Source organism: Musa acuminata, chromosome BXJ2-2 (assembly GCF_036884655.1).
Source record: "Musa acuminata AAA Group cultivar baxijiao chromosome BXJ2-2, Cavendish_Baxijiao_AAA, whole genome shotgun sequence".
Lineage (NCBI taxonomy): Eukaryota > Viridiplantae > Streptophyta > Magnoliopsida > Zingiberales > Musaceae > Musa > Musa acuminata.
The window spans coordinates 17,746,303-17,817,500 of record NC_088339.1 but is presented as its reverse complement, the minus strand read 5'-3'; the positions used below and the strand labels follow the sequence as shown (position 1 = coordinate 17,817,500).

At 36.6% G+C, this 71,198-nt stretch overlaps 4 protein-coding genes across 9 annotated transcripts; 3 read left to right on the top strand and 1 right to left on the bottom strand.

Moving 5' to 3' along the window:
* Positions 1-10,517: 10,517 nt before the first annotated feature.
* LOC135581887 (probable galacturonosyltransferase 7) lies at positions 10,518-19,747 on the top strand. 4 transcript variants are annotated; one of them, XR_010484386.1, is made up of 11 exons: positions 10,520-10,985; positions 11,252-11,280; positions 11,364-11,423; positions 11,563-11,619; positions 16,079-16,241; positions 16,340-16,395; positions 16,682-16,977; positions 17,636-17,993; positions 18,081-18,626; positions 18,825-19,240; positions 19,316-19,747. XR_010484386.1 is itself a non-coding variant. In XM_065094961.1 (10 exons), exons 1-10 carry the CDS (start codon positions 10,823-10,825, stop codon positions 19,104-19,106), a joined length of 1,980 nt encoding a protein of 659 aa, XP_064951033.1. In that variant the 5' UTR covers positions 10,519-10,822; the 3' UTR covers positions 19,107-19,747. The 4 variants fall into 4 exon arrangements, 3 of the variants coding, with proteins under 3 accessions (XP_064951034.1, XP_064951033.1, XP_064951032.1); XM_065094961.1 differs by having other exon boundaries at positions 10,519-10,985; positions 16,079-16,211; positions 18,825-19,747; XM_065094960.1 differs by having other exon boundaries at positions 18,825-19,747.
* Positions 19,748-22,741: 2,994 nt separating this feature from the next.
* On the bottom strand, positions 22,742-24,795 carry LOC135604910 (L-ascorbate oxidase homolog). The gene is made up of 3 exons (XM_065094558.1): positions 24,331-24,795; positions 23,139-24,251; positions 22,742-23,054 (listed from the first exon to the last, which is right to left on the bottom strand). The coding sequence occupies exons 1-3, from the start codon at positions 24,570-24,572 to the stop codon at positions 22,757-22,759; spliced, it is 1,653 nt and encodes a 550-aa protein (XP_064950630.1). The 5' UTR covers positions 24,573-24,795; the 3' UTR covers positions 22,742-22,756.
* A 2,083-nt stretch (positions 24,796-26,878) lies between these two features.
* Positions 26,879-53,591, top strand: LOC135585514 (protein MOR1-like). Of its 3 annotated transcripts, none has more exons than XM_009389102.3 (54): positions 26,879-27,275; positions 27,489-27,594; positions 27,683-27,806; positions 30,104-30,183; positions 30,284-30,461; positions 30,539-30,603; positions 33,547-33,629; positions 33,759-33,844; positions 33,984-34,097; positions 34,397-34,516; positions 34,683-34,785; positions 36,936-37,072; positions 37,178-37,243; positions 37,336-37,453; positions 37,545-37,585; positions 39,528-39,599; positions 39,684-39,785; positions 39,908-40,013; positions 41,081-41,193; positions 41,270-41,357; positions 41,746-41,846; positions 41,950-42,057; positions 42,138-42,243; positions 42,318-42,397; positions 42,480-42,629; positions 42,719-42,794; positions 42,881-43,005; positions 43,098-43,208; positions 43,290-43,439; positions 43,529-43,603; positions 43,706-43,787; positions 43,876-44,003; positions 44,079-44,180; positions 44,260-44,334; positions 46,295-46,390; positions 46,491-46,592; positions 46,691-46,792; positions 47,008-47,190; positions 47,264-47,375; positions 47,551-47,627; positions 47,813-47,892; positions 49,536-49,601; positions 49,742-49,865; positions 50,809-50,931; positions 51,011-51,088; positions 51,169-51,327; positions 51,406-51,564; positions 51,640-51,737; positions 51,842-51,998; positions 52,092-52,208; positions 52,362-52,457; positions 52,559-52,630; positions 52,720-52,993; positions 53,100-53,591. In XM_009389102.3, exons 1-54 carry the CDS (start codon positions 27,113-27,115, stop codon positions 53,342-53,344), a joined length of 6,054 nt encoding a protein of 2,017 aa, XP_009387377.2. In that variant the 5' UTR covers positions 26,879-27,112; the 3' UTR covers positions 53,345-53,591. The 3 variants fall into 3 exon arrangements, with proteins under 3 accessions (XP_009387377.2, XP_064951029.1, XP_064951030.1); XM_065094957.1 differs by having other exon boundaries at positions 26,880-27,275; positions 53,091-53,591; XM_065094958.1 differs by having other exon boundaries at positions 26,881-27,275; positions 39,528-39,593; positions 53,091-53,591.
* Positions 53,592-62,534: 8,943 nt separating this feature from the next.
* On the top strand, positions 62,535-63,896 carry LOC135605177 (NAC transcription factor 29-like). The gene is made up of 3 exons (XM_065094956.1): positions 62,535-62,734; positions 62,821-63,125; positions 63,208-63,896. The coding sequence occupies exons 1-3, from the start codon at positions 62,575-62,577 to the stop codon at positions 63,724-63,726; spliced, it is 984 nt and encodes a 327-aa protein (XP_064951028.1). The 5' UTR covers positions 62,535-62,574; the 3' UTR covers positions 63,727-63,896.
* Positions 63,897-71,198: the final 7,302 nt, after the last annotated feature.

The following is a 71,198-nucleotide window of genomic DNA, read 5'->3' as shown; positions in this document are numbered from 1 at the left end:
GGTGCTAATTGGAGAATGAGTTAACTAATTGATATGCTCACAGAATGCTAGATGGTTAATAATACCTTATTGTTAGACAACGATTCTGTTGTCCCAGTGGTGTATTTGGTCCTTAGACTTGAGACACCAAGGATATCCTATATGAGTGCTCTACTCTTTGATATCATACTTATAGGTTTGAATGTTCCATATTTAGCACAACCAGTCATCGGGAGTAGCAATAAACCTTACGAGGCTATTGAGTGTCGATAAAGGATCATCCGCTCTCGGTGTCATGAGAGAAATATCTCACGTGTTCTTGCTTAGATAAATCCTTGGCCATGGTTATTCGGATTGAGAGAGAAAGAGCTCTTTGGGAGAATCCAATTAGAGCGAGACTTGAGTAAAAATCGTATTGGTCTGACAACACCATGTCCAGTATACGATCTTTGAGATATTAGATGGATGAGAGATTATAGGTACACGGTAACTGAGGAGTTCTGACTCATTGACTATAGGTACCTAGTACATCCGTAGTCAATGAGTCATAATAATTCACTGAGCCAAAAGGAGTTCTAACAGGTATGACTCACAGCCAACTCAATATTAGGCCTAGAGGGTCACATATATATGGTAGGTATTGTGATGAGTAGAGGTTCGGATATGAGATATCCACTTGAGCTCCTATCTTATTGGATATCCAATAAGCCTCTGAATTATTGGATCCTATGAATGAGATCCAATAAGGGCCAATAAGAGATTATTGGATAGAGATTCACTAATCTAAATGGCTTGGATAGTTGGATGGAGATCCAATACCCAATAGGGTAGGATCCATTATGGTTAAGTTGATAAAGGACCTCTATAAATAGGAGGGAACCAAAGGTTCATAGTCTAGAGCCTCTCTGGGTTGTCATCTCCTATTCTCCTCCCCTTCTTTACCTCATATAGTGGGCCTAGAGATTTAAGGAGCATCATCGCAGCCTTGTTGTGTGGATCACCGTTAGAGAAGAGAACACTTGACTCTTCACCCTCTCCTACAGATCTGTAGGGATTCAGGAATATATGATCTCCATAGGTAACACAATATATCTCACACGGGCTTTTCAGTTTTACGAATTTTACGCTCCAATCTTCGCACGACGATGAACACATCTTTGGGAAATTTGGAGATTTTGTTTTATGTTCTTTCGCTGCGTCTGTGATGTTACCCCCTAGATTTTCCTACAGTGGTATCATAGCCAGGTTGTTCATACGAAAGATTGGTTTTGAATTACATGTGTTATGTTTTAGTAATACTTTAGATGTCAAAATTATTGATGTAAAAGCAAGAAAGGACAACAATACAATCACAAGATAAGATTTGATTTGTATTTGTTTTAGTAATACTTTAGATGTCAAAATTGTTGATGTAAAAGCAAGAAAGGGCAACAATACAATCACAAGATAAGATTCGATTTGTATTTGTTTTCGAGCAATACAATCACAAGATAAGATAGAGAGGATAGAGATAAAGAAAAAGAGAGGCCAAAGATGATACGGTAAATAAAGAGAAAGAAAGAAAGCTTTTAAGTGTTTTGTTACCTTTTTATAGTTATTGGGCAATTTGATGAGTTCTCAAATACCATTTTAGTTATTGATTTTAACTTTTCTTTTATTACATCATATTACTTTTTAGAATGATTATTTTTAATAACTTATGAAAATAATAAGGAATTCTTTTGATTTCTATATCATAATCTGATTCTCGTAAATATACCACATAATAATCAGAAATTATGTCTCCTTTCCTCTTGAGATTTCTCAAATCTGTCAATTGTAGTTGTTTAACAAGATCATTAGCAATGATATCAATATTATATGGGAGTTCACTATTATTATTTTATTATTCACCTTTATCAAATCATTTAATGATTTAAGTAACAATAATCTCTCTAATGATGTTAGAGGAGTATCAACCTATATCTCCTCAATGTCAAGATTAAATTTTGATATTTTCATTCGCTATATTTTAGAATCTTACATTACAAGATTTAACTATCCTTGTACCATAATTAGAATAATAAAATATGCACTCCTTTGGATTTATTTGGATAAATAATGAAATATCCAGAAATAGTCCTTGAATCTAATTTCCTTTTATGTGAATTGAAGACCCTAATTTGTATAGGATAATCCTAAATATGTAAATATCTTAAGTTGGGTTTCTTATCGATCCATAAGTCAAAAGAACTTAATAAAATTGGCTTACTAAGAATCTTATTTAAGATATACATAATCGTTCTTAGAGCTTCTCCTCATATTGATTCAGGTACAAAAGAATAATTTATCATTCTTCTAGAATTATAAGAACATAGCATATATCCTCAAAATTTATCAAATAAAGTATCTCTAGGCGTTAGTGATAAATATCAACTACTATCGCTTTTGCTTTGAGATGATTCCTTATAATGATAAATATTTCATTCTCTTTTGGTTTCCATATTAAAATAAATTTTTATTATTGGTAACATACATTGAAGCGTTAGAATCAATCCACCAAGTATTAGAAAAAGATTTATATAATATTTTATTTAAAATATATAAAGGTCGGACTTATACCTATTGAATCCTGAATATTGATAATGAAATCAATTGATGAGTTTATAGACTAATAAGCGTTTGAGATAAGTGACATAGGAGAAATTTCGATCATTGAAAAATAAATCGTTGAAGCAGAAGAAACAAACGTTGGGTCGGAGAGTATCATATCAGAGATTAGACATCGGGCTAGAGGATTAGTCGACGTGCCAAAAGATAAACTTTGTGTCATAAGTTTGATCATCAGGTCGGAAGGCGGGTATTGCGCCAAGAAGACTAGATGCAACAGGAGGTTAACATACCGATGGATCGGGCAATATGCTGAAGGAAAGGATGATGCGTTAAAGGTTTGGATGAAGTGTCAAATGAACTAATGGCATGTCGGACAATGTACTGAAAGCTTCATGATTGTAATTATAGTTGTTGAGTCTTGATCAAACTCGTTTAGAGTCTAATTGAATTGGGTTTGGGGTATAACCATATCAACTTGAATAGGAGCCCATTGGACCAGAACCAGAGCTGAATTGGGCCTATTAAAAGGCCAATTCAGTAACCTGAAGTTAGGCTAGGCAGTAGTACCACCTAGCAAGCGGTGGTACCACTAGAGTTTAGGTTCCCAAGCTATCAAGCGATGGTACTACCTGGGCAGGTGGTGGTACCATCAAAGCCCTAGTTCCCAAGCTCTATCAAGCGGTAGTATCCCCCAACGCAGGCAGTAGTATCACCAGTATCCCAAAAACCCAGATATTTAAGTAACAACAATCTTTCGAATGATATAGGAGTATCAACCTATATTTTCTCAATGTCAAGATTAAATTTTAAGATTTTCATTCGTTATTTTCTAGAATCTTATATTACAAGATTTAACTATCCTCATACCATAATTAGGATAATAAATTATGCACTCCTTTGGATTTATTTAAATAAATAATAAAATATCCATAAATAGTCCTTGAATCTAATTTCTTTTCATGTGAATTGAAGACCTTAATCTATGTAACACAATCCTAAATTTGTAAATGTCTTAAGTTGGTTTCCTATTAGTCTATGACTCAAAAAAACTTAATGAAATTAACTTACTAAGAATCCTATTTAAGATATACATAATCATTCTTAGAGCTTCTCCTCATATTGATTATGGTACAAAAGAATAATCCATCACGCTTCTAGAATTATAAGAACATAGCATATATCCTCAAGATTTATCAAATTAAATTATCTCTAGACGTTGGTGATAAATACCAACTACTATCGCTTTTGCTTTCAGATGATTCCTTATAATGATAAATATTTCATTCTCTTTTAGTTTTCATATTAAAATATTTTTTTATTATTGGTAACATACATTGAAGCTTCAAAATCAATCCACTAAGTATTAGAAAAGAATTTTTATAATGTTTGATTTGAAATATATAAAGGTCAGACTTATATCTATTGAATCTTGAATTTTGACGATGAAATAAATTGATGAGTTTATAAACTAATAAGCATTTGAGATAAAGTGACGTAGGAGAAATTTTGATCATAAAAAGATAAATCATTGAAGTAGGAGAATCAGACGTTGGGTCAGAGAGCAACATGTTAGAGATTCAACGTAAGGCGAGAGGATTAGTTGACGTGCCGAAGGATAGACTTCGTGCCATAAATTCGGGCATCAGGTCAGAATGATCAGGTATTACGCCAAGAAGATTGGATATAGTGGGAGGTCAACATACCGATGGATCGGGTAATATACCGAAGGAAAGGATGATGCGTCGAAGGTTTGAATGAAGTGATAGATGAACAGATGACATGTCGGACAACGTACTGAAAGCTTCATGATTGTAATTAGAGTTATTGAGTCTTGATCGAAGTCGTTTAGAGTCTGATTAAATTAGTTTTGGGGTATAACCATGTCAACTTGATTATGAACCCATTAGACCTAAATCAGGGCTGAATTATGCCTATTGAAAGGCCAATTCAGTAACCTGGAGTTGGGTTGGGCGATAGATTTCAAGGAATTTATGAAAATATATTTTATCCCAATATTTGATTACAAGATCATTATAAACTAAGGATTCATATTAATTATATATAAACTATTATACATAGTTAAAAGGATAACTTTTTTTAAATCATACTGAGTTTATAATTATCAAGAGAGAAATAATATCCTAACAATTATAAGTAAATAACCCAAATTTCTAGAATGGTAAGAAAGTATGTATTCTTAAGATCCAATTATCTCTACGCATAGGTAACAAATACCAACTACTATCGTTTTCACTTTAAGATGATTTCTTATAACAATGAATAGTCCATACTCTTTTAATTTTGATATTAAAATAAATTTTTATTATTGGTAATATATATTAAAACATCAAAATCAATCCCCAAAGTATCAAAAAAGGATTTATGTAATATTTAATTTAAAATATACAAAAGGTCAGACTTATACATTTCCCTTATAATTCTTTTTCACATTATTTTCTTGTCATAGAAGCAGTATTTTATCGTGAAGATTTTTTTATAAGTTTATATAATATTTATAAATTATTTTAATTTTCTTTTAATTTTACCTACTCCTCAAGTAATATCCAAAATATTATATATATTTTTTTTATTTTAAACTTATTTTTTTCTAAACATATATACTAATTAGCTCATTAAAATTTTATTTATCTTTAATTTTATTATAGTAAATTTTAAATAAATCAAATTAGGAAGAAATATTATTAAAAAAATTATTAAAAAAAAATAAATGACTCATCATGCCTGAAGATGCCCTCGAAATTCGATCGACCGTTAGCCAACAAACGAAGGATCTATGAGAGGTTGAGGCTGCAAAGAGTGGCAAGCAAGGAAGGCCTCGACATCGCAATGAGACGCCGTGGCACCCTCCATCGTTGGGTAAGGAAGGAGAGTTTATTCTCCGTTGCTCGGGCTTCTCTCACCTTTCATTACCACTATGCAAAAGATATCTTATTCTATGTGTCACTTTTTCTTTTATGAATTCTAGACTGTGATTCTTAACCTTATCTAGTAAGCACAAATTCATCATATCATAAATATGAGCATCACCAATTCTTAGCTCTTCGGTGGGTGACAAATCATAACATATCACGATATCTAAGTGGGGTTCAAAAGGACTCACCATCGATGAGTAGAAAAAAAATCTTGATGGTAAGGATGTGGGCATCATTCATAAACAAGAGCTTTTGTGTTTAGTGTTGAACTTGATCGAGCAGCCCAATTTAAATGTGTCAATCATAGAATCTGATTCTACATATAAAAATTGTGTTCGTTGGAAGATATAGCCTTCTCTTTTTGACCTCTCAATACATAAATGTATTTGTTTCTATTACTACATATATATAATGTGATTGCATCGGATGTCGTCGGTGTTTGGTGTTGATTCCCAAATCGGCATGCTTGGGGCCCTCTCACGAGATCACCGGAATCCAGCGCTTGAAAGAGACCGGTTTTGCCGACACGATTCAATTATACTGACACTGATACGGGCACATGACATTAACTACTTGCTTTTTATTCATTCCATTTGTCTATAATATTATTATTTTTTACAAAATTAAAATAAAATATTTGATTTGAAAATTTTATAACTAGATTGCATGAGATTTTGAGTCTTACATCATCATCATCATCATCAAACAAATATATTATAGTACATTATTTTTATTTTTATTTTTATTTTACAAGGTGAACTCCTAATATATATATATATATATATATATATATATAAAGTGGATGTGGTATATACTAATGAATTATTATTATATGAGGACTTAGTCTAATATACAACCAAATTAATATTTTATTTGTTATTTTGCTGTAAAACATTTTTCTTGATTATTAAGATAGCAAGAAGGCTTGATTCATCCACTTCCCAGTGATTAGGTTGTGGATAAAAACTAAAACAACTAAGGAATGGTGTGATTTATATTCTTGTACAAATTCAGACATTTACATGGTCTTCTTATCTTTGGAATATAATTCAAAAGATGCAAACATGATTCAAACCCCGTATAGTATCAGAAATTCAAGAAATTCTGATTATTTAAATAATTATATTACTATTTAAATCTTAATAAAAACAAATATCAAATGAATGTATTTATTCAAATAGTAATTCCATTAATTTGTCAGCATAGAATCCTAAAGCATATTTTCATTTAGGATTCCTTATTGATTTAATAATTAATATACAGTCCTCCTCAAAAGATAACAAAACTGTTGATGCTCCCTTTGATTTGATGTTTTGTCTTGTTTATATCCAATTAGATATGGTCTTATGGCACAATGAACTTGAGGTTGATGTTGTTTTAGTTGCGACTTTTAAATCAATCAAGTCCGGCCAAACAAAGTTGTCCTTCAGTTGTTGGAGCTAATTTCTTGCTTAATGCCAAATGTTTACTAATAAGACACCCTAACATAAGATTTTTCCACTTGTTTAATACATGTCTTTGAACATATAAACTTCCAATTGATTTTGGGCACTGGACCTGTGGATATCAATTTTTTATCCATGAGAAGTACAACTTACGTATTGCAAACTTGTTATTTTCTTGAATTGGGGAAAACGTAGTCAAAGTAATCAATTGCAGGGCCACAATTGCAGCTAAATGGGGTACGAGTCACTGTCACGTAGCTTTGCATGCAAGATAAAGCGTCCTAAAGTCCACAACAATAGAAAGGAGAGTTAATGTGGAACAATAATGTTTAAAAGAAGGTTGCATGTTATTATCGATTTATCATGTTTTGTTAGATAGATCTTATTATTGGAAGACTAAATTAAACCTTATGTTGTTGATTGAGCTGGAGTGGTGAGAGGTAGAGGAATTATTAATAAATATTTAAATACTCATAATTTAATTAAAAATAATTTTTTATATAGATCAATAGTAAAGGATTTATGGAACTGATCCTAAATAATTAATTTATTATATTACATAATTTTTTTTATTAAAATATGTTAGAATATTATATTTATATAGGTGGATTATATCTTGGTAGAAGGAGAAATTGAAGTAAGGGATTTAACAATGTTAGTGTGTATATGATAAGATGATTTTCCTAAAAAATATTTTTTGGGTATTTCTCATACAATTAACCTCATTTTAGATTTTTTAAATCATACCCTTTACTTTGAAAAAAATCAAAATTAACCCTTCTTCACTTTCCCTTCTCCGCCCTTTTTTTACCGTTGCTACTCCACCATAGTTGGCTATCCTATCGGACCCATCATTGACTCATCCTTCTTGCGTCGTCACCCTACGTTGCCTTCGTCATCACCTATATGTCTTGCACTACCTTTCCTATCCATTGCTACATTAAAGTCGTCGCTCGTAACCCTTTCGATTCACATAATACGCTTAGGTTCGATAAGGATATAGGAATGGAGGTGAAGACGATAATGAAAGAGGATCAGAAGGAGGAGAGATAATTTAGAACGTCTTTCAATTATGAGTATGGTTTAAAAAAAACCAAAATATGAGTAATTATTTGAAAAATACCTAAAATAAAGATATTTTATTGGGAAATCACCCTATACTATATTATGTGTTCTCTATGAATAATTAAAATTTAATTTCTTTTGACCAACTTTGTAATATTAATAATTAATAATAATTTATTGTAAAATAATAATAAATCTAATAAACTCGTACTTGTAGAAAAAATAATCATGAACCGTCTATTAAAAAAAAGGATTTGATAGAGTAAGTTTAGCCAAACCTGCACACCGATTACATTTTAAAAAAATTTAAGAAAATAATCTAATTCCAATAATTAGAAACTTTAAACTATCTATTAATGGAGGTGATGGATTTTAACTTTGATATATGAAATACTTGGATCCCTAGACATTCCCTATGATTTAACAATCCAAAACCTAGATCTTTCTCATCTAATAAATAAATGCATTATCCTATTGCAACTCTTATTTAATTTAATTAAATGAATAATATATACATTGGTAAATTTTTTATAAAAGTTTGAGACTTATTGTACCGTGCCCCAATGTTAAAAATTTTATAAAATAAATCTTTTCATAAATAATTATTTTACGCCTAGCTTGCATCGAATTTGTTGTCACCTCTGCCCTCATTGTGCTTGCCCATGACTCTCGCATGAGGAAGGAGATGACACAAGGGCTATTGCGACCTTCACAAATCCTGCTAACCCTTATCGGATCCAACCCTACTCGTGTGTAGGCAGCGACGAATCGAATGAGGTTAGCAAGGTCTGTAAAGGTAGTAGCGATCCTAGCACCTTCCCCCCCCCTTCTTTCCTCACATGAGGGTTCACAAAATGGGACAACTAAGCATCAGGTAGAGGAGGCAGCCCTATGCACGGTAGAAGGTGGTGGCTAGGCTCGAGTTTAGGGTTGCGAACAATGATGATGACGACAAGGATTTAGTACGACGACGATGACTCTGGCACCCCTCCTCCCTCGTGTGAGTTGTAGACAATACATGTAGGGGTAGAGCCAACAAGGGTATCCAATGTAGTGGTGTTGAATCCTGAATTTTGATGATGAAAGTAATTGATGAGTTAATAGACTAATAAGCATTTGAAATAAGTGATACAGGATAAACTTCGATCATGGACTTAAACCATCGAAAGACAAATCATTGAAGCAAGAGAATCAAACGATGGGCTGGAGAGCATCATGTCATAGATTGGACATCGGGCCAAAGGATTGGTCGACATGCCGAAGGATGAACTTTGTACCATGAGTTCGGGCATCGGGTTGGAAGGATCGGGTATTGCACCAAGAAAATCAGATGTTATGAGAGGTTAACATGCCGATGGATCAAGCAATATGCTCAAGGAAATGATGATACGTTAGAGGTTCAAACAAATTGTCAAATAAACATATGACATGCCCTGAAGGCTTTATGATTGTAATTAGAGTTGTTAAGTCTTGATCAAAGTCGTTTAGAGTCTAATTGAGTTGGTTTTAGGACGTAAATATACCAACTTGATTAGGAGCCTATTGGGTCTGAATCAAGGTCAAAATGGGCCTATTGGATTGTCAATTCACTGACGTAGGGTTGGGCTGGGCGGTGGCACCACTAGGCGCAAGTGGTTGTACCGCTTAAAAGTTAGATAGCATGAATTGTGTTTTTTTAGGAATCCCGATGGTAGTACCATCCAAGCAGGCGATGGTACCGCTAGAGCCCAGATTCTCAAGCTCTATTCGATGGTAATACCACCCAAGCAGGCAATGGTACTACCAAAGTCCAAATTTCGAAGCTCTATACGGTAGTAGTACCACCCAACGCAGGTGGTAGTACCGCTAACATCTCAAAAACTCGAAGATTTTATTTTTTAACTCTATTTGAGGCCTATAAATATTACACTTATGCTTGTAGGATGCAAATATGAAAACTTATGATTTGAAGTGTGTAAACTCTCTTAAAAAATGTTAAGTATCTTCTTCCTTAAGTTTAGATGTCATACTAAGGAAGTGTGTGGTTTTCTTGTAAAAGAAAAGTGTGAAAGTTCTCTCCTAAACTTATAAAAATAAGAAATAGTTATAACAAGGGTAATTGATCTTCATCCATTAAAAAGAAGATCGGTAATAAAAATCGATAGTCTCAAGGAAAAATGAATCGAGAGTGGATGTGAGTCGGGATGACCGACCACTATAAATGTAATTTATATTTTTTTTATATTTTTTCATATTATTACTAACTAATTTAGTTGCTCATTATCCTTATTCACATTCTAAGTTAAACGATATTTTTCGATTAAAAATTTTCAAATCAAAACTCCCCCTATTGCATGACCAAGACAACAACCATGTTGGATGCACGTGAAATTATTGATGTGTTTTTTCTCATAATTATATATATATATATATATATATATATATATAATATTTAAACAGTAAGTGTCTTGCGAATTTTACAAGTGCATATATAAAAGGCAACAAAACACTTCCTATCTTCTGCCTCTCTTCTGCCTTTCTTTTTTTTTTCTCTTTATTTACCGAATCTTCTTATCTTCTGCCTCTCTCTATCTCTCTCTTGTGATTGTATTGCTCGAAAACAAACATAAATCTGATCTTAACTGAAAAGATCAACACAGAAATAGAGATCGAGAGAGAGATTTCTCTACATTCGGATTTAGTCGCAGCGATAGTGATCGGAGAACAGCAGTCGGAGAGCTGTGGAAAGAAACGACGACGACGTGAGTGGATGATTTCATCCTCTCAATTACTGAGAAAGAGAGACAGAGAGGAAGAGCAGTGGTTAAGATGAAAGGGTACGGCGCCGCCGCCGGCGTGGTCTCGACGGCAGCGCAGGCGGCGTCGAAGCGGCGGTCGAAGGGGCAAGCTGCGGCCGTCTTCGTCTTGGTCTTCTTCTCGATGCTTGTTCCCCTCGTCTTCCTCCTCGGCCTCCACAACCGCTTCCCGTCCGGTGCGTGATCTCAGATCTGCCTCTCCTCCTCCTCGTTAAAACCCTAATGTCGCCCTCAGATCTCGCCGCCGAGGTGTAGCCCCGGCGCCGTCTCGGTCCTACTGCATTGCGCGGTGGAGCTCGGGTTCTTGGTGCTCCTGATCCGTGGTCTGATTGGGAATCATGGACTTTGGGTGGTTCCTTTTGATTGCATTGTCTGTTTCTTGATCTCAAAATCTTCTCTGAGATTGTGAGGTTTCTTAATCAGCATCTGTCATTTTCTGCAGGATACCTGGCTGACGATCGCTCCCAACAGGTGAGCAAATCAGCTAGGATGATGCTAGGAAATTGTTTTGATAGGTTTATTTCACCTAATTTCTGGTTTTGTTTTATCTCTAGGAAAGCAGCTTCGAAATCTACCATCACGTGGATCGTGGTGAAGAGAAGAATCCCTCCGAGGTTCTCTTCTCCCTCTTTTGTCTTTCTGTTAGTTGACGCGATTGTTGATGAGGTTTTACACTGCTTTTGTAACTGGGCTTTTGTGTTGGCCATCCCATTTCACAGATGATTATAACATATTGGTTCTGGCATTTGACAGGATGATCGGCCGTTGATTCATAACGTCTTAAACAATTTTGTACCAACCTTCCAAGAGGTTCATCCTACACATAATTATTAGGCTTTTAACTTTGAATATCTTGACACTTCGTCATTTTTTTCTAGTGCATAGAAAGATCGTGTCTTGTAATCTTTTCTTTTACTTATGCTGCCTGCATCTGCTTGTTTCAAACTTGTTGAAATCAGAATGCAGTGAAGGGGAAAATGACCAGGAATATATTCTTGTTATGGATGTATTAATCTTTCGTCCTATCTGCAAAATTATGTAATTGAAACCAATCTTGTATATTTCCATGATGCTTGATGCAATGATTTGTTTCTTTTTTTTAAATTATTGGGCCATACACTGTTTGAGTTATACTTTTCACCAAAGATGGAATTGTTTTGATGTTGCTTGTTGTCAGTCACTTACAGGAATGTCTCTAAGTTATAATCTCCATGATCAGATAAGCATGGGGATAATTTAGTTTAGTTTATTATTTATCACATGTCGAGTTCTTATACGTTTGTTGTTATACGACCCTATCATGTAAACATGATGTGGTTCTGCTGGTTACTGATGAATACATAGTACTTTTTCAGCTTTCAAATAAAGATCGGATTAGGGTACCTTTTTCAGCTTTCTTTCTGTTTGGCATTGATACTGCAAAGCATTTTTTTTCAGCCTTTAAATTGAGTTAATAGTTGTTATATCTCATCTAATCTTCAATTAGGTAGTTTGTAGCTTCTCTGGAAGGTTCTGCATGTATGTTCTTAGAGAAAATTAGTAAACTTGATATTGAGAAATGCCATCATGAAGTTGTCTTTTCTTGTGCATGATGACAAGGGTGAAATACCTATTGAGGAGACAAATTTGAGATTGATAGCCTATCTAACCTTTATCTTCAATTTTTCATAATCTTTTTCTGTTATATCATTTCTTCTTTTTCATACTAGTGGTATCTTGCACCATACATCATTTTCAATCCATGATATAACTTCAAAATATACTGTTGCATAAATATATTGCTGTAATTGTTGCTTTTAGACTTACCGTCTGCAACAATTCCATTTTTAGAGTATCCATGCTTCAATATTCCTGTTAAAAGACCTGTGCTGTAATGACAATTGCTATTACTTCTCTGCTTCAGTAGTTTCTGAAAAATGCTTCATTATTATCTTTGATCTTAGAACTTTTTAAATTTCCATGACATATTCTAGGTCATCATTAAGTTTACATGGTTCTATTTTTTAAAAAAAATTAATATAATTCTTTGCCATTTTAGCACATAATATATAAATTTGTACACATGAGTGACAAATTCCTAGGCAACAGATTCATAAAACCTCATGATATTAGTTTCTATTAGATATTGGTTCTTTGTCATCCTAGTGGAGCACCATAGTTACTGTTTAGCTATTATGTCTGACCATTATAGTTGATTTGAAGAATGGGGACCTTATGGTCATGTGTTTTTATAGCAGATAAATTGATATGCTGGATTATGCTTCTTGACTTTATTTAAGATTCTTGATGAAGTTGAGACTGAAAGGAAAGACTAGTTTGAGGTTGAGAGGGGCAGAATGTTAGTGATCCTGGTGTTGAACTTCCATCTTTTGTTGGGAATAGATTAAAAAATATATTCTGAAGTGAGTTGCCTGCTTTATTGTTGTATGTATGGAGATAGGTTGAGCAGGACTTCAAGAAGAAGAAACATTTCATGGTCTACACATTAAGCAAAAGCAGAATTGATAATAAGACAAAACATGGATCATATTATCTAATGATTTCTTTCAAAGTCAAACCAAAGAGAACATTTTGGATCTTAAACAATTTATTGATATTTAAGACTTGGAAGATGGTCCTTCTAAGAGTCTTGTGTATGACCACAATTTTGATGATAATGAAAAATATTGAAAATAAATTAGTGGTTTTGACATATAACTGAAACAAAATACTGGACAAAATCAATGATTGTATAGGAGTTGTAAAATGTTCTAGAAGTTTTTGTATATAGTCAAGAAGTGGATTTATCATGAAGACAATATGGTCAGGAAGTGTGCTTTCTTGTTGATAATTATCTCTCCCCAAAAGATCAAGAAAGTTAAAGCCACAAGAAACTCTTCCGTAAATGAGAACAAACCATTTTAGGAAATTTTCTTTTTTATTTTAAAATGTATGGGGAAAAATCTTTCTTGCAGTTTGACGAGTTTTATACTTGCCACTCTTTATTTTAGGAAGCCTCTTCCTATCGCATCATTGTTGTCACCTCATCTGCATACCATGACGTTGCCACCACTTCCTCTTTGTCTGGCCTGTCATTTCCTCCTATTGTTAGGCTTCCTCTTCCTCCTTCATCTCCTTTTTTTCTGCCAGTTCTCTTTTTCCTCCTCTTCCCTCCTTTGCTCATTTTTCCCTCTTTCTTTCTAGTTTATATGGTAACAGCTATGCCTAGTTTTGATATGATCCACTGAGTTTCAATACCGAATTTTCACAAATTGATGTTGATATCAGTTACCATGTAGTTTTGATGAATAATTGCACTATATCTAGTAAGATTTAAAAACTCAGCTTCGGTGCTGATACCTGTTGATTGAAAAACCAGTATGGTTCTGATATGGCCAAAGTATGCTCGGTATCACTTGGACCAAGAGAAAAGGGGAGAGAAGAGGGCAGGAGGAAGTGAAAAAGGAATTGGAGGATAAGAGGAGGCTGTGATGCGTACTGAAGGAAGCAAAAGCGGCAATGAGGGGAGAAGATAATAGCTGCAAGCCTGCAACTGGAGGAGATGGATGCCAAGGTGGCAGCAACATAGGTGGAAGTGAAGATGAGGTAGTGATGTCTACTGAAGAAAGCGATAACAGTAATGAGAGGAGAAGATAATAGCTGCAACTGGATACCAAGGTGGCAACAACGTAGGTGGAAGTGAAGGTTGCAACTGTTGTGAAGGCGATAGTGGAGGTTGGGCCAACAGTGGAGGGGAAGGTGGTGACCGATGGCAGACAAAGCTGTAGATGGTAGTGGACAAAGCTGCAGACAACAACAGATGAAGCTGCAGTAGTGGACCAAGCTACAGACGGCGGTGGATGAAGTTGCAGCGGCAGACCAAGCTACATATGGCAACGAACCAAGCTGCAGACACGGGTGGATGAAGCGCTAGGGTTTTGCTGGGTGGGGTGCATGAGGAGGGGAGGGGTGTTAAGTTGTATTAGTTGGTTCGGTTGAACCAACTTAGTTGCCCAGACTGAACCACTTGTGAACTTGGCTTGGATGCACGCCTGAGGCGCCCAACGCTTCAGCTCAGGCATGCGCCTAAGGGGCGCCTTCTTCAATCGCCTCACCCGGACCAGCAATGCTCATTTCCTTGAGCCTTGATGTCATTAATCATAGTTTTTATTATGTTAGTCCCTTCTCATTGTGAGTTGGGAAAACCACTATGGTTGGCTCCTATATCAGTGTCACTATACCCAAACCTCCTTTGATATCCTCTGTTACTATTTGCTGCATCCCTATGCTACCTAGATTGCATGGACAAATAAATTATGTGTTACTGTTTGGGAGGAAATGGGAAAGGCGGTGAAAACAAGAGATGTACTAGAGACAGTGTATATGATGAGGGTTGGAGGGTGTGCATCGGTATCTCAAAGATGTATAATAAAATTGGAGGGAGCTAAGATGCTAGAATTTTCAAGGATCTTTCCTTGAGGGAAGAATGTATCCTCCAAGAAAAATAGAAAAGAGTCGAGATAGAGAAGAATACGAGAAGTGAAAGAAGAGGAAGAGGAAACGGAGGAACTACAGACTCACAAGACCTCTAGTTGTAGGCTCTTGTTTCTTCCCTATCCTTTTGCTAACCAAACTCGAACTTAACTCTTACCATCACATAAGTTAAGTGATAAAAATTTAATCCGGCATCTGATCCCCTATTATAGAACTTGATAATTCTTAGACTAGGACTTTAGAGACATTCTAAAGTTGTCCCTAAAGACAAGGAAAAAAAAATATAGGACTTAGAACTCCTAATCCAAGCAAGATTAGGACTTATATTTGAGACTCAGTTTGGTCTTGACTCGGGCATTAACCTGCATTTTGGATTGAGGAAGGGACCTTACCACCACCAGGATTAAAGATGTGGAATCTGCTTCTTTGCCAGTTGCCTTTCCTAGATCTTTAAATGATATGACCAATTAAGTTGAATTTTGAATAGATGAAGTAAAACTTCAGATTGACTTGACTTGGGTTAGGTTGGACATGCAATGGATTTTTTTCTTGCATTTTTATCAGCTATTTAATTTAATTTTATTCTTTTTTTGGATAATTATTCTTCTAGGATAATCAATGGTCAATTGTAGCACCTGTAAAATGGAGAATCAAACTTTTGCAATTTTGCGATGCATTTGTATCTGAAAAAGGTTGTCTTTAGAAATTATCTGAAATTTGTGCCAGTTTATTATATGGTTAACTAGTATTTATAAAAATTCTGAAAATGGAAATTCTTCTATTGCTTGTGTATTAGGATACTGAAAGTGTGTCTCCCGATAAAGAATTGTACAAGAGAATCAATGACACTGTTAGTTCTCCATCTACTTCAGAACCAAAGGATGCCAATTCTCAGGCTGTGTCGAAGGATAACGTGCCCAATTTGAAAGGTGCAACGCCCAGCCCCAGTATTATTATAGGTGTATTCTCATTTCTACCGATGATTTATATATTTTCCTTTTTTTTCTCAGTCCTCTTTTTTGGCTGAAGATAACTGACTCTTATTAATCATTTGCAGGTCCACCTGTAGAAAATAATGGTGTTGCAAAAGAAACTTCATCTCTGCCTAACAGAGTAAGCATATCTTATTGGCTAAAGATTTATGCAATCTTGTATTTAAGAATGATTTGGTTGATCTATCCAACTGATTGGTCCAGTGTATTAACAAGTTGTAGCAGAGAAATGTTTTTCTTCTATTCTTTGGTGAACTGCTAATTTCCCTTTATTTTGAGACGAGAATTTGTGTTGAATTTGACCATGTTTCCATCCTCGACATTTATGTGAAACAGCTTTTAGTTCTTTATGCTTTATGTTCTTATTTGTAGGCTTTACGGAATTCTTAGCTTTTGTATTGTTGCAGACTGATGTGAAATCTGGGAAGCATGACCATTCCATAGGTTCAAATGTTGGTGAGACCGAGAGATCTTGTGAACTTGAATTTGGGAGCTATTGCCTCTGGTCCAAGGAACACAGAGAAGTAATGAAAGATTCTGTTGTGAAGAGACTCAAGGATCAGTTGTTTGTGGCAAGAGCTTACTATCCAAGCATTGCAAAACTTCAGGGACAGGAAAACCTGACACGTGAACTGAAGCTGAACATTCAGGATCATGAGCGTATTCTTAGTGAAGCAGTTTCTGATCCTGATCTTCCACCATAGTAAGCAATATGTGATAACCTCTGGAAATTGTCTACTTGGGTTAGAATCTCTTTGTCGTTTGTGATACATTAATTAGTCTTTTTGATCCTGATCTTCCACCACAGTAACAATATGTCATAACCTCTGGGAATTGTCTTTTTGAGTTAGAATCTCTATGTCGTTTGTGATACATTAATTAGTCTCTTTGATTTTTCAGAATAGTGAATGTGCTGCTGGCTTATAAATGTTCAAACATTCATCTTTGGCCCAATATATATGCATACATAAAGTATGAATTACATTAGATATGTTGTCATAGAGACGAATCATGAAGTTCCATCCTCAAATAGTTGGTAATTTTGGCTTGTTCTTGTTGTTGAGATAAATTATTTGACCGCAGAAACTTCAACATTCTCCTAACTGATGAAATGTTGATTATGCTACTTGAAATTTTAATTTTTTGGTTGATTAAAACCAAATGTTGAAGTTCTAATGACCCACAAATTTTGAATGTTCTCTTTTTCTAATTAACGGCTCATATCCTAGTTTGAGTTCAAGTTCTTCACTGCAGTTTTCATTGAAATAACCTTTAGAAACTCCAATGTAGATGTTGCGTCACTTTTTTTATTGTTTTTTTATTGTGAATTGTTTCTGAAATTTGATATTCTACCCTTTCAGCATAGAGAGGAAGATACACAAGATGGATCAGGTTATTGCAAAAGCCAGATCATGCTCTGTAGATTGCAATAATGTTGACAGGAAACTAAGACAGATACTTGATCTGACAGAAGATGAAGCTCATTTTCATATGAAGCAAAGTGCATACCTTTATCAGCTTGGTGTCCAGACCATGTCCAAAAGTTTCCATTGCCTTTCAATGAGACTGACAGTAGAGTATTTCAAATCTCCGTCGGCAGAGATTGAGCATCCATTTGCTAATAAAATTGATAATCCAAGTTCTCAACACTATGTAATCTTTTCAAGAAATATACTAGCATTATCGGTAACAATTAATTCTACCGTAATGAACTCCGAGGTATGGCATCCGAATCTTGATTTTCTCTGGTTTTGAACATGAAGATATTATTCCCAATGTTGTCAATGATATTACTTTTTGTTACAGGAATCTGATAACATGGTTTTCCATGTGCTCACTGATAAACAGAACTTTTATTCTATGAAGCATTGGTTTGCTAGAAATTCTTACAGAAATGCAGCAATTCACGTCTTGAACTTTGATGAGCTTGATCTTAATCATTTTGTGGGGTTAGATTTGGAAGCACTGTCAATGTCTGAGGAGTTCCGTATCTCCACTCATACTATTGCTCAACCATCCTCTCTGCAGATGAGAACTAAATATATTTCAGTATTTGGTCATTCCCATTTTCTTCTTTCCGATATATTCAAGAATCTAAAGAAGGTAATCGTTTTGGATGATGATGTCGTTGTCCAAAAAGATATATCATTCTTGTGGAATCTTGATTTGGGAGGAAAAGTAAATGGTGCCACAGAATTTTGTGGGGTCAAATTGGGTCAACTGAAATCATATTTGGGCACCAGTAGGTACGATGGTAATTCTTGTGTCTGGATGTCTGGACTAAACATAATTGATTTGGATAAATGGAGAGAACATGATATCACTGGAATGTACAGACGATTTCTCCGTGAGGTAATTGCTATAGATCAGATGTTGGTTTACTTGAGATTTTTGCCAATGTTTTAAAATTTGCTATAGCGTCTGTCAGGTTCCTTGGTGCACCTAAGCTGATCCACTTCAATTTAAATGGAACTTCCAGATGATAATGATATATATTGATTTTGACTATATTTTATTATCTAATTCTTTTGCTTTCACTGTGGATGACAGTTGAATCATGAAAATGAAGCATCATGGAGAACTGCAACACTTCCAGCAAGTTTACTTGTCTTTCATGGTCAGATATATTCTCTGGATGATACTTTGTTTCGGCAAGGACTTGGTCATGATTATGGAGTCCCCGATGAGACTGTAAAAAATGCGGCAGTATTGCATTATGATGGCAACATGAAGCCTTGGCTTGATCTCGGCATTCCAAAGTACAAGAAGTACTGGAAGAAGTACCTTACGCAAGAAGAGAGGTTCATGGATGAATGCAATGTTAATCCATAACATCAGCTGTTGAGGCATAGGACCATAATTGAGGCAAAGACTAGGTGACAGAATCTTGCTTGCTTCAAATTTCAGTTAATTTCAGATATTGGATTTTGAGACATTGTATCCGCAGAGTACAGCAGAGGCATCAGGTACTTCAACCGTCGAGAGCCGTCCATAAAATTGGAGAAGTTTTTTTTTTATTTCTGATTAATGAACATCCATAGGCTGCTCGACAACGAGAGCATTGGTTTAGTTTTTCGATTCTCGACAAGGAGATGGGAAAAGAGACTGGGGTGTAGGAAGATAGTCTACAAAAGTAGTATGTCGCAGGTAAGTTCACGTATTAGCCGATTGCATCATTCGTTTGTTATATAGTCTGAAGTTTAATGGATTGGCACCTCAAATTGGATCGATGCCATCCTTGGACCCGTGTAAATTGATTTTTTTTTTTTGCCCTACTTTTTTATTTTCAACCCTTGTTGTTCAATTTTCTTTTGCAATAAGGGTATAGTTGGTGTCTCGTGTCTGCAATTCTTTCTTTTGAAGTGCCAAAACTTGCCTGGAAAACTTGGTTAGTCAGAAATGATATTGTATTTAGTATTCTATTGTTTAATTATTATTATTTTTTAATGTAATTTTGCTGTGTCCATTTTTTATCTGCATTTTGGAAGTTACCTTTCGCTGCACTTGCTGCCGGTGCTTCTTGTTTACTTTTGGCGTTAAAGACAAAAGAGAGCACAAACGCATTGCACCTGCCTGCCAAAAGTGCAATGAGATGGTTTTGATGTATTACGCGGCACCGACTTGATTTCTTTCGTTCGAACCTAATTAAGATATGCCACACGATTGTGATTTATTAGGTCCACCTGATTGTGATTAACTAGTTCTATGATGGGACTGTCCTCACTGTTTTCTGTAATAGATTATCCATCGGATCTGGCTTTCGAGGCCGAGCAAAAAAAATACATGTAGGATGATGCATTTAATTGTTTTGGGCTGGTTTATATGAATCTCTCCCATTGGAACAATTACCAGTTTGGTTACGTTCGATCGAACATTGCTGCAGCAAAATTTCAGGCGGTTTATCTTTATCGGTTCAATTTAATTTTGAACCATGAGAATGTGTTCTTTGGTTGCTGACTCGATATGAAGATTTTCTTACATGAGCTTTTTTGTTACACGTACACCGGAGATTAAATCTGACAGGTAACCAATTTAATGAACAACTCGCTTCACTAGGAATCCGAATTCCATGTATTGGACATGAACATGATTTTAAGCTGTGAAGCTCAAAATAAATAAAGAAATGATAAACTCAAAACACAGGTACACGAAATTAATTAAAAGAAAAAAGATAACCCACGGTAAGATAATAAAAAAAAATCAAAAGGAAACTGAAATATAATCTAAGATATATAATATAGAAAAATTATGAAAATAATAAATAGAAATAAATTTAAAATCAGGAATTAAAATAAAAATAAAAATTTAACCTCAAGAAATTTTAAAGTAGACAAAGATATTAAGTAAAAACAAAAGGTTATATATGAAAAATAATTCTCCTAGACAGAGTAAAATAAAACAAATCCATCATTCGGACATTAATTTTTAAATTTTAAAATAAAATAATAAGTCAGAAGATCAATTTTATAAACTTAAAAGATTGAAAATAACAGAAAAAATATATATATATAAGAAATATAATTTAAAATAGATAAAATAAAATTTTTAAGAATTGCTAAGCGTTAAAAATTGTGAAGGATATAATTACAATTAATTTTTAAATATGATGCATCTATAAAGAAAATGTCAAGAGTCAAATTTAGGAAATAAAAAAAGTTAAAATGACAATCCCAAAGAGTTTGAGTGATCTTGGACGGACATCAAAAAGGATACTGTTCTAAAATATGAGACAACGAATCCTTTTTTTTTTCACCTAGTTTTGAATTTAACTATATATATATATATATATAAATATATATATATATATAGCCGGTTACTATTCATTTATTTAATGCACCTATAGTGTTCTATGTTACTGTAATTTTTTTTATTCAAAGATCGTGTAGTCTTAATCATTGACTTTATTATAGGTTTTTGATACATCATAAAATAAATTGTATGAGAGTTTATGTGGCTCTAAATGACAATAAGACGACAAATCCTTTTTGCCCCCCATTTAGTGTTAGTTTAGTTCTATATATTTGTATTCACTTATTTTGAGAAAATGACAATAAAATAGTGTGAGCGATTACGTGGCCACAATATTTTTTACATTTACATTTCTGATTACTAAGTCGAAATGTTGAACCTCTTTTCAAAAGCACTATAATCGATTTTGTTCAATATTAAATATATTTAATTAATAAATTGATCCAATTGAGTTGGAATTCAACGATATCCAACCATCCTTTTTTTTTTTTTTTGTTCCGAGGCACTTTGATCTGATCGTCGTTTTGCAAATAGAAGATTGGAAGGATTCTCCGGAGACCAAATACAAAATGGGGTTTTTCCTACGAAATCATCCCATGTAATTTTTATGCCATGATCCATTCTTTTTACTTTTATACAAATTCAGCTTAAACTAAGAAAAGATTCAGATATTCTTTAAAGAATATTTTTTTTTCTTTTTACGAGGACTGTTTTTACTAAGTTTAATTTTAGTGGTTGATCGAGAATCATTTTGAAAGAATGACAATAAAAAAAGGTTTACAAATTATTTAATTATATATATAATGTAAATGATAGATGACAAAGATGGGATTCACGATCTTATGATAATTTATCAAAATCTTTACTTCATAAGTCAACTAACACTAGTCATTAAACCAAGATATTATGATTTTTAAAAATATAATATAATCAGTTTGATTTAATAGTGAATTGATTTAGTTGAACATCAACCGAGCGGAATTTCATTCGGATCCAAACACTTTTTTTTGTAGAAATGAAACATTTTGTAAAAAAAATCAGGAATTGATACCCTATGTAAAAAAATATATAAATGCAATAGAAACCAAGAAAAAGTCAACATATTCTTCCGACTTTCTTATAGATGAATTTTTATAAAAAACTTTATGTTTAAGAATTTCCTAGATAATACTCTTTAACTTTTTTTTTCTTCAATAATGACCACTATGTTTCCGTAAATCACCACTCTACGAGAGCACATTGATCTTTATCGATCCCCACCTAACTAATAACAAAAGCATAACCTTTCTACGACCAATTACTAAGTTTACCTCCCTCTTTCATCGTTCACAAGCAATGATGAGAGGGGAGGAGGGGGGTCACGAGTAACGACGAGGATACGCTCGTAACCTCCTCCCTTACCAACGATCGATGGCAAGAAGGAGTAATTGACTCCTCCGTGACCGACGAAGGAGAAGTTCCGATGCTAAGTGAAAAATTCTTAAATTTAGAGATTTTTTTTCAAAAATTCACCCGTTTCATATTAATGAAATATTTTAAAATGTTAAGCCTAACAAAAAAAAAAAAATGCAAATATATCAAATTCTTTAGAAAAATGGTCTTCATTAATGCGGAGACTGTGAATCTTTACATGAAGCCAAACCAAGTGCCGACGAGCTGATAATGCCCATAAAGATCAATCTTCACACCACTCTCATTCACACACAGTACAATGCACCGCTAAGCCCGGCGTCTTAAGTGTAAGGAGGCGGCTTGGGGAGGCTGGCGACCGCCCCGCAGAGCAAAACCGTGTCCGGCAGGCTGTACTCGTCCCTGAGCGACCGCGCCGGTGACTGCACGCTGATGTAGAGCTGCTGGCCCAGGTAACGCCTCTCCCACAGCTCCGACCTCAGGTTCCACATCCCGGCGTTGTCGAACGTCAGCATGATCGCCGTCCATGACTTGGGGTACACCTGAATCGCGTGCCTGCTCACCGCGTCGAGGAGGTTGTACCGCTTCCTACTCTCCGGCTTCCACTTCCCTGGCCCCATTCTGCTCCCCATGATAAGCAAATGGCGAGTCAAATCGGATCCATGAGCGAGTCAGTGAGAAGGAGAGAGGAGACAGATGAAGTACCCGACGGCGAAGAAGGAATAGCCATCCAAGTGGTAGAACTGCGGCCCCTTCTCAGGGTTCTCGAAGATGACCTCCACGAAGGTCCTGAACTCCACCGTGATGACGTTGGGGGCCAGGTTGACCGGACCGCTGCCCTCCCGCGGCTCGTCGCCGGTGAGGTTGTACTTGAAGAACTTGTCAGCGACGCCGAAGTATTCCAGGTGCTTGAGCGGGGTGTCGACGTCCACGTGCGAGACGCCATTGAGCGCGAACCGGCTCTTGCCGCCGACGACGGCGCGCGAGTTGGCGAACTTGATGGTGCGGGTGATGTTGATGCTGCCGTAATGAAAGGAGCCCTGGGGGTTCGGCCGGGCGGCGCTGGCGGTGAGGTTCCATCGGAAGGAGCGCCACTGGTTAAACGACCAGGCCCAGCCCGTGGGTGCCTTGGGGAGGACTGCCGACGGCGGGACCTTGGAGCCAGCGTAGCGGACGATGCCAGTGGCGGAGAGCTCCTTCTTCATGAACCGGGTGGACGCCACCAGGTAGTAGTCGCCGGGGGCCTGGTTGGCGGTGACGAGGACGGAGTAGCACTGCCCAACGTGGACGTCGAGGGAGTCGTACAAGTTCTGCATGGTGTGCGACCCGTCGATCTCCACCAGCTCCATGGAGTGGCCCTGGATGCGGAAGTTGAGGGAGGCCCTGATCCCGGTGTTGCAGATGCGGTAGCGGTAGACCTTCCCGGACTCCATTACGAACAGCGGCTTGCCGTCTTTGCCGGTTCTGTCCTTGCCGGTCTTGCCGTTAATGATGACGCCGTCGGGGAGGCCGATGCTGCGGCCCGCGTCGAGGATCCCGGCGAGAGCCTTGTGGTCCTTGGCATACCAGTCGCCGATGAGGACGGTGTAATCATCGGCTGGGGGGTCGAATGGCACCGGGATGAGGAGGCGACTGTTGATCCGGAGGCCACCGAAGCCACCGGCAGCCTTGTGCATGCCCAACGACGGGAAGTAGAAGAAACTGCCGATCTGGTCCTTCACCTGGAAGTGGTAAGTAAAGTTCTTGCCGGGCTGGATGGGGCAGTTGGTGCCGGCCAGACCGTCTTGCCACGAGTTCTTCCTCTGCTGAATCCCGTTCCTGCACAGACCAACGACAAGCACATGTCAAGCACCGATCGACGACTGGGAGACAGCGAAGATCGAGAGGTGACACTGACCAAGAGAGAAGGAAGGGCTGATCGAGGTTGTTGAAGACGTTGATGACGATGTTGTTGTTGGTGGTGGAGTTGATGTTGGGGCCGGGAAACTGGCCATTGATGAGGATGCCCTGCTGAGGGACGCCCAAGGGGGCGATGGTGCCGTAGGTCACGTTCCACGTGAAGAAGAGGTAAGGGTCCTCGGCGCGGACGCCGGAGAGGCCCAACACCAAGCACAGGGCGATGAACACGGCACCCGACATCTCTCTCTCCCTCCCTCCCTCCCTTCTTTAGCCGGCCTGGTTAACAGTGTCTCCCTCGGTCTCTCTCTCTCTCTCTCTCTCTCCCACCTCCCTCTCTGTCCTTTCGGCTGCAACAGCTGAAGGATGTGAAGAGTGGCAAATGGAGAGGAGGAAAGCTAGCCGGAGGCCATTGGAAGATCCCAGCTACCGCTTGGAGAAGATGAAGTGGAATTGGCGGAAGGCCAACTGGGAGCTTCGGTCTTTGCTCCATGGCCGCGACCTGGTTTTATAGCTGGCAAAGAAGACGCGGTTGGATCGATGGGTGGAGCAATTTGGGCCTCCACGACCGGTCAAACCCTTCTCTCCTTCACCCGTGCTCCTCTCGATGCTCTCCTCTCGCCACACCATCCATGCACGCTCCTCTTTTCTTGCAGTTTATATAGGATTACTTTGGACTAATGGAAGTACCAACACGAGCATGAATTCTTTGATTGTTTCATGAGGCATTTAAAGAGGCTACAATTCTGTCACTTGTGCAGAATTATAGAATGAATATTGCACCGAATATTTGTAAATGTCAATAAATAGCTAAAGTGCATGTCTAATAATGGATTAATTTAAGCGTAATTCTATTGTATTTGTCGAATCATGTTGTATCGAAACTATAATCTCGATGATTATTATAATCAATAATCAAAGTTTTACTGGCTAATAAACTATGCATACTTACGATGCATAAAATACTTTGGAGAATTGGACTTAGCATCTTATCACTCGGATGCCTCCTTCGAGCCATAATATTAAAAAAATTGGATCTATTAATTATATAAGGTAAAAAATCATGATTCGAGTTCAATCGAATTCAAATAATTAGATGCTTATATCAAATTCGAAATCTTCATGCATGACCTCTCGATACGGATGTGCAATCTCAAGATTTTTAATTGGATTTACCGGAACCTTTTTGTACCGGACACGAATTGCATCCTATGCTTGTTATTTTTGACACATATGTTGTATGAGATCAGACAGACCAACCAAGCACGTCTTAATATTTAATTTGAGATTAGGCCTCGTCGTGCACTGCTTATCATTAGGATGATTTATATAAAATTCTATATATGTAAATAATGTTCAATGAACATAAAAATTTTGATAATAGAATTCACGAATTGTTTTTGCAATATTCTTATTAATGAAACATTTTGTGCCGTTGGATCTCATACATATATGTTAATTGTGTAGTAAGGCAAATTATCCAAACAAGCCCCAAGTTTTTTTTTTCTTTTTTTTTTTCAAAGAAACATCCCCGTTCTATATATTCTCATACAGTGTCTCTTATTTCTTAAAATATAATATTACCTCTTATCTCAGTCTCGTTATCTCGTTGTAATTATCTTTGTCTTTTGTTGTCGCTCGTCATCTTCGTCTTATCGTGTAATGCATTCTTTATCACTATTCATCTTCACTCGTTTTCATTTTATTGAGTATGCTTTTGCTCTTGTCTCATCATGTTAAGACATTACAGTGATAAAAGGTAAAAACGATAAGACGAAGATTATAGATAATATTATCTTTTAGAAAAATAAGGGATACTATTCGAAGGTAAATGAAAAAAGAGACATTCATTGAGGAAAAAAAATAAAAAAGTTTTTTTATAAATTTTTTTTGAGGAATTTGCCCTGTTTCATATGAGCATCATATATATTATGCTAGACACCTAAATAGGGGGGCTTTAACCGCTAAATGCATTATGTTCACGTACTGTCATTAATGTTGTATTTTGCTACAGAAACTTTAATTTTTTAGTCTCCATACGCACATCATCTGTTATGGTGTACGATAGACTGGTGTTGGCCAACGATCGAGTAGTCTCATCACAACAGCAGCATTAAACCTCGACGAAAGGGGGCACAAAAAGAGACGCTGCACCCACGAATCACGTGCGACACCCGTGCCGGATGACGCTTTCTTTTCCTTTTTATAAATTTTCAATTTACGTGCCCACCTACTCCGAGAGGCCTTCCTGTGGGTCCCACGCTTGCTCATTTATGATGATGCCATCTCCAGCCGGTACAGGCTGCGGGTTCGTTCGTCGGTCGTGGCAGAATCGACGCTTTTTCTTTTTTGTTGGGGGCAGGGCGCTCCGCTCCGTTCAATTCGAACCGACGGCGTCATGGGCCCACCCACTCCTCGCCGGGGGCCTGCTCGCGGGAGCACGTCTCGTCTCGCACGTGCGAACCCTCGCTCGCTTCAAACCCCGACCCACAACCTACCGACTCCCACGTGCCTCGACCCCCAAACAAATCTCCGCTCTCCCCTCTCTCCCTCTCTCCCTCTCGTCCCCAATCCCATTTCTTCTCTCTTCCCCCCTCATTCCTTTTATTTTATTTTTTTTTGTTTTCTTTCCCTTTCTTCCCATTCCACTCGCCGGTGAAGGGATCACGAGAAGAGAAGCGACGACGGGAGGCGAAGCCGTCGCCCATTCGGTCCGATCTGCAAGTATTCCTGCTGGTCCGCGAACATTTCCTCGAAGGTGAAGAGAGGAGGGGTGCGGCGCGATGTCGACGGAGGACGAGAAGTTGCTCAAGGAGGCGAAGAAGCTGCCGTGGGAGGAGCGGCTCCTCCATAAGAACTGGAAGGTGCGGAACGACGCCAATATCGATCTGGCCGCACTCTGCGACTCCATCACCGATCCGAAGGATCCGCGCCTCAAAGAGTTCGGTAAGCCCCGATCCTGTCTCGATCGGGTTCGTTCTCGTCTATTCTGGCCTTTTCCGTGTCCGCTTCCACTTGATCTGTGGGTTTCTTGGTCGGGTGGATGAGTGGTGACGCGGATGAACAGAATTTTGTAGGTTGATTTTTTTGTCACTAGGTAGTTACTGAATCTTGACTGAAGCTGTTAGTTTTGATTGATTTGGAATTTTTGTCGATTAGGGCCTCTCTTCAGAAAGACTGTGGCGGATTCCAATGCGCCAGTGCAGGAGAAGGCGCTGGATGCCCTAATTGCGTTTTTGCGTGCTGCGGATGCTGATGCTGGGAGGTTGCTTATTTCTTCTCTGTTGATACAGGTTTTGGCGACAGTATTGCCTCCGGATTGTTTATGGAGTTATTTCTCTATTTTGTTGTAGGTATGCGAAGGAAGTCTGTGATTCCATCGTTGCTAAATGTCTCACCGGCAGGCCGAAGACAGTAGAGAAAGCACAGACTGCCTTTCTTTTGTGGGTGGAGTTGGAGGCAACCGAAGTGTTCTTGGTAAGAAGAGAATAACTTCCATAGACACCCTTCTCAGTGTTTGCTGAAAACATTGCTTCTTGCTTATGTTCTTTCGATTGTAACTGTCCTTCTAGACAATTCTGACCAGTTCTGTGAAGCATGAACTGGCATTCTGCTTCTTATTGTCATTTGCATTTTTGGCGTATGTGTCCCTGTTTCTTTATTTTTATAGAGTTTTCTTAGCATATAACTCCAAACTATAAACATAAACAAGGCTTCAACTGTTGTGAGCTCTATGTTTGTTTTAGATTTCTTGTCATGTGGTTATCCATGATTCACTTCTGAGCTTGGAATACGAGCTTAATATGTCCCTGTTTCTTTATTTTTATAGAGTTTTCTTAGCATATAACTCCAAACTATAAACATAGGCAAGGCTTCAACTGTTGTGAGCTCTATGTTTGGTTTAGATTTCTTGTCATGTGGTTGTCCATGATTCACTTCTGAGCTTGGAATAAGAGCTTAATATGCTTTGTGTGTTTCTAATCTGTTCAATCTTGAGTTTCATTCTTGCCATTTGGCATTCCTGTTCCTGTTATTTCTTTTTCCGTTAACTGATCTAGTGACATAACGTCATACAAATTAACTGTTAACATTGATAATTTATATATGAAGCAAAACTTGATATTTCCTCGAGTAATTCAGCTCCAGAATTTGTTTGAGTCTCATCTTTTGGCCACTGCTCTTGGAAGATACAAATGATAACTTCTCACCAAATGTCTTAGAGACTAGGAGTCTTGACTTGTCCATCTAATCTGGATGTTAACCTGTTGATGCATGGATACAATCATGGATTTCATGAATCTGTATATCATTCTGCTGTTGAACTGGTATATAGGCTAATTTAAAAATGAAGTATTTGCTTCTTCATATAAGGAGGAAGTAGGATTAAATAGTATCATGTATATGTTGAATATTGGAACAGTCATGTGTTTAACTGTTTCAGCTTTTATACATGTGCTCGATCAGAGACAGAGATACTGGGAACAAATGGCTAGAAAGCCGGTATCAGTATTTATTCCAGTGAGCATGGGCAAAAATCAGAGATTTGTCAGATATATTAGTTAATTATTATTTATTGATTATTACACTCTTTGAAACTGATTAGATATCAATCGGAAGTTTAATGATAAAAACTCAAGACAAGTCAGCACATAGAACATAGTAAAATTATATGCTTAAGGGACTTGAATTCTCTTTCATGTTTTCTTGGTTGGCATTGTTATATTGAAAATATGGTGCATTGGTGGCGGCATTGTGTACCAAACCTCCCTTTTTGGTATGTTATTATAGATTCTTCTTGAAAATGTGACATTGTGCAGACTCTAATCAGATTCTGGTGTATACACTTAATTCTGCTATAAGCTGTAGATTATGTTGAAGATGGCTGTTTAAACTTTTCATTTAGATTAATATTATTTTTTTAAAGAATTTTCTTCTAGCTCTTGTTACTGTTGAGCATTCCCCAAAATACAGAAAAACCAGTTATATCACTGTGATTTCTGAGGGTAAGTTTCTGCAAGTAATATCCAAGAACCAGTCATCTCGTAATGCTGTGCTGATTATGTAGCTACATTTTAGGTATAAAAGCTACATATAAGATATTTCAAATTATTTTTATTTTCCCACTAATATTTTAAATGTTTATTTGAGTTAGTGTGCATCCACGTGGGCTGCATCGGCATGTACATGTGTTGTGTGTTGAGTGTGTGTGCATGCACCTCCACTTGTGGGTATGACTGTTAATGTGCATGTCCAAGTCCACATGCATATGGACATGGACATGCTGTGTGCGCGCGCGCATGTCTGCACGTATACATGTGTGCATTCTGTGTGTCCTGTAGGGGGGGTGTTATGTTTGTTGGGGGTTGAATGAGTGGTGGTGGGGTATTGAGGTTGTGACTTTTCTTACTGTTGGGGTGATGGCTGATTTATAGGTTGGAGAATATTTTTAAATTAAAGGCAAAAAAAGCTACCTATGTGTTTCTACCTTAGCATTAAATTTATGTTGTTATCATTGTGTTGCTTTATATATTTTGTATTGCTGGCAAATTTTCTTGTTGTTAGGTTTGATTAGATATGCATCTTCATTACATTTAAGAGCTAAACTACAATAAGATGGTAGTTGACTGAGTAGTAATATTCTCAATGGTCTGCCGATGCCTATGCTGTGTGGTCCTTTCCTAGTTCATTGTGCACCATGACTTATATGGTTGTTTGGTTGGAATCTTTCAGTATATTTTACCAAACTTTCTGAAGTCAATTATATTGAATCTCAGGAAGCAATGGAGAAAGCAATAAAAAATAAAGTTGCTAAGGCAGTTGTGCCTGCAATCGATGTGATGTTTCAGGCTCTTAGGTGTATATCAAACTCATTCTTATTCTATGTTTCATTTCTTCTAGGTTTCCGTTCATTCTAGATCTTTAGAACTGACATTCCTTTTACTTGCTTGCTCTAGTGAATTTGGGGCAAAGGTGGTTCCTCCGAAGAAAATTCTTAAAATGCTTCCTGAACTTTTTGATCACCAAGATCAGAATGTTCGGGCATCTTCAAAAGGGCTTACTCTTGAACTATGTCGTTGGATTGGAAAAGAACCAGTAAAGTCTATTCTATTTGAAAAAATGCGAGATACTATGGTAAGATTCTGGTCATTTAATTGTCATGATCTAATGCTAATATGTACTGCTGAATTAACCTTTCTAATCATATGAAGAAAAAAGAGCTGGAAGCAGAGCTTGTTAATGTCTCTGGAATTGCTCGGCCTACTCGAAAAATAAGGTAATCTAGTTATTAAATTGAGTTTGTTTCATAAAGTTATCTTACTAATATGCTCTCTCTTCGTTGAATGTCTAATATTTATATTTTATAATAGAGATCAAATAGGACCTTTCTGAAAGAGTATAACAGTTAATCATACTGGAGTATCAGCATGTTACATGCAATAAATTAGTCATTGCTTTTTTAAATCAAGGATTTAATGGATGTTTGGTCATATTCCTTTCTTATTATGCATTATACTCAAAACTTGAAGGAGGTATGTGGTATATTTTTCATGATTATTGAATTTAGTCTGGAACAGTAATTGTCTTTTGTTTAGGAAGACTCTTTTGGATATGATCGTTATTAATCATTTATATATGATTAGGAAACCTTCTGTAAATATTTAGGTTTCATTTCCTTTATATCAAACCATGAATGTAGGGCTTTTAAATTAAGATCAACTTAATTGATTATGAAGTCACTCAAACGAACAGCGTAGAAACTAAAACCCCATAATTTTACATAATTACCAAATTAACTAAAAAACAACAGTCTAAATACCCCTTTGTCATGGAAGTATGATTTAGATCATTTCAATTAGGGCTATTTGGAACTTGTGTTTTTGGAGCCTATGCCCAAGGTAATGCATGCATTTGTAAATGCAACATTTGCAAATACAAGGCTTTGTGTTTGGAAACCTGCATTTTGGTGTCGGACAGACCTCTTGGAACAAAGAAAATATATTATTTTTATATTGAACATGATAGTTGTATAATAGAAAAAGAGAAGATATTATATGAGATTAATGAAGAAGAAAAGGGACAAATATCACTCACTTAGCCTCATGGATTAACTCCTAGGATAAAGGCTTCACTCTTCCACATGTTCCAAATGTGGATGATGCAATTGTTCTATCGGGCATAATTACTAAACTGGCCCAGTTTCTAGGGGGTCACTCCTAGGGATGGTGGTCTGACACTACTCATATGTGGAAATTAAAAAAAAAATTCAGTTGTTTAGCCATGTTGTTCAATGAAATATATATATATATATATATATATATATATATATATATATATATATCCTTAAATAGCATTTTGAGTATAAAAAGAACAAGAAAAACTAAAGAAATATGGAAAATACAATCAAGAAAAATGATGAACCTTAAATAAAATCTAATTGATTGTCCTACTTTTTAGGGATTATTTGCTCCCACATCTATTTTGTGAGATAAAATTTGGTTTTACATAATGTTTTCTGTTATAGACTTTTTTCTTTATAGATTCTTAATCAAATCTCAACTTTCTTCTAGGGATTAAATTTTCAATCAATCCCTACAATATTTAATCATGCTCAATGTTGACTTCTTCTACATTTCTTGTTCAGCTTGCTGTTTCTTCTCCTCTAGTAACTTGGGAAAAAAAGTAGAAATATAAAAGATGCTCCCATGTGACAACTTATGATGTTTGTAACCCCTTCCCCTCCTCTCCTGAAAAATAGTGAATTTTATTAAAAAAAAAAAAGGCCGCGCATGCCTAACAGAAGAGGAGGATATCTTGAGAAGATTTAGCCTCATAGCCACCGAAGTGTCCTGCCCAAAACAGACAGCTTTTGTTTTACAGAATTTGATCGCATGACCTGATGTCATTACATGAACATGCAAAACAAACTTGATGCCTCTAATTCTCTTCATTGAGAGTCCAAGGATATGATACTATCTAAAAGGAAAAAATCATAATAAGAGAGTTGGTGCCGAGGCCAAAAATCATCCACAATTTTCACAAAGTAGAAAATACAACTTAATCTCAGACTTGACTTGAATATTACTCAACTAAGAGTTATACCTTAGGATGCTTTCTCAGTATCTTGTATCAATTGGTTCTTCTTGTACAATCATTTCAGTTCTTTTTGTCCAAATTTATAATCTGCACTCTTCCACTAATTGATGAAGAACTTTTTGTTCTCATTTCAAAAATTAGCATGGAAACATCCTTCAAATATCCATGAGGGCACACTCAAGGTTTTTAAGTATGCTTAGGGAAGTAGGTGTCCGTGGATACATGTTGCAGTGGTTTCTTTGTGCTAAACTTGATGTGATTTTTCTTCAAAAGATTGTTTTCATTTTTATGCTTCTCTCACGATCTAACGGAGCTTTCTTTTCCTTTTATTTTATCATTTGACATTTAATAGTCACTGCAGCAGTGAAGTATCGTTAGCTCTGATAAGTTTTGGAACATTAAATGTTTTGTTATTTTTGTACTTTGGTAATTGTTAATATTGTTTCTTAGAGCTAATTGAAAGTATACTTTTTGGTACTTTAAGATAACCAGTGCAATATAAACCTTTATCATCTATTTGTCTATGGAGCTGAACTTTCATTAGTAGTAGTGATGGCTATGCTATATAAATTACCTTTGAATACACTATTTTAAATCTTCATGTTGGTTTAAAAATATTTAAACATGGTCAAATTCATCAAATATTAGGTCTTCCCAATGTTTTTTTTTTCTTCGGTTGTCCTTGGCACACTTGCACATGCACCTTGTTTTTATTCTTTAACTTATAAATTGGATATCAGACATTATATACGTCATGATCCAATATTTTGATATGGTGACTAGGCTAATGTGTATGTTGCATTTTAACTTGTATGTTTGTCATATGTCTGAAGCATGAAAATCTTTTCAGTAGACATTTTAGGATGGATAAATAAAACTTGCAAAGACATAATGCTGTTTGGATGCTCAAACTTCTAATAGTGCATTTTGTTTTTTAGTTTTTATATCATTTCTGTACGATATGATAAACAAGACTTATTTTGTTTTTAAATCAGCAAGACTTATTTTGTTTTTAGATCAGCAAGACTTATTTCCTTTTGCAATTAGTTCATAATAAAGGGGATATTAAAAAATTAGCTAGTTTTTGTTTATGAGTAATATATATTTTTAAAATATGTTTTAGATCTGAGCAAGACAAGGAACCAGAACAAGAAGTTGTTTCTGAAACTCTGGGTGCTGGTGCTTCTGAAGAATCTACTGTGGATGGTAAGGGAATTAAAAATATTCTTTTGCTACTTAATATAAATTTGGCTGCTAGTTTGAACAAATTCTCCATTTTGATAAATGGATTTTTTGTTTGCTTCACAAATTGTGCTAATATATTTCATCTTTCAGCCCCTCAAGAAATAGATGAATACGAGCTTGTTGATCCTGTGGACATTTTGACACCTTTGGATAAGTCTGGCTTTTGGGATGGAGTGGTTAGTTCTTTTTCTTATGTTGTTTTCTGCCTATTCTATATGTTGGTAGATTGTACATCTGAAATATTAGGTCTTTATTGGTAGGCTGTTTCTTTGTCTTTTTATCTGAATAATCATGTGTGCCATCGTGTTATACTAGAAAGCTGTTAAATGGTCTGAAAGGAGGGATGCTGTTGCTGAGCTTACTAAACTTTCTTCAACTAAAAGAATTGCTCCTGGTGATTTTAGTGAACTCTGCCGGACCCTCAAAAAGGTACCACTATGGTGTGCATATAGACTTGATTCCATGGCTTGGTATTGGCTAATTTGCTGTTCATTGTAGACCCAATTTCTGTATGACTTTTAATTTTGATGGAATGTTCTGGTTTAGGGTTCCGAACTTCATGACTTGAGTGTTCTGTAATCCGTAGCACCAACAAAATTTCTTAAGTTTTGCTTTCTGTTGCCCGAATATTTGAAATGAGGTTCATGGCTCTGATAATGGCTTTATTTGCTAAGGTGGTACACATCCTTTACAGGTTTATTAAATTGTGCACATTGCTATATTTGCAGCTTGTCACAGATGTGAATCTAGCTGTTTCTGTAGAGGCAATTCAAGCAGTAGGAAATCTGGCAAAAGGTCTGAGGAATCACTTTGCTGCAAGCTCACGATTTCTGTTACCTTTACTACTTGTGAGTACTTAAAAGTCCCCTTTTTAACATATTGAGGTCCCAGACACTTTCATTATTGTAGAATGGTTTTCTTTCATAAAGTCCTCTTTCTTCAGACCTACAGTTTGTTTGAAATTTGATTATGCAACAGGCTCATAAACATTTACTTCTATGTTTCGTTTACCAGGAAAAGTTGAAGGAGAAAAAACCAGTTATGACAGAGGCTCTTACTCAAGCTCTTCAAGCAATGCACAAGTCTGGATGTTTGACACTTGCTGATGCTATTGAAGGTGAGTCTTATTTGAATAACTATTATGCTGCTCCATTGTATGCGAGATAGTAGGTGATGCTTGTCGTACTCCAGTTGTGCATTTTCAGTTAGTATGTACTGTTTTCTATATACTGTGCCCTGTGATTATTTCAAGCTATAACTTTATTCAGTATAGTAAAGTTATTATAAACTGTCCAATTTTTGTATTCATTTGTGCAATTGAATCCTTTTATATACCTTTTCGTTGATGTGTTTTCAGTGACTAGAATTTTAGTAATCTTTCTAAGATCTGGCTGAGATACAATCATGACATGAATGCTTGATTGAACTAGAATTGTATATATCCTTTCCTTGATGTGTTTTCAGTCAAGGTTTACAATTTCGAATCGTACTGGACGGTATGTATTGGTCCGCCCGTGAATAGGTACGCGGACCGCCACTACCAGTCGGCTTGCTTGATATAGCGACCTGGTTGTGGCGAGACTGAGGGGGAAGCATCGAAGAAGGAAGAAGAAGAGGGTGTTCGAAGAAGAGGGAGAATCGGTAGAACCTCGGTGCGAACTTGTTTCCACGCCCTTTCTCGATCCCAATCCAATGCCGCCCTCTCTCGATGATCTCGATCCAGGAGGTAACAGTGAGGAGAGTCGTAAAGAGGAGGGTCTGGAGGTGCGGGGATCAGGGGAGGCGGTAGATAGAGCAGCAGAAGAGACGGTCTCCTTCATCGCCTCGTTTGCGACTCTGTGGCCTTCTTCTTTGCTGAAGGCCGGAGACGTCTGTGACCTTCGACGTCTTTGTCGCCTTCTTCGTTGAATGCCGCAGACGAGGAGAAGAGGAGGAGGTGACGTTGCCGAGGCAACGTATGCCTTTTTTAATATTTTAATATATATATATATATATATATATATATATATATATAGGCATACTACTCAGTACGTCATACAACGTACTATATCGTACTGAGCAAAACTCGATACACCGGTATGGTACGAAATTTCAAACCTTGTTTTCAGTAACTAGAATTTTATTAAACTTTTGAATATCTGGCTCAGATACAATCATGACGTGAATGCTTGATTATTTCAAGCTATAACTTTACAAAGTAAAGTATTCTAAACTGTTCAATATTTGTATTCATTTGTGCAATTGACTTTTATATATCTTTTCCTTGATGCGTTTTCAGTAACTAGAATTTTATTAAACTTTTTAATATCTGGCTCAGATACAATCATGACATGAATGCTTTTATATGTTTTTATATTGATAAACATATAGAAAAATGTTGAACTTTAAGATCTGATTACCATGAGTATGTGTTCAGAAACAGACACTACAAGTAACCAATAACAGAATTTAAATTACCTCACTTTTAATCCTGTAATTGTCATCTAATTGTTGTCAGAATTGGACTGAATATTTACTCTTTAATCAGTTTTTAACAATTAGAAAAAGTTTTGAGTCTTAACTAAGATGCCTTTTGGCGTAGCATGACCTAGCAGGTTCAGCTTGAACATAATTAAAAAGTCGATTGAACAATGCACGTTTCTTTTTTAAAAGCCATGAAAATGAGTCAGAAATCATGATCGCAACCTTGTGCCGTGAGCAATTGCAACTAGTTATCAATCTATCTACAGGGGAGATAAGACAGCTTTAATCCCATGCAATGAGCTGGTGTCAAAGGAAAACCAGCTAAACAACAGAAGAATAGGACCACCCTGATTGTTGATCAGATAATGAGGGAGCAAAATAGTTGATCATGGATACTCTAATTCCTTTAAAAAAAGTTCCAGCAAGTTTGAGACTTATCTTGCTTAGGTGCTTTTTCAATTATGTTTTTAGGGTAAAATAACTGAAAATTAAATTTGGACCGCACAAATATAGTACTACATCACAGACAATTGTGTGAATTTCAGCTTGTCCTGATCATCTTTTTTATGCTTCTCATCTAAGTCATTTTGTCGAAAACAGATGGAACTTTTATGGTAATTAACTTGTACCTTTATATTATTGTCAAGGAAGTTGCAACTAAACTTTTGATGCACTCTGTGGTATCTAATCTGATATTTGATTATGCAAAATTTTGACTGTCATCTGACAAGTTTTACCAGGCTGTCTTATTAGCTTTGTTAGCTTCTCTCTGCTTTCTGAATAATTAATTGCTTGTTGCTGCAGATGTTAAATTGGCTGTCAAGAATAAGGTTCCACATGTGCGCTCATTAACATTAAACTGGGTCACATTCTGTATCGAGACAAATAACAAAGCAACTGTTCTTAAATTGCATAAGGATTATGTGCCTATATTTCTGGAGGTTAGATAGAAAGAATTGTTCATTTCTTACCAGAACACCACAACATAACTTAGTTGTCATTGCATCTGTTGCCTTTAAATACAATTTTCTAATTACAATTTGCAGAGCCTTAATGATGGTACTCCTGAAGTGAGAGATGCTGCTTTTGCTGCATTGGCAGCTGTAGCTAAGGTATTTGCATATGAGAGGTGCATTTTTGTATCTTTTTCACCAGTGGAAAACTATTTCTTAGTTTAAAACGAGGAATTATTGCTTTGTTATAGATGGTTGGCATGAGACCTTTAGAAAGATCATTAGAGAAACTTGATGATGTCAGAAAAAAGAAACTCTCAGATCTGATTGGAAGCTCTGGTGGTGGTGAGAACTCTACTTCAGGAGAAGGTGCGAAAATCTAGTTACATTTTGGTTGAGTTGGTAGTTTTGAGTTTTTGTTGATGTTTGTCGTACTTATCTTTGATTATTTTGCTGCCAGTTACAATCTTAAATTCAACCACCAGAATATCCAGTAATGGGGTAAGTTTCTTTTCTTATTCTCCTTTGCACAACCATGCTGGTTGTGATTATTGTTTTATCTGCCTATTTTTCATTGGACAACATAAAACTAGATAATTTGAATGGGAGTTTGTTTAGCCAGAACTTGTTAGCCATGCTGGAACGATCTGAGACTTGAATGATATGGTAAACCAATGGCAATATTTGTCAGACTCGGATGTCCACATTTTTTTCTATAGAAGCCTAATTTAGTAATGTATGCTCCCATACACATATCGACGTCCACATTTTTATGTATAGAAGCCTAATTTAGTAATGTGTGTTCCCATACGCATACTGTAATCAATATAAATGTAGATGACAATCATCTTGAAGTATGTGACACATGTTTTAACTTATCTGAAAATGTTGTGGTCTGGGTTGTTGGACTTCTGCTGCTGCTGATCTGCCACCATGGTGGTCCACCTTTGCTGACCAGTTCTCCCTTTTTCTGTTGTGTATCTTCTCTGCTCTTCACTTCCTTTTTTCTTCTCATCCCTATTACTCTTTCCTCTCACCTCTACAAAGATTCTACTGCCATTGCCACCTGGTTCCCTCTTCTTTCCCCTCCAATCTTTCTCCTTCATGCTCAGTTGCGGACTATGCAGAAACCTCCCCTTCTTTCTCTTCTGTGCACGGCAGCTCCTTCCGCTGTCATGGCCTTCACATCTTGTGCCTTTCCCTCTGTAATTTCTTCTTCTCTCCTCCATCAACACCATGGAACTTATGGTTGTCAAGGCCACATCATCAAAACTAGGTAGGGTTGAACTTTGATTTTTTGCTTGGAGGTATTACATTTTGATTTTCTTTATGGCTATGGTTTATTTTTATATCAATTAAAATTCTATTTAATATATGTAATTGATATTTCAGTGGTAATCATTTGCATATATAATGATATAAAACTCAATGTCTCATTGAAGTTCTTTTTTAATAATTATCTATAAGCTTTGTTATATTTTCAAAGTTTTTGTAAGGTAAGTGCCTGTTTTGTTTGGACAAGTAACCAATACATCAGGTGGTATGGAATGTTTGCACCTTTTAGCACATAGCGCTTTTGACAACAGTGACTTTAATGCTCATCTTTTAGGCCATGGTTCCATTCATATGAGGCTAAAATCCTAAAAATTATATTTTTTGGATTTGTAGTGTATGGATTCAAGGTGCAGAGGCACTTCATGTTATATTTGTAGTATAAGGATTGAGGTGCGGAGGCTCTTGCCTCAACTTCCTTGTGGCTATGATTAGCCTCTTATTTCTGTGCAATTTAACTAATTTATCAGAAAAGGAAAAACTAAGCAACTCACTGTTAATTACCTTTGTGTGAGTTTCCAGATGTTCATGATACTTGTGCAAGATGCATCTAATTTGTTTGCTTACTCATTTCATTTTTTGTTCTTTCATGTCTCCATGACTATTGCATACAGACATTTTATTCTATATAAATGTCAATGTGCATGTTAGCTAATTCTGCAAGCTGTAAATTTTCTTTAGGTTTGTACTCAATTATACTTTTCTTTACTGTACATTTTCTACAAGGACTCATTTATTTATCATTAATTTGTGCATGGATCAGTTATCTTTTTTCCCTTTTGATCAACTTTTTATACTTAAAGAGAACACAAATTCCCATTTCATCAACGTCAGTGATCTGTTATACTTTTTACACATAGGCTGTTCTTCTGATCTGTCACTTGTTTTATCATACACTTTAGTGAAAATAAACTTTTTCACACATTTAATTATTTAAAACTAGACATTTTTTGCCTTGTTTCTTGATGATGTTGGTACATTTGCAATTTCATCTGTAATAACCAAGTCCCCCTTTTCATATGACTCAATGGTACTATGGATGCGTGCAATATATTATTTAGTAATATTTAATGTAAGAAAGTAATTATGTTTGTTGTCATTGCATGTACAGGGCGCCAATAGTTCATTTGTGAGGCGTTCTGCTGTAAGCATGCTTAGTGGGAGGAAGCCCATTCAGGTGGGGGTGAGTTGGGATATGACTATGTAACAAGTGGTTTGTTAGATCAAATTACTAATATGATTAAATTGAATAATTTTGTTTAATCAGACGGCCACCAAGAAAAGTGTCTCAGTTAAGACCAATGTGAAAAAGGCCGATGGGGCAGGACAATCAAAAGCTTTAGGATCAGTTGAGACTGAAGATGTTGAGGTAATTTGTGATGTGAAAATAAAATTGTTTTAAAAATAGAAGACATCTTGTATTTTTTGGAACACATGCAATACAAAAAAAAGTGTAGCACTGATTTTTCAATTTACTTTGGTCAATATCAGCCAGGAGAAATGAGTTTGGAGGAAATTGAAGGCAGATTGGGTTCTCTTATAAAGGCCGAAACTATTTCCCAGCTGAAGAGTGGTGTTTGGAAGGAACGCCTTGAAGGTTTTTGTTCACTATGCCTTGCTGTTGTTTCCATAGAATTTATTGACAATAATATGTATTTCTGTACTTCCACTCAAGTTTTGTGGTCTCTTCTAGTCTTTGTCAATACCTGCAGTTTGAAGTTTGTTGATGTTCTTTTAGGATACATTCATTTATGTATCCACGACCCTAATAACTGAAAAAAAAGGATTCATTTAGTTATGTTTATTTTTCTAGAACAAACAGCTAAAGATCTCCTCATGTTCTAATGCTGTATGCATTACTGCGTATCATAAGCAAGGGAATTTTCTATCATTTTGTGTGTCATATGACTAGAAGCTTTTTTTTTCAGGCCATAAGTTAATGGATGCTAGTTCATTCTTTCCAATTACTTTGTTGGTATTTAATGTGCAGAATTTATCGTTTAATCTTAAAATCTCCTTCTAAAATTCCTGAATTCCTGCGATGGCGATGTTGCTTAATGATGGCTGCCACTTTACATCAGTTGCCACTTAACGTCAGTTGGTATATACCATGCCTGTAATGTGATGGTGGCAGGTATGGTGTTCTGTGGACCCTATGCCAAGCCCGTAATATGCTGTTGGTATCTCTGTACCCTTTGCCAAGCTATAATCATGTTTCTTGGCATGACATGCAACTGTCATGGCCCCATCAATGGCCCATGCCGCTGCACTTACATATGTTGTTCCTTAAGTGGCTCAACGTTCTTGGATAAAATTCTTATTAGACCAACAGTTCTTTTATTGCTCAAAGTTGTCAATAATACCGAATGTATATTTGCTTTGAAAAACTAAATCAGGATAGTGTTTTATTTGGCCAGCCCTTGCTTTATTTTGTTTGCTATCTGTAATTCTGTAATATAATATGACCTTTTGCCAGAGGATCTCCACTAACGTTTGTTTCTCTTTTTTTGTCAATTTGCTTGTCTAGTCTATGTAGGTAATTTGTCCTTACATAGGAGGATTAATCTTCTGTTCATTTTAATATCTTATTTTTCTGATTCTAAAACAACCCATCCCTTCCATACATGATCAACTGAATGCTGAACACACTATGCCTTCTGACAGCTGTTGGCCTGCTGAAGCAGGAGGTTGAGAATCTTCAGAATCTTGATCAGTCTGCTGAGATTTTGATTCGTTTTTTATGTGCTGTTCCTGGATGGAGTGAGAAAAACGTACAGGTAATTTCACATGAATGTTGAAAAGCTAGCCACTGACATATGCTTTTCTTGATATGTAAAAATGTTTGTGGGACAGGTCCAACAACAGGTCATTGAGGTCATCACATACATAGTTTCCACTGTGAAAAGGCTTCCTAAGCGATGTGTGGTGCTGTGCCTTCTAGGTATTCAATAAAGTGGTAACATTTTTTTAATTTTCTTTTAGCCAATCTTAGAAAAGCTGGTTTGTGCTTGTATGATCAGTCCATTTGAGGTTTGGAAACTCATAAGGCTTGGCTATACTCTGACATGAATGTGCTCCGGCCTCAATGTGCCTCGTCTGATTCAAGCCCAGAAATACCACTAGTTCTTGTCCAAGTCATCAGTCTTTGTATAGTCTTGAAGCATACAAATTTTTTGAAATAAGAATGGACACTGCATTTGGCAAAAAAAGTATTTTCTTTTTGACCTTTATGTGATTTTTAATAAGTGGCTTGACTGTTGCTACTTTTCAATTTAGAATTATAGTGATAACCAATTAAGTAATTTTTGAGGGAGGCATCATGTTGACAGGCATTAGCGAAAGGGTTGCAGATATTAAAACACGTTCCCAAGCAATGAAGTGCCTTACGACTTTTTCTGAAGCAGTTGGTCCAGGATTTATTTTTGATAGAGTAAGTAGTTATTGGATTGAGTACATTTCTTACAAGATTCATGTATGTTGTTTTCACCTGGTCATACTTGAACCACTCACAAGCTGTTTCCATGATATATAAGCTGTACAAAATCATGAAAGATCACAAGAACCCCAAGGTTCTTAGTGAGGGTATTTCATGGATGGTCTCTGCTGTTGAAGATTTTGGAGTTTCCCACATAAAGCTAAAGGTACTATCTGGAGTTTTTTCCATTAGGTGTTCTGAAAAATTCTTTAAGTTTATCTTCACTGTAAAAATATGTGGTTGCAGGATCTAATTGATTTTTGCAAAGATATTGGGCTTCAATCCAGTACTGCTGCGACAAGGAATGCAACGATTAAACTTATTGGAACCTTACATAAGTTTGTTGGCCCAGGTAAAATTCTTCAGCTTGCTTAAGGCTTGGTTGGTCAAGACCTAAACAGTGTTCTAAGTTTTGCTTCCTTGCAGATATCAAGGGTTTTATGACTGATGTCAAGCCTGCTCTTCTAAGTGCTCTGGATGCTGAGTATGAAAAGAACCCATATGAGGTACAAAAATGAAGGCTGGAATATGACTTCTCCTTGGAGTTCTTTGAGTCGAAGCTTCTGGTACTTATTATGTAATTGACAGGGTGCTGCTGCAGCTCCCAAGAAGGCAGTAAAAGCCTTAGATTCTGGTTCATCTATTTCTGCTGCTGGGTCTGATGGTCTGCCACGCGAAGATATTAGTGCAAAGATAACACCTAATCTATTGAAAGATCTAGGGAGTCCTGATTGGAAAGTATGAGGTTTTATGGCTTTATTTTGTTAATCTTCTTTCTTAGTCTTCATGATATAATGCAGTCTAAATATGTTTCGCTGGATTTATAGGTTCGTTTGGAGTCAATTGAGTCCATTAACAAGATTCTGGAAGAAGCACATAAACGTATCCAACCTGCTGGAACTGGTACTCCTTATGTTCTTAAAGTTGATTTACAAATATCAACAAATTCATTTTGATGTTGATGCCTATTGTATTCCTCCAACTACCAGTTGAGTTGTTTGGTGCTCTTCGAGGCCGTCTATGTGATAGCAATAAAAATTTGGTAATGGCAACTTTGACTGTCATTGGAAGTCTTGCATCAGCAATGGGTTCTCCTGTTGAGAAATCTAGCAAGGTTGGCAGTCCTATTCGACAAAAATTCTTTTTTCTTATATCAAGGTACCTTTTAGCCTTGTTGATGTAATAACTGACATTCTTTTTATAAAGGGAATTTTGTCAGATATACTGAAATGTCTCGGTGATAACAAAAAGCATATGAGAGAATGCACTCTAAATACCTTAGATTCATGGGTTCTTGCTGTTCACCTGGATAAGATGGTGCATTTTTGACATATTGTGATTTTTAACTTGCTTTCTCCCATTATTTCTTGCTAACATGTTTGTCTGCATTTTTTCTAGGTTCCTTACATCACTGTTGCATTGGCTGATTCAAAACTAGGGGCAGAGGGGCGAAAAGATCTTTTTGATTGGCTAACAAGGCATTTATCAAAAGCTAACGATTTGTCTGATGCTTCACACCTCTTAAAGCCAACTGCTGCTGCTTTGACTGTGGGTCTTAACTTAGAGATGCATTAGTTACACGTACCTTGAGAAAGATGTGTTATAAATAGTGGATGGTTTTCTTTTTTTTTTTTCAGGATAAATCAGCAGAAGTTCGAAAGGCTGCTGAATGTTGTATAGGTGAAGTGCTGAGGGTTTGTGGACAAGAGGCAGTATGTGAATTTTGCATTACCTACTTTCCTCCTTCCCTCTTCTCTTGCACACCTTGATGTCCTGGAATAGTAACATGTATATCTTGTGTCATAATTGCTTAGGCTACTAAGTGTATGAAGGATCTAAAGGGGCCTGCCTTAGCTCTTGTACTTGAGCGGATGAAGCCTTCTAGTCTGACTGAAGGTATCTTATTGCAAGTCTCCTGTCTTACAAATTTAGTTATCTCTCAACTTTATTTTTTTAAATTTTGTTTCTTGTTTGCTATCTTTAGAAGCTTCAGAATCCACAAGATTGATTTCCATGGGTCTGGCATCAAAACCGATCATGAAGAATGGAAAACCAGGATCGAACATTAGCAATGACCGTGGCTCTAGACCTGGCACCAAGACTACATCAATGGTGTGTTTTTTCTTCCTGGTCGTAAGATAATATTTACCAGGGATGGTGCTTACTTTTATGTTTTTGTTTTGACAGAGAGGTGTTCCAACTAGGGCTTCAAAACTTGACCCTTTTGTTTCTGCTCAAGATCTTGCAGTCCAGTCACAGGCTTTATTTAACATCAAGGACTCAAATAAGGTGTGTTTCCATGGTGGAGATAATATCAACATATTTGCTAGGATTTTAAGCTTTATCATTTATGATGGGTACTTTGCAGGAAGATAGGGAGAGGCTTGTTATTCGAAGATTCAAGTTCGAGGAGCCACGCCCAGAGCAAATTCAGGATCTGGAGGTTTGCATCTCAAACAACTCTGATCTGAAAATTTTCTTGTACCTTATCACATACAGTTATAAAAACAAATATGGGAACGCTATTCTCATTGGTTTGAGATGTTTTGCGGTTGAGTTAAAATGACATTTAGCTGTCATGAAAGGGGTGGGATGACCATTGGAGTAGGTTTTGGATATGAGGGTATATCTATGTTGATCTGTATTCATGTCAGAATTTATTTACTGAAAATCTTTCTCATGTGGGTACATCTATTGATTTAATTCAATCCATCTTTGGATATCAAAAATCAAAGTATTCGAATATATAAATGAGTATGAAATTATCTGTATGATCCTAGGAAAGATGTTTAATTAGTTTTTTTCTTTTTCTCTTAAATCCTTCATTTTTCTGTTTTACATGCTTTCAAGTCTTCATATTCCTTTTTAGAAAAATGAGGTTTGAGTTGATTCTTTTCTTATTGATGGGAAATTCGTGAATATCACATCTGTATCCATTTAGATCTAACTTGAATTTGTTATTGTTGTGCATCCATTTTGAATGAATGATGTTACAAAATGTTTTATTGGTCTAGCATCCATATCTGAATTCATATTCACTAAGTAGAACTGGATACAGATGTTTATCACATATCCAATCCATTTTTGCTCCCTATGTTGACCAGCAATCTTATCCTTTCATGCACAGTGGTCGAATAAGATTTCCAAACATTAACTAACAATTGGATTCAGAAAAGCTTACTATCAGAAACATCTTTCTCATGCTTCCCTGATCATAAATTCAGAAAAGTACCTTCTGTTTGTGCACTGTTGAAACCTAATTGATGAAAATTTAACAAGATGCAATGCCTAAGATTTCACCAGCAATATGTAGTTATGTGCCTGATGCTGCATAAATTGAAGGGTGTCAATGTTTGCCAAGATTCCAGTTTAATATATTGTTCAATTCCAATTCTGTGGTTAATTTCCCTCCTTATAGGAGAATCACATGTAGAGTCAAATTTAAATGTTACAAACTGTGAGAAGGGATGATATTTCAATTGAATATGGTAGTATCTTTACAAGTGATTATTCATGGATTCTCTCTTGCATTGTCTCCAACCCTGGAAAAGGATTCTTTATTTTACATCAATGGATTTTGAAACTGTCGACTTTTTTATTTGTACTGTAACATAAATACTCTACCTAGTTTGATCTAGCAAACCAGCAATGGGCACAGTTAGACAAAACAAACTTCAGAAATAATTTGGAACATCGGGCACATGAATCCATATAGAATTTTAAAAGGTGTGGTGGAATACTTCCATGACTAGTTGTTAGTAATCACAATAGAAAGGTATGCATAGAAAAATGTATATTGCAGAGATCGCATAGGATGAAGAAAGTGTTCTCCATGATTGTTATGTTTGTCTGATTTTTTTCAATAAATATTTGGTAGGTCTGCTAGGTTCAGAATTGGAGTAAAATGGGGATGTTATGTTTTTTTTCTATTTAACATAGGTGGGCGATGAACCACATATGGCATTGAAGGTGAAAATTAGTTCTTTGTTTTACCACACAGGTTTAGACAAAGTCAATATGATTTTCTTTGGTTGATGATGTTTGATGAATTTTTTGATAGCAACAAAAGATTTGTCAAATGGAAAGCCTGTATGTCGAAATAAAGACCGCAACTATGTCATTAACATGTCTAGTCCCTGCATTTTGAATATATGGCTAGTGGTATAGAGCTTTATGTGAAAACTTTCAGGGGCCTGCATAGTTGATTGGTCAAGCTGGTGGGCTCCATTGGCGGGGCACATGGTCATTCATGTGGGCCATGCCAGTGTGAGGCTTGCAGAAACCTCAGTATATGATGTTTAGGAATGCAGAAAAAAAATTTGTTTCAACAATGGTATATTTATATGTATTTTTATAAAAAATAAAATATTCCTATCATTTGATATTAAAACTTTTTACTGCAGTATGATTTTGTGAAGCATTTCAGAGAAGACCTACATAGACGACTTCTAAGCACAGATTTCAAGAAGCAAGTAGATGGACTTGAATTGTTGCAAAAGGTCCTTTGACTTTATAGTTTTTTGACTATCAATGTTGTGCATGTATCATTTATAGGTACTTTATTATCTGAATAACTTACCCATCTTCTGGTCATTATAGGTTCTAGCAACAAATAAGAAAGAAATAATTGAACTACTTGACATACTTTTAAGGTGGTTTGTATTGCGGTTTTGTGAGTCCAACACAACCTGCTTGTTGAAGGTAAATAATTTCCTGTTTGTTTATGGTTCTTGGTGCTATGTTGCAACTGTTTATAATATGGAGTACTGATGCATCTTTTCTCTAAACATGACATGTAGGTGCTTGAATTCCTTCCTGAGCTTTTTGGTGTTCTAAAGGATGAGGGTTACACTTTGACTGAGGCAGAAGCTGCAATGTTTCTTCCATGCCTTGCAGAGAAGGTTCATTTGTTTATGCTTATTTTGGCTTAAATTTTGATCTAACGAATGCATGTCAGTTTACTCGGTTCGATTACTGACTCTTTTTGTTTTGCTTGATAATTTGATCATGTACAATATTTTATAATTATCCATCCTAGTTTATCAGAATTTATTCTTTAGCTTCTGTATATCACTTTCTGCAGTGTGGGGTAATTTCATCTTGTTTTTCAATGCAGTCTGGTCATAACATTGAAAAGGTCAGGGAGAAGATGCGTGAAATGATGAAGCAAATTGTTATTATCTATTCAGCATCAAAGTTCCTTCCATATATATTGGAAGGCTTGCGTTCAAAGAACAATCGAACTCGAATAGAGTGTGTCGATTTTATTGAATACTTAATTGATCATTATGGAGCTGAGGTCAACCTTAACTATCATACTTTTGCAGTCTTTCCCTTGTGCAAAATGCTTATTGTTTTTTGTCTTTTTGCAGATTGGTGGACAGTTGAAATGTTTGCAGCTTGTTGCTGGGTTAACATCAGAACGAGATGGTGAAATTAGGAAAGCTGCTCTCAACACAATGGCTACTGCTTACAAAAATCTTGGTGTGCATCTTTTGTGCCTTGAGTGTACAACTATCCCTGGGATTGTTCTTTTGTAACTGAGGTCCCTTGATTTTGTGACAAATTGATTTCACCTTTCATAATACTTGTCAATTAAAGAAAAGTACCATATTGGTGCCTCATTATACCTGCATTTAGATTTATACCTATTGAACAGGGGAGGACGTATGGAGATATGTTGGGAAGCTATCTGATGCTCAAAGGAGTATGCTTGATGATAGATTTAAATGGAAGGTCAGTATATACTTCTCTGTCATATGCTTTGACTGACATGGGAGGCATAGAAATATCATTGTCTTAGACAGGATAATGGTGAGCTAGGAAAGGTCATGATTTTATTGCTAGATATGTTTCCCATTAATGATTACTTGTCTGCTGTTTTTCTTTTTCTTACTCAATATGTTTTGTGTTTTGTTCAGGCTAGGGAGATGGAGAAAAGAAAGGAAGGAAAGCCTGGTGATGCCAGAGCTGCTTTAAGGCGTTCAGTCCGAGAGAATGGGTCTCTCTCATTATTGATCTGTCTTATCATTCACCCTTTGTGCATATATATATATATATATATATATATATATATATGTATGTATGTATGTATGTATGTATGTATGTATGTATGTATGTATGTATGTATTTGTGTGTGTATTTCTTAGGTCCACGGCAAATTCCAGATATATTAGCTCTCTTGGGACATCCATTATATATGTTGTGGATAGATAGGCTTCAAGTATTTTTTTGACTTACGTTTAGCTATATTGTATGCTTCAAAATTTTACTCGATTAATTTTCAATTTACCTCACTTGTCTCACAGAAAGTCTAATATAATCTTGCCCTATTAGGTTAAACCATCTTATGATTTTCCCATTTGATTTATGCTTATAAGTCAAACCTTTTGAGTTTTACTTGATTGAAGTTAAAAAATTGTAGGAAATCCATTTGTCAGATTATTATTAATATCATTCAATTTATTCAAATCTTCAAATGCTTATTGATTAAAGTGTCTATAAAACAATACACCGGTCGGTTTACCCATTGTTCCCCAGTAAAATTATCCAGGTTCTTTATTTGGATTTCGTTGCTAGGAAGAAAATAGTAGAAATTGATTTTTCAGTTTTTGTATTAAATTTGTCTTTCTCCATGATAATGAATGGGTTGAACTTAGATTATGGAGATCTTCCATGTGTAGGGTTTTATTTTAACTACATTTTTTAATGCTTTTTACACAATAAGTGACAATTTAATGAACAAAGAATTTCCAAGTGTTCAGAAAATACATATACATCTTACCATTTTCTTCAAATTGTTCAGAAAATACATGTTCTTTTCCTTTTCTTGAAAACAAAGTTTATCTTTTTTTAATCTTATTTGGCATCTACCTTTCTTGAATGACCTTGTGGAAGCTGTTTCTCGAAGAGAAACACAATGGGACTGCTGGCCTATTCCAAATTAACAAGCATGCAATGCCATCGGTAATGTCCTCCTTGTGCGTTAGCGCTTGAGCTACAGCAAATGTTAGTTAGGAGTAGTTGTCTCAGCATTTGGGTGATCAGCTAGTTCCTTTGCTTGTCCTGTAGTTCCTAGGTGAAGTTTGACTAGACAGACCAATTAGTTTTTTCTGCCTACATGAGTAATCACCTCCAACCCACTTTAAAACCTTATGCATTATTTGTCTTCTATGTAAAAAAGATGAATTTAAAATAAAACTTTCACAATAAATCTGATGTTTTAGCACTACTTTTGATTGACATAACTCTAGCCTTTGACTGACATGGTAAATTCCAGTCAGTACCAACCAGTACAACCAAAATTTGATTCATGGCTCTATTGTTCCTTAGAGTTTTCCTAACACAATGATCTTAAAGGGCTTCCATATATATGGTTACTTTGCATGATTCTCAACTATTTGTTATGTTTCATGTTAATTCTTTACATGGTGCATTGTCTCAGAAAATGTGGAAAAGATATCTGTCTGGTATTCATGAGAATTTGTGAGTTAAATAGTGGCTAGTCCTATGTAATTTTATGATAGACAGTGTATATATTTGGCTCTGAAATGTCTTGTCTGTTATAAATATATGTATATACTGTTGTACCAATTTTAAGTTTTTAACATACTGTGCTAACATGTACATTAATTGGAATCTCAGGCTAGATGTAGCAGAACAGAGTGGAGAAGTTTACTCACGCTCTGTCTCTGTTCCAATGGCAGCAAGGTATGTGTGATATTTCGTAAATGTAATAATAAGGTGTGAAATCTGGTTATAAGCATGAGGTGCTCCCACATATGCATGTTATGACTTGTTCTTTTTTTCCCTTTTTCCCTGTTTGGCTGATTATGAACTGTTTAATTCAGGGAAAATATATCTTATGCTCACTCTGATGAAAGAAATATTTTAGCTCGACAATTTGCTGGTGCAAATGGTCCCACTGACTGGCATGAAGCTCTTGATATTATTGCAATGGGTTTGCCCGAGCAGGTTTGTTAGCTAAATTTAACACTATTAGTACTTCCTTTCCAATGTCATGGAGTCATTTTATGGTCATGGTAATTTAGAAGGCTTAATTTATGATTTTTTTGCTGATTACACTTTTTTATTGTCTTTGTTGGAGGAAATGGAAGTTGTTTTCTATTTTGTTTTTCTTGGGGGAGATGAGGTGACATGCACTTTTGAAGATGCTGTGCCTATCATGACTCTAATGCTTTTCTAATCACCATGCAGGAAAATATGGGGTAATTAAAAGGAAAATTAAAATAATGTTAACTGAAGAGAGAAAGATAGGATTTGGAATTTATTTTCAATCTCTTGATATTTCCTTCTCTTAGAAAGCTTCCTTATTTATTGTCAATCCTGTTTTCTCACTCTATACCTTTTTTGATGTACATGATTGTGGATGCATTGCCACTTGGATGAGACAACCAATGCAACGTTTGTAGCAAATAACAGATGAAACAGTAATAATGTACCCTGTATTTCACGGTCATAGTTATGAGTGACTTTTATGTATTTCCTTATCTTTGCTTCTCTCTTAACAAATAACAAATGAAGCAGTAATAATGTACCCTGTCTTTCACGGTCATAGTTGTCTTTTATGTATTTCCTTTATCTCTGCTTCCCTCTTCTTTCCCGTACACTCCTTGATTAGCTCTTCATTTTCTTCTTTTGAGGCTGTTAAATTGATGAGAATTAGCCAAAATCAACCAACTGTGGTGGAGTTGATTATGCTGATTTTGACTATAAGGCTGAGAAATCGGCCAAAACTGGATTTGTCGTGAACAATGTCAATATGGCTTGGTTCTTTTATGATCTTGGTTAAATTTGGCCTGTAGAGGATCATCTCTGTTTATAACATATGCTACTTTTAATGATGCCTTTGTTGCTCTAATATCTTTTCGATTTGTTATTTTTTGCTTTGGTGCAGTCAGTTGAAGGTATGAAAGTTATATGCCATGAGCTAACGCAGGTCTCAAATGACCCTGACAGCTGTGTAATTGAAGATCTTGTTAAAGATGCAGACAGATTAGTTTCGTGCCTAGCCACAATGGTAGTTGAATCTTTTCTCTATTATGTTCTGCAAAAGGTGCTATTGTCTTTCTGCTGATCTTAATGGTCAACTTATGCAGGTCCCTAATACCTTTAATTTCAGCCTTTCTGGAGCTTCATCAAGATCTTGCAAATATGTGCTTAATACACTTATGCAGGTATATATTATTCAGTGGATTTCTTGTTCTCTATTTTGTTCAGTCTTGAACAGAATTTACAACAATTGGTTTTGCTGCAGACCTTCCAGATCAAAAAACTAGCTCATGCTGTGAAAGAGAGTACATTAGACAACCTGATCACTGAACTTCTTCTTTGGCTTTTGGATGAAAGAGTTCCTTTAATGGATGATGGTAGCCAATTGCTGAAAGCACTTAATGTTTTAATGCTCAAAATTCTGGTTCGTAATTTTCTTGTTTTTACCTTTAATTGTCTGCATTTCTCCACTATTTATATCTTGGTGTCTATATTTGAGCAGGATAATGCAGAAAGAACATCATCTTTCGTCGTGCTAATTAATTTATTGAGACCTCTGGACTCTTTGAGGTGGCCATCTCCTGTATCATCTGAAGCTCTCGTTACCAGGAATCAGAAATTCTCAGATCTAGTTGTTAAATGTTTAATTAAGTTAACCAAGGTGCCTTTCTAAAATATTCAAAGATTTTATCTAGTCCAGTGCATTTTTTCACTTCATCCAATGTGGCTGATACAGGTATTACAGAGCACAATTTATGAAGTCGATCTTGACCGTATTCTTCAAAGCATTCATGTATACCTGCAAGAGTTGGGGATGGAAGAGATACGGAGGAGGTGAATTTTTTTGTTTGCTTGTGAATTGAGCAATTTAACAATTGTTTCATTATGGATGGAAGAATTACATGGCTCTAATTCTTAATGATTGTTTTGAACTTAAGGGCTGGAGCTGATGACAAACCACTACGGATGGTTAAAACTGTTCTGCATGAACTCGTGAAACTCCGAGGTACAGCTATAAAGGGTCACCTCTCTATGGTACCTATAGATACAGAACCTCAGCCTATCATTCTTGCCTATATTGACCTAAATCTTCAGGTATACTTGAGTAGAGAAGCTTGAACCTGAATTTTGTATTTGTGATTTTATCTGAACTGATTTATGACCTTGTATACATCTCTGTATATTTAGACTCTTGCAGCTGCTAGAATGTTGACTCCATCTGGCCCCATGGGACAAACACATTGGGGTGACACTGCTTCAAATAGTCCAACTCCTACAACCCATTCAGCAGATGCTCAATTGAAGGTGTGTTCACCATCGGTACTATTGAGTTTTGCACTTTTAACCATTTTTGGCATTCCACTACCTTGCATGTTTCAACTTTTACTTGTCGCTTTTTATGCACCTATTATTTTGCCCTTATTGGCTTCTGAGTTCTTTTGTTTTGAATTGCAATAGCAAGAGCTTGCTGCAGTGTTTAAGAAAATTGGTGACAAGCAAACATGTACAATTGGACTATATGAACTCTACCGGATTACCCAACTCTACCCTAAGGTAAATACCTTAGTTGGAAATACTCTGAATTATCATTTGTTCATGACTTTTCTGATTCATGTTCTTTTGTATATATGTTGAAATTCTTTGGTTTTTCATAGGTTGATATATTTGCTCAGCTCCAAAATGCAAGTGAGGCTTTTAGAACATATATCAGAGATGGGCTGGCTCAGGTTAGCAGTTATTATTCCCAATATGCCTCTAATTGGCACCACGAAAGTTGTGTTTATTGTATCTGGTCTTCTGTTATTTTTACATCCAGATGGAGAAGAATGCAGTAGCTGGAAGGACACCTTCTAGCCTTCCCATGTCCACTCCACCTCCCATAGCAACTCTTCCATCCCCAAAGTTTGGACCCCTCTCTCCTGTACACACGAAGTCGATCAATGCAAAAAATGAAAGCATACACCCAAATGTTGCTGCTTCATATGTGGACAATGATGCTGTTGGGTCAACAGCTTCTCTGAGAGGTCAAACTGATGCATCAGAGTTTAGGCCTCACTTAGGAGACGATCGGATGGACCGATATCCAGCTGGTTCTCTCTCTCTCTCTCTCTCTCTCTATACATGTGCATGACCAGGTGCATTGCTAGGCTTACTGGTAATTGTCATCTGATAATTAAATTTTACCAGCTCCTGCAGTTACAATGGGGACACTGGATGCCATCAGAGAGCGGATGAAAAGCATACAAGCTGCGGCTGCCGCTGGCAGTTTGGATGGTTCAGGCCGACCATTAGCACATATCAATGGTAATGTGCTCCATGGAGAACGTGTTGATGGGGAAACACCAACACAAACCAATATTCTTCCAATGGATGAGAAGGCATTATCTGGATTGCAAGCACGGATGGAGAGGCTAAAAAGTGGATCCCTTGAACCGCTTTAGCTGATGATTGTATGGTACCTTATTTCAGGTTTATACGGATCCTTGTAAATGACAGGAGAGCTATACTCCACTAGTTGGTAGGTTGAACACGTGGGTTCATCGGCTTGTGAAATCAGGCCTAATGCACCTGATGTGATGTTTATGGAGACTGCAGCACAGGTGGTGGTCATTGATGCATCTGGCAAGCAAACCTTGGTGGTTTGTAGTATTTTTCATTGGTCTAATGTTACAGGGTGATTCTTTAACATGCCCATAATTTTTGTCTTGAATTGTGTAAATGCTAAGACGAGATGAGGCTATATGTTCCGTGCGTTTTGCTTGAAGTGCTAAATTTGGTGTCTGCCTGGGATGTACGGCTCCTAAACAGCCTGAACGCCGCTTGGGGAACCCCTCTTGCCTTGTGAAAAGCCCGTCACAAGCCGAAACATTGGTTGGAGCCATGCTAGGAACAAGTATGAACGTTTCTTGGATCAGTAGGGTTGTTCTTTGTGGTGCCTCTCGGAACTAATAATGTCACATTAAATCCAGGTCTAGTTGGTGCTACTTGATACTTGGTTTTTGCAAAAGGATAACAAAGAAGCAGTATAGAGCGTACCTTCATTACTTAGCAGCTAAGTAGCACTTTTGAGTTGTGCCTCGGGGAGTTGCTCAAAATTTAAATAATTGTACCCGAGGGAATATAAAAGAGAAAGCGAGAAGAACGCGATGGGGCCCAATGAGTATCCGGTTCTATCTGTCTCTTCTATATAAACTTTTTAGTAGTTCTCTTGCAGGACAGAGAGTCGAACATTGAAGTTCTACTTGAGCAAAAATCCCCTAGAGCTTTGTAAGAATCTTTTGCTTTCTCTAGTTTCTTGTGCAAATCAGTTCTTTGTTATCCTTCAAATCATAGTTTTGGTTGTCCAGTTTTTCTTTCCTAGTGATTTTGGTTATCCAGTTTTTCTTTCCTAGTGATCATAATTAAATTATAGTTTTGATTGTCCAGTTTTTCTTTCCTATTATTAAGAACACTAAGCTGTTAGAGAAGGTAGTATTACTGTATAAAGCTCTCATAAACTTTTAAGAAAATTGGGGACTCATTTCGTGTCCCTTTTTTTTTTTTTTCCGGATTAATCCTTCTGCGGAAAACAAAAAATTATTGTGTTAATGGAGATGATTGATATCGAAATGACCGAATGCATTAATACTTCAAAGATAGTGATCTTTTTACTAAAGTCATGTAACTTCTTCTGGTATTTAGTCTTTGGAATAGACTAGCGAGCTTGGACTTGGAACAGTCTAAACAACTGAGTTAAAAGGTGTTGGGTTTCCTCGAAAGATAATTCCTCAAATGGATGGCACTTTCTTGCTGTTGTTCTTCAAATTCTGTCCTTCTTCATCTTCTTCATTCTTCATACAATTTCTTTTATGTACTAAATTAGAAATGTAGTAAAATCTATATTATATGCTTTTGTCAGATTTGTTTTCTCTTCGATAGAATATAATACTCAGTCATTCTGTACTCCGAGCAAAACAATTCCCTGTGTTCAGATAAACATAAACCATGGATTTAATACCGAAATGCCAACATCGTGGAACACAGATAAACCCATCCAATACAATCGAAAAAAACAACAAAAATCAATTTTTAATACCGATTAGTACATACTTGTTCGACCGATATTCAAATCTTTTTTACGCATATATGTTTTTTTTTGAGATAGTTGACAAGATTAAATTATCATAGGAGCATGCTAAGTTAACAAGAAAGTTTGAGTGAACTATAATACCTACTTCACACCAACTCTTATTTAAATTCCTGCGTGAGCTGTGACATACGTCATTAACACAAAAAAATAAATAAAAAATAAAACAAAAAAAATATTCGTCGTAACTCATTCGAGGCCAAGAAATCAAGGAATGTTGTTGCATGGGGGAAGGTAGTAAGTAGGCAAGCACAGACTTTGAATGCTCTTTTGTCTTTTTTGTATAATCCTCCTCACGTGTGCCTATTATCTATCTCTTTCCCTTTACCATCATCTACTTTCAGATAGATGCATGCTTGTTCGTTGCCTCAAGCAACCTCCACTCCCATTATTTTTCTCTCGCAAAGAAAACCCATTCCATCGTGCCTAACTCCGCAATTATCTCCACAGATTGTGGACTTTTAATGTCTGTGCCAAATTTACATACTACAACGAATGGAAATATGATTATGGGAAGGGGATGATTGGGGATAGGACACCCCCTTCTCCTTCCTCGTAGCTTTTTGGTCCGAAATTATCTATGCTTGGATAAGCAAGCCCCTTATCCACTCACCATCTTTTTAAGTGATGCACTATATATAACTCCTGTTCGAATGAGGGAATCCAACCTGAGATCTATTAATTTCTTTAAACTTTACACATACGATACATGCAGTGGCAGCACTAAGGATGGAGGAATTAGCTTTTGTATTCACGCAAGTGATGAGAGAGAGCTACAAGGAGGAATCTCCATCTTAGTATTTTTTATTATTTATATTCGATATTATTTTAATTGCTTTTATAGAATTTCTCATCTACGCAGGAAAGCTAATTGTTGTGCTTATTGGTTAGCACCTCATACTAAATCTTCAAAAGACTAGTAAATTCTAGAGGGGCATTAGATAATATAGGTTCAGGTCCTCATGATAGATACCTCGAGAATGGGATGATTAATCTTATTTGGGTCTTGTTTTGCAAACTGAGTCACAAATAAACATTAATGAAGGCTTAAGAGCCATATAGTTCTCGAAATTTTATTTACTAATATATAATATATCCTTTCTCTTTTGGTTGATTTCAGAGTAGCAATATTTGTATGGAATAATACAATGATCCAAGCCCCGATTAATGTGAATCAGATAGATGCATGAAAACATGCAGTGTATGCATGAAGACACACATTTCTCTGCATGAATGATAATTTAATGCACTCGAAAATTGGCTTCTCCCCACAGCGTGAATGGAGTCAAACCTGACAAAGAATTAGTGGGATCGATGGGGATGTCGATCAAACCAGTGACATTCAAATCTGTCAATAAATTAAAAACATAAATCATCATGAATGTTGCCTCGAACCTCGTAATAGTATGATCAAATTATTTATCAACTAAGTTATATAATATTAACCTTCAAAATTTTATAGTATAAGAAGAATTCGGATCATCAGGAATTGCACGAGTGCAAGTTTCACTTGGATCAGTCCACAACGATAAAATAACACTTTCTCATTGTCATAGTTTAGATCAAACCCATTAGATTCATCTCTGTTTTCTCTACTGACTTTGCCTGTCTCACTCACAGATGCATACAAAAGAATAAAATAGGTTACAAGTAACATCCTCACCTGCCTCTCCAAATTCCTGCTTTCCCATGGCCATGATAACTTAAGAGTTGGTAAAGAAAGAATCCATGGACAAAGAAAGCACCATCACGGCACACAAGAAAGAAAGAAAGAAATCTGCGGACAAGCTTCAGTAGTGGAGTTACTGTAAGATCATTATTTTTAGTGGGTCAAAGAGGTATTCTTTTGACAACCAAGTGCAAGATCTACAAGGAGAAGTCTTTTCAATGAAACATATGGCTTCAGTCCAAGTCATCCTCTTGTCCTTGGCTTCCTCTTCTTCTTCTTCTTCTTCTTCTTCTTCTTCTTCTTCATCATCATCATCATCACGCATGGGGGAGGACCAAGTCATCATCAACAACAATGTATTCAAGTCAAGCTCTAAAAGAAGTCGCACTTCCAACTCCATCCATCCATCCACGTCTCATCGCCCGTCTAACCCTCCACCCACGAGTTCCTCAACGACAAGTCCTCCGCCGTGAACGGGATGAGGATGACAGCCTCAATTCATCATCATCTCTTCACACTTTGCATCAGGTGTCGATGAGGAGTGTAGACTAAGATCATGTCTGATGATATCAAACAAAAGGAAAAATGTTGATGACATAAATTAAGATCATGTTTCATGTACTGATTTATGATATTAAATGTATTGGCGTTGATCAAAATTTAAGATTTTTGGGATGAAATTGCAAGAAAGAACAACATCAAACCAAAGAAACTTGATTGCTAATACAATGTTGATATATAAGGTTGAGTTTAGAATATTAGGCAGTAGACTGCTAGGAGTTCATAAGATCGGGATGTAAAACAATTATAATCTTTAGGGGGGTTTAGCTCTATAAATAGAGTCTCTTTATGTTCTTTAATTAACAATAAAATATAATTTTTTTTTATTTTTCTATTATTATTATTATTATTATTATTATTATTATTAGTATATGATTTTATTTCTCCTTCTTTAGTATACAAATCATATCCTTGTTACATTCTCAATAACTCACAGAGAATATATTCTCAACAATGTCTTGAAAGGTGATTAGAAAATAATTTCTATCCTTTAGAGAAGCAATTGTTTTTCTTTTTTCTAGTTTGTAAGTTTGTGCAAATTCAAGGTCAGATATAATGTAAAATCAAAAGAATAAAGAGCAGTACAATATAGTATATTTGCATATATAAATAATGACAAGATCACAAATTTCTTTTTTAATTCAGACTTCTAATTCTATCTCGATATAATCATAATTTTCTTTTCTAATTCAAACTATATATATATATATATATATATATATATTCATAAGAAAATATTTTAGTCTATTGTTTCATAAAAAATTACAATTCTCTGCTCTCCTCTTTCAAATCGGAAAATGCTACAAAATTTGTAATCGAACGGCTGAATCATTAAAAATAAAATCAATCTCACTAAAAATATTTTGCTCTAAATGAGGTTTTTAATTATCTTGATTTTTAATATCCTGAAAAGTTCTCTCACAAGCTTTGGCGATAGGGAGAGAAGCAAATCACCGAACACACCATATCTAAATTTTCAAAAGAAGAAATGAGGATTATATTTCGATTTATGTCCTAACTCGTCGATCACCATTAATTATTATCACCTCTGTAAGTCAGAGGAATCGTCAAATCACACCTCTTAGAAAGTCAACTCGATATCACTTGTTAGCGTCGTAGGCTTACACAAAGATAGGTTTTGAGAAGAAAATTTCAGATAAAACAAAGATAGGAGAGAATAAATAGGTTTCGAGAGGACAATTGACAACTAACAAACTCATTTGTGATAGCGGTCGTATATCAAACAATGCACACACCCTCTTACACGCACCTTTTGCTATAAATAGGAATCACTCACATGAACACAAAAGACAAAGTTCAAAGGTCTTCTTTGATCCAAACTTCTACTACAATTCTTTGTCAATCTAACCTCTAGAAAATTTGGTCTATTCTCCAATAACTTGTCACTTTGTTATTCTCATTCCTCAATCATCTTCGTCTTTGCCACCTAACTCCACCACCACACTTCTAACACAGCCACCATATCACATCCTCCCTCGTGTCGTTCTCTTCTCTACACTGTCATTTTCATTGTCATTTCCGTTGACAGCATCACTTTGCACATCACCACCTTCAAATCTCTTAGTGTTATCTTTGTCACCGTTTCATCGCATGTTCATCTTCTCGTTGATCATCTTTATTGACATCACAACTATCATCATATTAGTAGAACTCATATTAAAATATTACCCAAAATATTTTGTCCATGATTACAAATTTTATGATCTAAAATATTGATGCTATAGTGATGATATTAGCGATAGTATTGAGAGAGATGAATACAAGATACGTGTTGATTGATAAATGAGGAGATATTTGTCTGTAAGAAGATGATTTTTTGTCTAAAATAGAGAGGCTAATCTTTACTAATTAGAACAAAAGCACACACACATTAGAGTGATCAAAAAAAAAAAAAAAAAAGTTATGGAGGGCAACCTCCGAGCCAAAAATGAGAAGATTTGATGGCATAAGCAAAAATTACTAATTAGAATGAAAATACATATATATACATGATTGTTCGCATCAGAGATTTGATAACTCGAGTAAAAGAAGCCAACCAATTGGTAACAACATTCCTTCACTAAATACGTTAAAAAAAAAAAAAAAAAAAAACTCTTGCATATTTCCAACCAAATTAAAAACTTGTTATGGAGGAGTATGCCACAACAGAATATCCATCCTAATTTTAAAGTCAGCCATAACTAGTATGTCAATAGAAACATAAATAATATGTATATGTAACCCTTCGTTTAGTGATATGATGTATGATATCTATGCTTCATAAATATCATAAATGTTTCTGGCTTTTAATATTGAAGCAAATGTTTCCAGAAATATCATTCTTAATATTTTCTGAAATGTTAGTTGAGCATGTATAAGTATTAATATTTATATTAAACATAGCGTAACAAGCCAAAATACGCTAGCGGACATGAGTATGAGATTAAGTTATGATAATAAGCATGCATATAGTGACTAGAAGTGACGGTTGAATTTTAATCAACCTTAAGTGAATCTCTATAATTAACATAAGGAAGTTTAAGTTTTAAATATTATATATATAAAGGATAATAAACTACTTATGCATGGATAGAGTAATAAAAAAATTAAATTGAGATGTAAATCAAAGAAGAGTATTATACTAAATATTGAAATATATAAGTGAGATTAAATGATAAGCTTAGACCAAAAATGTCAACTGTGTCAAACCAGATTAAACTCGATTGAAATTATTATAATATAAGAATTATATTAGTAAAAAAAAAATATTTTTTTAATTGAGGCCTAAAAGGATTAAACCCTAGACCTCAAGCTAACTTCTTGAGCATTGATATCTTATTTTAGCCTCATCCTTATTACCAACCTAATAACCCACAAGTCTTCTTCTCATTGTTTAGCCATTCTCTTAGCTTTTTTCATAGTTTAGGAAATCCCACCTCTGAGAAAGATTAAGATAAGAAAAATCTAATTCTTTCTCTCGCTATACTTGGGTTTCAGTTTTACATATTATAGACTAATTTTTTCAACTAATTTTTGGTTTAAATTAATATTTAATTTTTAAATATTTTTGTATGATTTTCTTATGGCTCTAAGGTTTTTGGAATAATTTTAATATGAGAGTGGTGCATTGAGTTGTGATTGTCTTGAGGTACTAAGAATCTTCTATTATCTGAGAAGGGGTTATATTCAAGATAAATTGACCCCTTAATGATTGGACTTTATCCTTTTGATATACTTTAAAAGGTTCTTTTAGAATTATGTAATAATTAGAATTGAGTGAATACTATATTTGTACACCAAGATATAATCTTTATAAATTTAGATAGTCTCAATCTAGTTTTAGCGGAACAAAATAAATGTTGGTAGTTGAATTAGGATAATAGTTTAGCCTCCAAATGATTCAGTTTTAAGCTAAAAATTGATATATATTTAGTTTTATATGTCTCCTATTATTTTATAAAATTTCATGATAATTCATGATTGTTTAGTCAACTAGGTGAGTAAAATAAAATTTCTTTGTAGAATCATACAATGGTTTGATTGATACTTGCTAATTCATTTGTTTATAGAGTGAATTGTTAAAAAATTGATAGTGAAATTTAGATAAATTTTTAGTTTGAGTATAGTCTATTTTATAAGGAATTTTATCCTATTTTTATGAATTATTATTTTAAATTATTATAAATCAATAATTCAAGAGGTAGGGTTCTTTATTAAGGTATCTCATAACCCTATGATCCCAATTTGATAGGTGAATCAATCTCTCACACACTCGATCGTTAAGAAACATGATCTTTCCTTGGCATCTTTATTTTTGAGTTTAATTGTATAAGTATAAGTTTAATTTACTATAAAATAATAATTATATAAATTATCTTATACATAATGTATTTTGAAAAGTATGCTTCAACTAATATGATCGTCATGAGCTAAATGTAAATATACATATTTTATAAATATAAAAATATATGAATTACAATAATAATATATTATATGTATGCATATATGATGACATGTGATGTAAGAGTGCATATATTTTATATGATGTGTAATGTAGGAGTAGACGAATATGTTATAACATGCAATACACATATATGCTATCATGTACAATGTAGGATAATATGTATATATTATAATGTGTGGTGTGTGAGTCTACATATATATTATGACATATAGTGTGGGAGTGCGGGGACGCGCGCGCACACACACACACACACACATATATATATATATATATATATATATATATATATATATATATATATATATATAATTTCGACGTAGAATTTTATATCTTTATTTTATATATGCTATGTTGTAGAATTATAGTTGCTAAAGAAGTTGGATGAGGGCTTTACTATTAAATGTCTTATGTTAATGATTTTGAAATGTTATATATACGACGTATATATATAAATTTTGAATAAAATTATAACTATATATATATTTTAAAATTATGGTTTTTGAATGACTTTTTTAGTTTGATCAACATGAGGAGGAAACTCCAGCAACCATTTACGAGTGAGAGAGATAGAAAAAAAGAACAATAGACTTACCCTTTCGTTGTAATTCCAAGGAGCACTTCAATTCAATAATTTTAAGATGTTAACCCGTTTATGTAGTCCTTCAGAAGATAAATTAGTGATTACGCAATCACGGCAAATCAAATATGAGCTTTCGAAATCTAAATAAGCGTACGATAAGGTTGCATGTGTCACATAAATGCCTTGCCAAATCCACTCGTTCGGCATGCCAATACCAAATTGACCTCTCGCCATCCAACAACACACATATATCCTTATCGATTTGGGGCTGCTACGCATCAACGTCAGGATTAGGCGGCATTTGATTCCACGGCAACAATTATAACCCCCCCAGCAAATTAACTTATATTGTATGGATTAAGATAATTTGACCGCGCTTCCCTCCACGTGTCAACCTTGACCGCGACCGTGGTTGGTCAACCGTAGTTATCCTCTTCGTACTGCCGAAGCCTAACTAGCGTGCGCCGGCATATAATAATCCCAAACCATCCAACTCCGTTTTTTGTCCGTTTATGTCTTAAAGTCCATTGCTGACGTCGATCCCGTCGCGTCAGATCACAGCCGTCCAACGCACCGGATCGGGTCGTGCTGACCTCCCCCTCCCTTCTCGACACGTGTTTTCCCGCGTGACGATACTGCCCCTGGTTTGAAACGCCACACGTGTGCACCACCACTACACGACAAAATTCTGCGGCCATAAAGCCGCCCTCCATCCTCTTCGCCCAAAAATTTCAACCTTCCCTTCTTCTCGTCTTAGCTCGGCAGCAAGATATGTCGAATCCGACCAGTCTTCCACCGGGGTTCCGATTCCACCCCACCGACGAGGAGCTCATCCTTCACTACCTGAGGAACCGAGCTTCCTCGATGCCATGCCCGGTGTCGATCATCGCCGAGGTCGACATCTACAAGTTCGACCCGTGGGAGCTCCCCGGTACGTGTTGCTCGCGACGCTCTCTGTGTGTTCTCCTCGAATCGTATGGTACTGATTGCTGTGATGGTGTGTTTGTGCTGGTGAAGCCAAAGCGCTATTCGGGGATCGAGAGTGGTACTTCTTCAGCCCCCGGGATCGGAAGTACCCCAACGGGGTGCGGCCGAATCGGGCGGCGGCGTCCGGGTACTGGAAGGCGACGGGGACGGACAAGCCCATCGTTGCGAGCAAGGGGATGAGCGACAACATTGGGGTCAAGAAGGCGCTCGTGTTCTACAAGGGGAAGCCCCCCAAGGGGGTGAAGACGGACTGGATCATGCACGAGTACCGCCTCGCCGAAGCTCTGAGGAGCAACAATTACCAGACCATCAAACTCAGAGGATCCTCCATGAGAGTAATCTCCTCTCCGCTTCTACTGCATGAGACTGCCTATGCGTAATTAGATCTGATTCTGAGCTCACCCGCTGCTGTCTCAGCTAGATGACTGGGTCCTCTGCCGAATCTACAAGAAGAGCAATCATCAACTGCCGCTGGATGCAGAGCAAGAAGACACGGGCGTGGAGGCTGCCTCGCCACACAGCATGCAGCAGAACGGCTTCCTCAAGCTGCCGAAATCCTACTCTCTGACCGAGCTCCTCGACGCCGCAGATTACTCGACGCTCGCGCGACTGCTGGAGAACCCACCGGATGTACTGGGATCACAAAACTGTTCGATCAATTACCCCGATTCGAACCCATCGTTCGTCCCTCACTGCAACCAAGCCGAGCTTCCTGTTCCGATCAAAGACAACGTTCTGAAGCGCAAGCAGATAGTGAACAGTAGTTGCTTCGAAGAGGACGACGAGTTCTCATTCCCCGCAAAGAAACCAACAGTTCCAAGGACGTTCGACAACACCGCGTTCGATTCACTGCCTTACTCGTTGCCGCTGAGCTCTGACTTGGGCTTGCAGTTAGGGCACAGTGCTCAGCAGGCCAAAGCAGCATACGAGATATGACGACACAAGATGAAGATACAAGAAACAGTGATGAGAGGTTTAGCTTTTTTTTGTATAGAAGTTGTGTATCGATGGGGCCATTGAAGGTTGTACATGTTATGATGTCTGCAGCAGAAACAAAGTGCAATCAGCTATCTCAACAAAGCCAAGAAATTCTTGTTGGACTTCGACATTAGTGAAGCAATGATGTTGCTTAACATGATTTTGGCTCCGTTCTTATCCGGAATAGATGCAGTAACTGTGCTTTACTTTGGAACCATTAAGAGATGGGGAAAGGTTCATATCCCCTGGAAGGAAGTACGGTCAAACAAGTCCCGTCTGATTCCACAAGAACTTGGAATATCCTGCTTATCATGTATGACAAGCCATGTGGAAGAAGGTGGCGGCAGCCACACCCCAGTTTAAGATGTCCTTTCTGCGGCGGTTCAGATTAAGATGAACAGTGTTTTACTGAAGGCTTAACTTTACAGCCTGCCTACAGAATACTACTGACTTCGTGAACGGGGAAAGTAGAAGCTATAACTTGATGATGTACATGATCGGTACAATAAAGTTATCCTTATCCCTTTAGATTAAATAAGGATTGGTGAAGTTTAGGAAAGGATGGTGAAGCATGCTCGGTCTAGTTGTAGAGTGGAGCATCTCTCCACCTGCTCAGGTGACTGACTGATGTATTATTAAACGAGTCTTCATGGGCTGTGTCAGTAGCTTCCAGAAGGATGCACATAAAGACAAGTGTTGAAGTCATCAGAAGCCTTTTACGCGAAGAGCATGATACTTGTAAGAGTTGTGGGGGCAACGCAGCCTATGGGTTGATGCTCACCGCAGGATAATAAAACATGTAGAAAGAACAACCTCTTCCAAAAGATAATTAATGTTCGAGAAGAGGGGTCATCAAAAATAGTCTTTAAGCATAACAATTAGTACTAAAGATGATAATATATTTAGAATCTTCTACTCTTCTTTTATATACTAAAGGAACGGATGAGATTTTCGAACAGTAAGACAGTCATACAACATTTTCTGTGGAAGATCCACTCGCTTGTCACACCATCGTACGATCAAAACTATCTCATATTGGGTATTTTTTGTGCGTCAGGATTGTCATTAAAGTGCAGATAAACCATCTAAATGTTACTCTAAAGAAGTAAGATTGTTTCGTAATGTGTTTCGTTCACCATTGGCTCGTCCATCATGTGGTCAAAGTTGACCCTTTTTTCATTGTTCTTATGTATTATAATGATTGTAGCGAAAAAAATTAGCTATCCACCTTAGAATCTGACATAGGATTGAATGAGTATTTCATGTCACATGATAAACTTGGATGTGCTTCGTACGTCATTCGCTCACCTATTACACCATTATGTGATAAAAAAACAACAGCATGTTTTGAGTCAATTTTTATGCATCATAAAATCTCTTAATTAGTATATAAGTTGTAGGACAATTGTGTGGTTTGTGTCACTCACTGTCCACTCGCCCGTCACACCATTGCACGATCAAAATGATTATTTTATACCAAGCATAATAATATAAATTTAAGGACTCAATTTTTTTTAAACATCTAACTTTATTTAAATGTCACCATTTATGATATCATCATTTTATCAAGCACATGTTTTTTTTTTTTTTTTTTTTTCTTCCACATGTAATCATTTATACATTTGTGGAGTGTACGTCTTCTTCCCTTCCACAAGATGATTAACGTGAGGAGTTTGCCATCGTGAATCAACATGCCTACCTTCCGAGATCACATACTCGAATCACTTGAGCCAAAATGCAATACTCATTGCTTTTGCTCTTTTTTCCAAAGCTTTAGCTTTAGCTTTAACTGATATCCAAAATCTCCAGAGCCAAAATATTGACCTTGGCTTTCATTTGTTTTGGTTTAGACTTTAGGATTGATAACTTTTTCCTTCCTAGTTTTATGATTTCCTTCTGTTCTTAGGAACAATGTGAACTTTCTACCTAATTGTTGGTATCTGAACTTTCTACCTAATTGTTGGTATGTCTGTCGGGTCGAATATTGTATTCTACTGTTAAAAAAAGTTGATTGAAAGAAACGAATTAATTTGAAAGAAAAACTTACGTAAATTAAAAATGATTTGGTCAAGTTAAGAGTTAGACTCTTTTTCCTTAAGATAAATTTGCTCTGCACTAATAATCATCTCTCAAGAAATCCTTCATATTTTTCAAGCGAAACATATTTTGGCCTAGATGTTCATATTTTTCAAGCAAAACAAAATATGATACCAAAATATGTTTCAAGCGAGTGTAATCCTTCATATTTTATATTCTATGGTGTAAGAAATCCTTTTGACTTCAAAAAGATGTTGAGCCTAGGGATCAAAACTCTCGTTTATATAGATGTTCTCCCATTAAGAACATTTATTATCATCAACTCATAACATTTAAGAATTAATTCAAATTTGTAATGTTTCGATCATAATAAAAAAAAATATTAAATAAAATATTTAATAACAATGATTCATTTAGAATGAAAAATTGAAATATTTAAACCATAATAAATGAAGAAATTGATTATGATGAACTTAATGAGAATGATTATATTATTATTAAATAAAATATTTAATAATAACGATTATATTCTCCCACTTGGTCCATACGTTTAGCTTAATAATTTAAATTAATCTTTATCGAATAATTTTCTTAAGAAAAAAATACATGAATCATAGCGATAAGTCCTCTAAAAGCAAGTATTATCATCCATGTATCACGTTGTATTTAGTTTCTTAATCTTAATATGCTAATATTACTTAATGAATAAACATTATGTTTATTCTTGGTCCAGTACCAATATATTTTCTCAAAATAATATGCATATGAATGAAAAAATATCACAATATATAAGAGTTTCAATATCATTACAAATTGGAACTAAGTCCTATTTTCTCTACATGATCCTTGAATTTCAGAGGTGGCATGCCTTTAGTCAAAGGATCAGCAATCACCAATTCAGTGCTAATATGCTCAATAACCACTTTCTTTTCTTTTACACGTTCTCTTATGGCTAAATACTTGATGTCGATATGTTTACTTCGACTTCGACTTTTATTGATTTTAGTTATAAAGATAACAACTGAATTATCGTAAAAAATTCTTAATAGTCTAGAAATAGAATCCATGATTCTAAGCTCATAAATGAAACTCTTAAGCCATATACTATGTGAAGTAACCTCGGAGATAAACTCAACTTCCATGATAGAAGTAGCAGTCAAGATCTGCTTGGTGCTTCTCCAAGTTGGTGCTTCTCCAAGAAACAACTCCACCAGCCATCATTAAATATATCATGATGTTGATCTATACATAAGCATGTAATCTTTGGTTCCTTGTAGATACCTTATCACTTTCTTTGCAACTCTCCAGTGGTCCATACTTGAATTACTTTGCTATCGACCTAGCATCCCTACAACAAATACAATATCAGGTCTAGTACAAACTTGAGCATACACAAAACTTCATACGGTAGAAGCATATGTGATGTTTTTCATTTATTCCCTCTCAAGGTTGTTCTTTGGGCATTGGTTCAAATTGAACCTTTCACCTTTCATAATTAGAGCAACAATTTATCACGGACAAAGTTTTAAACAGGATGTTTGATGTAATACTTGTGTATATCCATGTCTTTCTGTTTGTTCATGCTTTGCACAACATGTAGAGTAATAGTTGAAGGCTTAACAACCCCATTTTAGTTGGGTTTGGTGGCCTTCTTAGACTTGTAAATAAATATAGTGTCATGTGGACACTTGTGAGAGATATTCGGTCTGTAGTGGACCATTTTGACCCTTTGTGATGCAAACGTTTAGAGCTTGTAAAGTCTGTTTGTAATTTGCATTGTCTATGAAGCGTTTCCTAGAATGTTTGCTTGTGAATCCCGAGTAAGGCGCTTTCTTTAACTCGTTTTCTCTTTTGTAGGTCCTAAGGGACAATGGGAGGTTTCGGGGAGGCTGACCTTTGCGGACGAACACGCAAAGGTGCCGCATGACTTAGGCAAAACCAGCTAAGTCCGTGACACATGGTAATAGAGCGGGACAAGCACTCATAGAAACACTTGACATGCAAATGTGAGGGACCTAGCGGGGCTACATTGAGTGAGCATCTGAGATTGGCATTTAGAGGAATGACCAACCCTTCACGCAAGAGGCACCACGAGAACAAGCAAACTTGGAAGAATGCGGAGCGCACAAAGGTTGGGATGACTGAGTTCAAGCTACGGCTCGATGTTGACAATTATACTTGATGATGCTCAAGGCAAGCGAGACGCTTGGTAAAGGATGAGACCATGCAAGGTAAATGAGTGCTCAGCGATCGAAAGAGTTGTGCAAAGCTCATAGAGGTGAGGGGAATTGCTAACTCGAAGAATTCAGTACTCATGCATGGGCTTGTATGTAGACGATGGAATGTTCACGGCCATCCCAAGGTGACCGAAACTCGGCGCCATGGAGCATTAAAACTTTCTCTTCAGCATGTGAAGGATACATCCATAGGAGGCTGAAGTGTGCAGCGAGTTCAGTATGTTGCTATGCCTTGAGTGGTGCAATGGGGGTTGTATTGATGTGGAGTCGCAATCTAGCAAGTGCATTTGCAGGAGGTAGAACAATGCACAATTTGTTCAGCAAATCGGAGTAGTCCAAAGGGGATGGTGGTCTTCGAAACTTTCAGAGAGAAAGAAGCGAAGAGAGTTATTGCTCCAACGAGACAATTACCCAGGAGGGATAGATCTCGGTTCTCTAAAGGGAAAATCATGTGCAATAGACCGCACATGTTGAGGAGTACCTCAAAAACAACTCCACAAAGCTCAATGGACCGAGCGAGCGGCGAGGAGTCATCGTATGATCTCGCTTGAGAGAATGCATTGGTGGATGCATTGCGAGATCAAGTGGGAGAGCGATCCAAAGCAACACGAATGAAGGCACACTTGGAGTCGATATGGAGATCAGACTCAAGGGAGGGCTGACCCATGGAATGGTGGGCATGAGGGCCACCATCAACTCAATGCAAAAACGAGGAGTGGAGCAACTTGGGTGTAACTTGGCGAAGTACCCAAGCCGCATGAAGGGAGCCAGCATAGAAGATGGAACATGGAGTGGAGGCATAATGCTTTCCTTGGACAGAGGTCAAGGACATGAACCCTTGTAGAGGCAAGAGCAGGATCATGTTGTTCCATGGGTCCTTTATTCTGACAGAGTAGACTCATCTTGTATAGTGCTAAAGACGACTCAACTTATCTCGAAGCTTTTGGGTACATGCACCTTATCTCGGAGAAGCATTTGATGGAGGAACTAAGGCAACTCAACTTGTGAAGGCGAAGTTGGGTTCAGAAGGCCTTGGCACGAGACAAGAGGACACAAAGGCGGGTACTCTTGAAGAATATGCCACAGTGTTGCCATTCAAGTTGCCATGAAGGAAGCGGTGCATAGCGGAGATTGTGCTGGTAGGGGTAGAGGCCCAGGATCCAAACAATGGTGCACTAATTACAGTGAAGTCGGTGGATTTCGGGAAGCTACTAGGTGATGGACTGTCCTAGAGCGGTGCTTCATTTAGGCATGACCCAAGTGTGGGTGGAAGAAGGTTGATTGCCAAAGGAGTGAACAAAATCGAAAGTGGAAGAGACCCTGCGATGTATTGGCAAAGGCCACACATGGAGGGATCACAATTCGAGTTTGTCCCACAAGTATCAAAATACAATAAAGATGTCACCAGGAGGCGACACGGTGCAGCGGATCGTGGTGGAACAGTTCATAGCAATGCGATACACACGACAGACTCCCGTGAGAGACTAGATCATACGGAGGTATGATTAGGAGCTACTGGAAGCTCCACTTCGGTGAACAACACGATAGCAAGAAGGGTTATAAATTCAAGGAGTGAAGGCCATGGTATCGCAGAGGCGGGTCTTCCATGCATGCATCGAATTTTACATCGGATGAAAGCCTTGGTCATCAGCATATGGGGGTTGTGTTCCACCAAGGGAAATGTTTGAATGCAAGTACCAATGAGTCCCTTGGGAGGGACTTGATCATGCAGAGGTATGATCGAAGCAGCTGGAGAGTTGGACTGCTCCAGAGACCATATTCGCTTAAGGGAGCCCGGCAAGTCAGAGGACAAGGTCGAGTAAGCAAACGTTACTACCAAGGAAGCTAAGGAGAACAGAATCAGTGCAAACCCTACAACATGATGGTAGAGGTCATGCATGAGAGTTACAGTCTGTCTTTCCATCAACCAAAGAGAGCTGCTTGGAGAACATAGAGGTGTTGAAGCAAGGGGTCAAAAGGGGCGAGGAAGCGACGATGAGTCCAGAGGGACGTAGCTGCCTAAAATCAAGCATCAGTTAGAATGGAGGTGGACTCAGAGTAGTGCCACAAAGACATATCTACTGATCGTGAAGAAAAGGGATGCAGATACGAGGCGACGGATAGTAGAGCCATGGGTATGGCAGCACCATGGTACCGTAGAGGCAGGTTTTCCGTGAAAGTCATTGATCCCTTGCTCTTATGGAGGGAAAGCGCTTAGTCGTGAAAGAGGCCGAGGAGGTGGAGCATGCAGAGGCAAACTCCAAGTACTGAGATAAGGCTGAAGGGCAGAGGCCAAGGAACTTCGTAAGACCGGTGTCAATGAGATTCTCATCAAGATAGCCGAAAGTGAAGGATTTCGGGTCATGCAAGAGTGCACGACCAAGGAACGAAGCAAGCAGTATGCGATGCTGTACCTTTGCTACTTAGTGGAGTAGGCGGCCGGGTTGATGGAGAAGACGATACAATCCCAGAGGCGACCAAAACTATTAGAGACTTACTCTAAGTTGGGGTGAAAACTTCCTGCATTCCAGAAGTTCGATGGCATTGAGAAGGTGAATCATAGTAGCTAACTCAATGCAAGGAGTGCAAACACTTCGAGTGCTTCAGAAGTGTGAGTAAAGAGCAGGCGAAGGCTAGTAACCAGCTCCATGCATGGAATACAACCCTTGAGGAGGCGGGCGAAGTCAAGTAACCATTGCCTTCTCAACTCTTAAGAGAATGGGTGAAACCGAGTATACCAATTCTCTTATTTATCCAGCAGAGGAGCTCTGCACAGGTTCAAAGACCCTTCGAAGATATTAGAAGACAATAGTTGTCAAATCCTCACCAATGGTGATCAGTGCTACTAAGAGTAGATTATCCGCTTCATTTCCCAATAGAATGCCAATCGAAAGCGGAAGTGATGTGAATCTACTTGGAAGTGACAACAAAGTAAAAGAAGAGTCGATGAGCAAATTTTATGGAGAAAGGACCCAAAACTTCAGAAGTTTGCGAGGCGATGCTCGTTAAAGCTCCAACAAACATCCACCCAATTCAAGTAACATGAGACATTTGAGAGACTAGTGCATAGTAAGGATGGTCTTTTCCTTTATCTGGAGGATCTGCAGGAACCAACAGGGATCAACACAACTCAACCAACCCCACACTAGAGTAAGA

Excerpts from the sequence above, each read along its gene's own strand:
- LOC135581887 (XM_065094960.1), top strand. The coding sequence starts at position 10,823 with ATGAAAGGGTACGGCGCCGCCGCCGGCGTGGTCTCGACGGCAGCGCAG. Across the intron at positions 11,281-11,363 it reads CTGACGATCGCTCCCAACAG|GAAAGCAGCTTCGAAATCTA; the intron begins GTGAGCAAATCA and ends TTTTATCTCTAG. Across the intron at positions 17,994-18,080 it reads CTACCGTAATGAACTCCGAG|GAATCTGATAACATGGTTTT; the intron begins GTATGGCATCCG and ends TTTTTGTTACAG.
- LOC135604910 (XM_065094558.1), bottom strand. The coding sequence starts at position 24,572 with ATGTCGGGTGCCGTGTTCATCGCCCTGTGCTTGGTGTTGGGCCTCTCC. Across the intron at positions 24,252-24,330 it reads CAGCCCTTCCTTCTCTCTTG|GAACGGGATTCAGCAGAGGA; the intron begins GTCAGTGTCACC and ends TGGTCTGTGCAG. Across the intron at positions 23,055-23,138 it reads TATTCCTTCTTCGCCGTCGG|AATGGGGCCAGGGAAGTGGA; the intron begins GTACTTCATCTG and ends CATGGGGAGCAG.
- LOC135585514 (XM_065094957.1), top strand. The coding sequence starts at position 27,113 with ATGTCGACGGAGGACGAGAAGTTGCTCAAGGAGGCGAAGAAGCTGCCG. Across the intron at positions 47,191-47,263 it reads TTGATCATTATGGAGCTGAG|ATTGGTGGACAGTTGAAATG; the intron begins GTCAACCTTAAC and ends GTCTTTTTGCAG. Across the intron at positions 50,932-51,010 it reads TTTCGTGCCTAGCCACAATG|GTCCCTAATACCTTTAATTT; the intron begins GTAGTTGAATCT and ends CAACTTATGCAG.
- LOC135605177 (XM_065094956.1), top strand. The coding sequence starts at position 62,575 with ATGTCGAATCCGACCAGTCTTCCACCGGGGTTCCGATTCCACCCCACC. Across the intron at positions 62,735-62,820 it reads CGACCCGTGGGAGCTCCCCG|CCAAAGCGCTATTCGGGGAT; the intron begins GTACGTGTTGCT and ends GTGCTGGTGAAG. Across the intron at positions 63,126-63,207 it reads TCAGAGGATCCTCCATGAGA|CTAGATGACTGGGTCCTCTG; the intron begins GTAATCTCCTCT and ends CTGCTGTCTCAG.